This window comes from Triticum urartu, chromosome 3A (genome assembly GCF_056163025.1).
Source record: "Triticum urartu cultivar PI428250 chromosome 3A, HENAU_Tu73, whole genome shotgun sequence".
NCBI classification, from domain to species: domain Eukaryota; kingdom Viridiplantae; phylum Streptophyta; class Magnoliopsida; order Poales; family Poaceae; genus Triticum; species Triticum urartu.
The window spans coordinates 551202184-551273862 of NC_141875.1; the positions used below are offsets into that span (position 1 = coordinate 551202184).

The 71679-nt window shown below is 47.1% G+C and overlaps 3 protein-coding genes across 5 annotated transcripts; all 3 read right to left on the bottom strand.

Moving 5' to 3' along the window:
* Positions 1-29745: 29745 nt before the first annotated feature.
* LOC125545014 (blue copper protein 1a) lies at positions 29746-30764 on the bottom strand. The gene is made up of 2 exons (XM_048708847.2): positions 30543-30764; positions 29746-30454 (listed from the first exon to the last, which is right to left on the bottom strand). The coding sequence occupies exons 1-2, from the start codon at positions 30730-30732 to the stop codon at positions 29916-29918; spliced, it is 729 nt and encodes a 242-aa protein (XP_048564804.1). The 5' UTR covers positions 30733-30764; the 3' UTR covers positions 29746-29915.
* A 20003-nt stretch (positions 30765-50767) lies between these two features.
* Positions 50768-55900, bottom strand: LOC125545016 (sulfite exporter TauE/SafE family protein 5). Of its 2 annotated transcripts, none has more exons than XM_087547699.1 (4): positions 54995-55900; positions 51623-51766; positions 51358-51510; positions 50768-51269 (listed from the first exon to the last, which is right to left on the bottom strand). In XM_087547699.1, exons 1-4 carry the CDS (start codon positions 55769-55771, stop codon positions 50961-50963), a joined length of 1383 nt encoding a protein of 460 aa, XP_087403825.1. In that variant the 5' UTR covers positions 55772-55900; the 3' UTR covers positions 50768-50960. The 2 variants fall into 2 exon arrangements, with proteins under 2 accessions (XP_087403825.1, XP_048564807.1); XM_048708850.2 differs by having other exon boundaries at positions 51626-51766; positions 54995-55884.
* A 1066-nt stretch (positions 55901-56966) lies between these two features.
* On the bottom strand, positions 56967-63050 carry LOC125545015 (autophagy-related protein 18f). Of its 2 annotated transcripts, none has more exons than XM_048708849.2 (8): positions 62188-63050; positions 60775-61236; positions 60287-60703; positions 59294-59530; positions 58364-59191; positions 58099-58265; positions 57574-57912; positions 56967-57289 (listed from the first exon to the last, which is right to left on the bottom strand). In XM_048708849.2, the coding sequence occupies exons 1-7, from the start codon at positions 62371-62373 to the stop codon at positions 57585-57587; spliced, it is 2625 nt and encodes an 874-aa protein (XP_048564806.1). In that variant the 5' UTR covers positions 62374-63050; the 3' UTR covers positions 56967-57289; positions 57574-57584. The 2 variants fall into 2 exon arrangements, with proteins under 2 accessions (XP_048564806.1, XP_048564805.1); XM_048708848.2 differs by having other exon boundaries at positions 56967-57269; positions 62188-63048.
* Between the last annotated feature and the right edge of the window lie 8629 nt (positions 63051-71679).

Sequence of the window (71679 nt, forward strand, 5' to 3'; positions counted from 1 at the left end):
TTTCTCGGATGAACTCGGCTGCTAAGAGCCGAGCCACCTCCTCGCCAATGGCCTTCCTCTTCTGGACGGTGGACCGTCGAAGATGTTCTTTCACAGGTTTAAATTTTGGGTCGACTCGTAGACGGTGCTCAGCCAGCCCCCTGGGAACTCCAGGCATGTCAGCAGGCTTCCATGCGAAGATGTCCCAGTTCTCACGGAGGAACTGGATGAGCGCTTCTTCCTATTTGGAGTCGACCGTCATTGAGATGTGAGTCGGAGCAGCATTTGGATCGGTCGGGTGAATGTGAACTGCCTTCGTTTCACTGGACGACTGAAAATCTGATTCTGAAGCAGGCTTCTTAGCTCGTAGCAACTCACTCGGATCTGCAGTCTTCTGATACTCTTGCAGCTCGACCGCTGCCATCTGAGCGTCAGCAATCTTTGAGCCTTTCTGAAAACACTCTTCTGCTTTCTTCCGATTGCCTGTAACAGTGATCATACCTTTGGGACCAGGCATCTTCAATTTGAGATACACATAACATGTTCGAGCCATGAAGCGTGCATAAGCTGGCCTGTCCAAAATAGCGTGATAAGCACTTTGGAAATCCACAACTTCGAATGTCAACTTTTCCTTGCGGTAATTCTTGGAATCACCGAAAACCACATCAAGAGCAATTTGGCCGAGTGACTCGGCTTTCTTCCCAAGAATGACTCCATGGAAACTCATGTTACTGGTACTAAGCCTGGACATCGGAATGCCCATCCCTTTCAATGTTTCTTCATACAGTATGTTCAAACCGCTGCCTCCATCCATCAGGACTTTGGTCAGTCGAGTGCCTTCGACAACTGGATCGACCACCAGAGCTTGCCTCCCAGGGGTGGCAATGTGTGTAGGGTGATCAGACCGGTCGAATGTGGTGGCAGTCTGGGACCACTTCAGATAATTGGGTGTTGCCGGAGCAACCATATTTACCTCACGGTTAATAACCTTCAGTCGACTTTTGCTCTCAACATCAGCAAAAATCATCAGGGTGGAATTGACCTGGGGGTACCCATCGTCACTATCTTCCTTGTCCTCAACTTTGTCCGACTCCTTTTCCTTATCTTTGGACTGCTTGCCCTGAAACTGCTGGATCAGAAGCCGACATTGTCGAGTGGTATGCTTTGGGTAAATGAGTTTACCCTCTTCATCTTTCTTGGTGTGGATGTGACACGGTAGATCCAAAACATCATTTCCATCTTGGTCTTTAACTTTCTTGGGGTTCCAAGGTCCTTTGGGTTTTCCCTTAAATTTTCCCTGGGTTACGGCCAGGGCCTCCCCAAGAGCGGCTGGCTCGGCTTTCCGCTTCTGTTTCCGACTGGAATTTCCTCCGGTTTCCTGGGCGACTGCTTTATGCTTGCCACTCTGGAGTCGATCCTCATCTTCACCATTAGCGTATTTGGTGGCAATCTCCATCATCTGATTCAGAGACATCTCTCTGGTTCGAACGAACTTCAGATTCAATTCTCTGTACTTAACGCCTTCTTTAAAGGCACAAACTGCTTGATGATCTGGTACATTTTCAACTGTGTGGTGCAATGTGATCCACCTCTGGATGTAATCCCTCAGAGTTTCATTCGGTTTCTGCATGCAAGACCGCAATTCCGTAAGGCCTGCAGGTCGCTTGCATGTTCCTGCAAATGTGGTGACAAACACTCGGGAGAGATCCTCCCAAGTGTAAATGTTGCTGGGTGCTAACTGATTCAGCCACGCTCTGGCCGAGCCTTCTAACATGAGAGGAAGGTGCTTCATGGCTACCTCATCATTCCCACCGCCAATCTGGACAGCCACTCGGTAATCTTCGAGCCAAGTATCGGGCTTGGACTCACCGGTGAACTTACTAACTCCAGTCGCCAACCTGAAGTTGGGAGGAATTACAGCGGCTCTGATGGCTCGACTGAAACACTCAGGCCCTGAAACATGTACTCTGCTACTAGTAGGCGCATCTCTGTCGTGGCCTTCTCGGTGAGCTCTATTCCTGTCGACCAAACCTTGAACGAGAATGGATCTCGCATCAAAGCCTGGTTCCCTAGGGTCGACTGGAATTCTCCGCCCAACACTATGAGGGCGTCTGTCAACCTGCTGTCGAGGCACAAATGATCCACTCCTCGGGGGAGGGGTTGGCACTCGACGTCGATCATCACGATCGAATCGGTGATCATACTGCTCATTCCTTCTGTACTGATCACGCCGGTCTCCACGTCCCTCACGCCTCAGAGGCGATCTTGGGCTGTGAGCCGACTGGACTGTATCCGCTGCAACAAATCGACTGTGGATCCTGTTCCACGACTGAGAAACAGCGGAATTCTGGTCTCCCGCTGCCCAGAGCAACGCTCTGATTTGCAACAAGCCTCTGCCAGCCTCTGACTGGGAGGGCTGAATCGACTCTGCTATACGGGCCGCAGCCGCCAAATTCTGAATCGGAGTACGATATACCTACGGGGGCGGAAAGAGTTGGCGTCGACTGGATTCTAGAGCCCGTTGACGCGCTCGCTCATCGAGTATTCGCTGGAGATTCTCCAGTCGAGTGCGCTCGGCCAAGTTAGCCAAGCATGCGTCCTCCAAGGCTCGGGCCTCGGGGGTTTCTCCAACGATAGGAGTGTGGAGTGCATCCATGTTCCGGCGGCGAAGCTCCTCCCGCTGCAACGACGTCAGAGGCTCGGGAGATACTCCTCGTGAGGACGCGACGGGTCGCCCCCATCCGCTCCTCCGTCAGCGGGGGGGGGGGGGGGGGCGGGGAACTGGGAGGACTATGTGGCCCATCGATCACCAGAACTTCTGCAGCTGGGTCACTGCTGTCGCATTCGGATGCGGTCTCTGCGGAGCCAGTCGACAGGTCGAACAAGCCGTAGAGGGATTCGTCGGGCTCGATTGCCGCGACTTGTGGGGTGGCCGACTGGCGGGCCACCGCATGCCTCACCCACCTCTGAAGCCTCGACCGGCCGGAGCGCTTGCGCCGGTGAGAAACAGGGCGGGGAGATGCCACAGGAGCCGACCGATACTGGGTCGACGGCTGCCGCAGGAGGACACCACGGACGCATGCGCGAAAGTGCGTCGCCCCGCGGACGGGGAGCGCGTCGACGTCGAGTGGAGCCTCCTGAAGCCAAGCGGAGTCGTCGGCGATGAACGTGAGCGCGCCGAGACGGATCTCGCGGCCCTCCACCAAAGCTCCGCCCGAAACCATGATCAAAGAGATCGGAAAAAATCGCAACTTCTCAAACTAGGCGCTAAGACTCCAAGCCCCACGGTGGGCGCCAACTGTCGTGGTTCTAACTCTGACAGTGATGTAGGGGGTATGTATGGAGAGGCTAGATCTTAGCTATGGAGGAGTTGTAAGCACACGAGGATTACGAGTTCGGGCCCTTCTCGGAGGAAGTAACAGCCCTACGTCTCGGTGCCCGGAGGTGGTCGACTGAATTATGTGTGTATGAATAACAGGGGTGCGAACCATTGATACTGAGGAGGGGGGTGGCTTATATAGAGTTCGCCAGGCCCCTCCAACCCTCAGTAATGCAGGGTTTAAAGTACATTAAGACTAGGGGTTACTGGTAACGCCCCTAATAAAGTGCCATGATGACCATAAAAGCTACTTAATGACCGACCATTTGCGTGCAGGGTGACTTTAGATCTCCTGGCAGTCGAGTGGTTGGATCTTGGTCGAGTGATTGCTTCGTGGTCGAGTGTCTTGAATCCGTCGAGTGGGATACCTCCAAGTCGATTGAAAGGTGACTTCTTCTAGGGATGTCCTTGGGTAGGGTACTTAGGACAGGTCCATGCCCCTACCCTAGGTACATAGCTTCATCAAGTCCATCATATATCATCATTAGTGCCTTTCACTTGCACGACCGAACGGTGTGTATAATAATAAGAGTGCACGTGCATTGGACTAAGCTGGAATCTGCAAGCATTCAACTCAAGAGAGAAGACAAGTAATATGGGCTCTAAGTTAAATAAACAATCATGCATATAAGAGCCACTAAGCATTTTCAATATAGTCTTCTTGACCCCCAAAGAAAGGAAAAGAAAAATAAAAACTATTTACACGAGAAAGCTCCCAACAAGCAAAAGAAGGACGGGAAATATTTTTGGGTTTTCTTTTTAATTCTACTACAAGCATGGAAAGTAGACTAACACTAATTTTTTTGTTTTTCTTAAGGTTTATCAAACACACAAGAAGAAAGCTAGAAAAATAAATTTAAACTAACATGGATATTACAATGAAAGAGTATGAGCACCGACATCTAGCAATGAGTGTGTGTGAACATGAATGTAATGTCGGTGGGAAATACGTACTCCCCCAAGCTTAGGCTTTTGGCCTAAGTTGGTCTATTGCCAGGGATAACCTGGCTGATATCCGTAGGTGAAGCTGAGGTCGTACTGCGATGAAGAATAGTTGGGATCATAATGTGATGAAGAGGACTCTGACTGCCACTGGCTGGCAACCGCCTCAGGATCCCAAGAATAAACAGACATTCGTGGAGGCTCCGGTTCCGAGGCTGGCGCAGGATTCCGATAGGCTTGAACAGCCGCCCACGGAACAATGTAAGTACCTGCAGACAAGTTAAACAAAGAGGGAGCAGGCAAAGTAATAGTCTCAGGGTGATGTTTATCAAAGTACAATTTATATTTAAGCGCCCTTTCGCGATTCTTAACAAGAAAATCATGCGCTACCATACTCTTATAATCTAAATAAGCACGGGGCAGCGCTGTTTCTTCTTTCTCCTAATGCCTAATAGGTATTTCAAAATGTTCAGCTAGGCGTGAAGCATAAATGCCTCCAAAGATGGGGCCCTTAGTACGGTTCATACTCAACTGTCTAGCAACAATTCCACCCATACTAACAGAGTTATTGCGGTATAAACCATGGAGCAAAATAATAATATCAGGAATACTAAGGTTCCCACAGTTCCCGTGACCAATCAAGCAACGACTAGAAAATAAGGCAAAGTAGCGTAAAACAGGGAAATGTATGCTAGTAATTCTTGCATCAGAAACCTTCCTGGTTTCTCCCACAGTGATAGTGTCAATATAAGCTTCCACTTCATTACGGTGTGGTTCATCTGAAGAACCCTCGAAAGGTATTTTGCAAACCTCGCAAAATGCAGCTAATGTCATCTCCCTAGCAACATCATATAAATGGAACTCTACTGTTGGAGGTGATTTCTTAGGGAAAAAGTAGAAGTTCTGCACAAAAGTATTTGTGAGTAAGAGATACTGATGACGTTGGTCGCGGAGGAAATTGGTGAGGCCGGCGTTCTCAATCAATAGATAGAAATCTTCATAAATCCCGGCACTTCTCAAGAAGTCATCGGAAGGCCATTCACACGGCCGGGCCTCCGCGATACGAGGCAGATTAAATTTGGGCTTCTGTTCTTCTTCCTTTTGTTTCTCCTTAGAACTTCGGCCCGATGAGCCCCTCAAAAGTCTCTTCATTATTTCTGAAACAATCTGAAATTTTTAGTAACTTCAAACAAAGTGAACCAACTTCAATAAGATTGATAGCAACTACTCATACAAGTTCCTAGAGCATATATCAAGCATTAGAACTACTTGGAACCATATATATTTGACATGCAAGCTCAAGAACATGGTCACCTATGCAGCACAAATTTGCAATGAATAAAGCACTAGAACAAAAACTAATTGGACCAATGGAGGATTCACATACCAAGGAACAATCTCCCCAAGCAGTTTTGCGAGAGGTGCTTTGAGCAAGGAGATCGAAAATCGCAGCAAAAGTTGCTGGAACACGAGCTTGAGTTGGTTTTTCGGGTTTGTGCGAGACAGAGGAAGAAGATGGGTGCAGGAGTAAGTGGAGGAGGGCCACCATGGGCCCACGAGGCAGGGGGGCGCGCCCTCCACCCTCGTGACCAGGTGGCAGCTCCCCCCGCGGTAATTTTTGCACTAAAAATCCTTAAATATTCCCAAAAAATCATATTAAATTGGCATGGCATTCCGAGGACTTTTATTTTTGGGATATTTTTATATTGCATGGATAAGTCAGGAAACAGACAGAAAAATACTATTTTACTTTATTTCTACTAAAGAACAGAAAATATAAAGAGGGTACAGAAAGTTGTGCTTCTAGTTTCATCCATCTCATGCTCATCAAAAAGAATCCACTAACAAGGTTGATCAAGTCTTGTTAACAAACTCATTCCGATAATCATGGAACCGGAGAAATTTCGAATAACACTATGTTACCTCAACGGGGATATGGACATCCCCAACAATAAGTATATCATATTTCTTTTTGACAGTAGGAAGAGGAAATTCAAAACCTCCAAATATAATCGATGGAATTTTTCCAATAGAGTTGATACTATAAACTTTAGGTTGTTTCCTCGGAAAGTGCACCGTATGCTCATTACCATTAACATGAAAAGTGACATTGCCTTTGTTGCAATCAATAACAGCCCCTGCAGTATTAAGGAAAGGTCTTCCAAGAATAATAGACATACTATCATCCTCGGGAATATCAAGAATAACAAAGTCCGTTAAAATAGTAACGTTTGCAACCACAACAGGCACATCCTCACAAATACCGACAGGTATAGCAGTTGATTTATCAGCCATTTGCAAAGATATTTTAGTAGGTGTCAACTTATTCAATTCAAGTCTACGATATAAAGAGAGAGGCATAACACTAACATCGGCTCCAAGATCACATAAAGCAGTTTTAACATAATTTCTTTTAATGGAGCATGGTATAGTAGGTACTCCTGGATCTCCAAGTTTCTTTGGTATTCCACCCTTAAAAGTGTAATTAGCAAGCATGGTGGAAATTTCAGCCTCCGGTATCTTTCTTTTATTAGTAATGATATCCTTCATATACTTAGCATAAGGATTTGTTTTGAGCACATCAGTCAATCGCATACGCAAAAAGATAGGTCTAATCATTTCAGCAAAGCGCTCAAAATCCTCATCATCCTTTTTCTTGGATGGTTTCGGAGGAAAAGGCATGGGTTTCTGAACCCATGGTTCTCTTTCTTTACCATGTTTCCTAGCAACGAAGTCTCTTTTATCATAACGTTGATTCTTTGATTGTGGGTTATCAAGATCAACAGCAGGTTCAACTTCTACATCATTATCATTACTAGGTTGAGCATCATCATGAACATCATCATTAACATTTTCACTAGGTTCATGTTCATTACCAGATTGTGTTTCAGCATCAGACATAGAGATATCATTTGGATTATCAGGTGGTTCAGCAATAGGTTCACTAGAAGTTTGCACAGTTCTATCATTTTTCTTTTTCTTCCTTTTAGAAGAACTAGGTGCATAAATATTATTTCTTTGAGAATCTTGCTCGATTCTCTTAGGGTGGCCTTCAGGATACAAAGGTTCCTGAGTCATTCTACCAGTTCTAGTAGCCACTCTAACAGCATAATCATTTTTCTTACTATTCATTTCATCAAGCATTTCTTTCTGAGCTTTAAGTACTTGTTCTACTTGACTGGTAACCATAGAAGCATGTTTGCTAACAAGTTTAAGTTCACCTCTAATATTATCCATATAATCACTCAAGCGTTTAATCATAAAGGTATTCTGCTTTAATTGTCTACCAAAATAAGCATTAAAGTCATCTTGCTTAAACATAAAGTCATCAAACTCATCCAAGCACTAGCTAGCAATTTTAGTAGGAGGGACTTCAACTTTATCATATCTATAGAGAGAATTTACCTTTACTACCTGTGTCGGGATATCGGGAGGTTCTTCAGTAAATAAGTAATTGAGATCATATACTTCTTCAACAGGCGGTAAATTAAGACCGTGTATTTCTTCAATAGGAGGTAAATTCTTAACATCTTCAGCTTTAATACCTTTTTCTTTCATAGATTTCTTTGCCTCTTGCATATCTTCGGGACTGAGAAATAGAACACCTCTCTTCTTCGGAGTTGGTTTAGGAATAGGCTCAGTAATTGGCTCAGGAGTTGGCTCGGGAGGTGCCCAATTATTTTCATTTGCCAACATATTATTCAATAAAATTTCAGCGTCATCCGGTGTTCTTTCCCTGAAAAGAGAACCAGCACAACTATCCAGGTAATCTCTGGAAGCATCAGTTAGTCCATTATAAAAGATATCAAATATTTCAAGTTTCTTAAGAGGATGATCAGGCAAAGCATTAAGTAACTTGAGAAGCCTCCCCCAAGCTTGTGGGAGACTCTCTTCTTCAATTTGCACAAAATTGTATATTTCCCTCAAAGCAGCTTGTTTCTTATGAGCAGGGAAATATTTAGCAAAGAAGTAATAAATCATATCCTGGGGACTTTGCACACAGGCAGGATCAAGAGAATTAAACCATTTCTTAGCATCACCCTTTAATGAGAACGGAAATATTTTGAGTATATAAAAGTGGCGCAATCTCAGATTATTAGTAAACAGGGCAGCTATTTCATCTAACTTACGAAGATGTGCCACAACAGTTTCAGATTCATAGCCATAAAAAGGATCAGATTCAACCAAAGTAATTATATCTGGATCAACAGTAATATCATAATAATCCTGATCAGGAACACAGATAGGTGAAGTAGCAAAAGCAGGGTCGGGTCTCATCCTACCTCTAAAAGATTCCTTACTCCACTTAATTAGTAACCTCTTACGTTCAGGTTTATCCGGACAAGCAAGAATAGCTTCATAAGATTCATTATTAAAAAGATAACCCTCAGGAATAACAGGCATAGGTTCATCATCACTAACATCATCGTGTTCAGGTTCACTAATTTCTCTTTCTCTAGACTTAGAAATTTGCTCATCTAGAAATTCACCAAGTGGCACAGTAGTATCAAGCATAGAAGTAGTTTCATCATAAGTATCATGCATAGCAGAAGTGGCATCATCAATAACATGCGACATATCAGAATTCATAGCAGTAGTAGGTTTAGGTGTCGCTAGCTTACTCATAACAGAAGGTGAATCAAGTGCAGAGCTAGATGGCAGTTCCTTACATCCCCTCGTAGTTGAGGGATAAATTTTTATCTTAGCGTCTTTCAAGTTCTTCATAGTGTCCAGCAGATATAAATCCCAAGTGACTCAAAGAATAGAGCTATGCTCCCGGGCAATGGCGCCAGAAAAAGGTCTTGATAACCCACAAGTATAGGGGATCGCAACAGTTTTCAAGGGTAGAGTATTCAACCCAAATTTGTTGATTCGACACAAGGGGAGCCAAAGAATCAACAAATGTCTTTCTCCAAGATCTTTCAAATTCTTTTCATCGTCGGTTCAACCTCGAAAGCCAATATATGGAGTTGGAGTTGGCGTCGGAGGGCCACCAGGGGGCCCACGAGGTAGGGGGCGCGCCCAGGGGGAGGGGCGCGCCCCCCACCCTCGTGGACAGGGTGTGGGCCCCCTAGTCTTCATCTTTGGCGAGGATTTTTTATTATTTATTCTAAGATATTCCGTGGAGTTTCAGGTCATTCCGAGAACTTTTGTTTTCTGCACATAAAACAACACCATGGCAATTCTGCTGAAAACAGCGTCAGTCCGGGTTAGTTCCATTCAAATCATACAAGTTAGAGTCCAAAACAAGGGCAAAAGTGTTTGGAAAAGTAGATGCGACGGAGCCTTTTCAGTCATCAACCGGAGAAACCGAATCTCTATATCAGCTACAAGATGGCCGGATTGGGGGCTGTTCCGATGGCGACAGTATTCCAGACCCCTCTGATCTACCCAACCGAGTTGGAATATTCATGGCCGGCACACAAGCAGCGCTTCATTCTTCGACCGCTGCGCCAATAACCTCCGGTTCAGTAGCGGCGACAGCTGCCAGGGCAGGAAGCTCTGCACGCCCGCCGGCTCAAGTTCTATCAGATCTATTTGATGCATTGGATGTGCTTATGGCAAAAGCTAATCCGGCGGATCAGGAAGTCCACAACGCGGAGATTGCGAAGGTGAAGGAACAGATCACCCAGGCCAAGGAGGACCTGGCAGCTGAGAGTGCCAGGATGACCACGGAGCGGGCCGCTTTAGACGCACAAGCCTACAGGCTCATGTTGGACCAGAACGCGTCGCATGAAGTCATGAAGAGGAAGTAGCGATCCCGTTTGCCTTCGGCTTTAGAGGCCAGGGACCTTTTCAACACCCTAGGAGCAGGAACCAGCAATCCGCTGGAGGGAAACCAGTCGGAAGCTCCGGGGACCGGTGCGCCGGTTCAGCCCCGTCCGATGAATCCGCCTCGTCAAAACACTGTTATACCTCAGGCTGTTTCAACACCTCCGGGTCACTACTCCAACCCAATGGACAATCTTGTTGCCGCTGCTGCACGGCTGGAGGCCATTCCAATTGAAGGTGACTCGCCGCAGGCGGTAGAGACACGACGGGTCAAGGAGCTTCTTAGGACAGCTTTGGTCCAACAGGAAGCGTACTCCTACAGCTGCGACCGGATCCACTCGACCCCTCGTCCAAGCCGGAGCTATAGCGGGCATATAGATGAACCAGCAGTGTCAAGTAATGAAAGACATGGAGCACCCCGCGGCAACAACCCGGCGGGTGGTGCTGATAATGCTCAGGAAGTGGTGGACCGGGCCCGAGCGCGCAGGGAGGCCGAGTTAGCCGCACAGTATCAGGCTCGGCAGCTTACGCCGGTTCGTCCAACTATTTCGGTCGAACCCGGTGTTACTTCTAGCTCTTTGGGGGTTCCTTGCCTTGTCCCCACTTTACGCAATGTGCGCCTGCCCAAGGATTTCAAAGGCCCGTGCAAGGTACCAAATTACACGGCGGATCAACCCCTAGAGACATGGGTGGAGAGCTATGAGATGGCCATGGAGATGCTTGATGTGGATGATGCGGCATGTGCGAAGTACTTCACCATGATGCTTGAAGGAACATCCCGCACTTGGTTAAAAAGCTTACCGGCCAATTCTATCAGTTCATGGGCCCAATTACGAGCCTGGTTTATCAGTAATTTCAAGGATACATGTAAGCAGCCCATGTCGATAGTAGACTTAGCTGCCTGTGTCCAGGAGGAAGGAGAATCGACGACTCATTGGGTGCGCCGGGTCTCACAAGTGTTGCATTCATCAGACCGCATCAACGCTGACACCGCAGTCTTAACCCTAGAAGGCAACTGCCGGTTTGGGCCCCTAAAGCTGAAGTTGGGACGAATGAAGCGCCATTGCACTGACATGGGGACCCTCATGGCTGCTTTGGTAAAGTATGCTGATTCTGATAGTACCAAGGATCCCGAATCTGATGATGACAAGGCAGGGAAGGGAAAGAGGAACAGCAACTCCAAAGGTCAGCAGCATCACTTGGCAGGCAATGGTGGTGGAGGCAAGCGTAAAGCGGATGGTAACATGGACTTTGTGGCTAATACCAACGCGCAGGACAAGGGCCAGCGACGCAGGGGTAAACCGCCAAATCGCAGTGGGGCACCCAACCCTAACCCGGACCGCCTAAATTATCTACTGAGCCAACCCTGTCCAAGACATGGGACGAAGGAGGTGCCAGCAAACCACCTTTGGAAGGATTGCTTCATTATGCAGGAGTTCAAGAATTCTAATGCTTTCCGGTATGATCACGGCTCCGGCGGTGGCTCAGGATCCGGGCCGGGTTACGGTGGAGGAAATTCCGGTTCAGGATTTAATGGTAATCCGGGCGGGCATAATAATCAAAATAATCAGAACAACCAGGGTGGTTACAACCAACAGCAGCAATAGTCAGGTTACCAGAGCAACCCAAAGCAATTGAATAGTGGGCAATACCATGTCTTCACCACTAGCTTGGACAAGCGAGACTGGAAGGTTCAGAGGCGGGCAGTCAACTCTGTTGAACCGGCCGTGCCCCGTTATCTACGCTGGTCTGAACAGCCAATCATATGGAGCAGAGAGGATCACCCTCCCCAGGTTGATAATCCGGGCCAGTTGGCTCTGGTGGTGGCACCTCAGGTGGGAGGTTACAAGTTCACCAAAGTGCTCATGGATGGAGGGAGCAGCATTAATATCTTGTACTATGAGACCTTCCGTCGTATGGCACTAACAGATAAAAAATCTCAAACCGTCTAATACGGTGTTCCACGGTGTGGTACCTGGCAAGTCAGCATATCCTGTTGGTAAGATAGCTCTGGAAGTGGCCTTTGGAGATGATCATGATTCCAGGTCGGAGACATTGACGTTTGAAGTGGTGAAAATCCAAAGTCCATATCACGCCCTGTTTGGGCGACCGGCCTACGCCAAGTTTATGGCACGGCCCTGTTATGTGTATTTGCAGCTCAAGATGCCGGGTCACAAGGGGACAATAACGGTTCACGGAAGCCGTAAAATCGCTTTGGAGTGCGAGGAAGGAGATGCGGCCTACGCAGAGTCGGTTTGTGCCACCGAGGAGCTGAAGTATTATAAGGACAATGTTGATCCGGCGGACATGACTCCATTAAAGAAGCCAACTACGGAGCATGATCCGGCCCTGAAGTTCAAATCAGCAGCAGAAACTAAGCTTGTTGACTTCGTACCTGGCGATTCGTCCAAGCAGTTCAGCATCAGTGCCAACTTGGATCCGAAATAGGAAAGCGCGCTCATCGAGTTCATCCGTGAGAATCGGGACATTTTTGCATGGAAGCCCTCTGACATGCCAGGTGTACCGAGGCAACTCGCTGAGCACACCCTTAATGTGGATCCTAAATACAAACTGGTGAAACAGTTCCTCCGCTGGTTTAACGAAGAAAGACGCAAGGCGATTGGAGAAGAGGTAGCCAGGCTCTTAGCGGCTGGCTTTATTGTTGAAGTTTTTCACCCTGAGTGGCTTGCCAATCCGGTGCTGGTCCTTAAGAAAAACGGCATCTGGCGCATGTGTGTGGATTATACAGATCTTAATAAGGCTTGTCCAGCAGATCCTTTTGCCCTCCCCCGTATTGATCAAATTATTGATGCTACGGCGGGTTGTGAGCGTTTAAGTTTTTGGATGCATATTCTGGCTATCATCAGATCAAAATGGCAGTTAAGGACCAGGAGAAGACGGCATTCATAACTCCCTTTGGAGCCTTCTGCTATGTGTCTATGCCCTTTGGGCTCAAGAGTGCCCAGGCAACTTATCAACGGTGTGTACAAAATTGTCTTCACAAGCAAATTGGCCATAATGTACACGCTTATGTGGTTGATATCGTGGTTAAGTCCAGGGAGAAGGAGACTTTGGTTGACGACTTGAAGGAAACCTTTGATAACCTGAGGACGTACAAGATGATGCTTAATCCGGCCAAGTGTGTCTTTGGTGTACCGGCAGGCAAGTTATTGGGTTTTCTGGTGTCCAACAGGGGAATTGAGGCTAATCCAGAGAAGATCACAGCCATCACCTCCCTGGCTAAACCGAAGTGTATTAATGATGTTCAACGCCTGGCAGGCCGGATTGCCGCATTAAGCCGGTTTATCAGCCGCCTTGGTGAGAAGGCAATCCCTTTGTATCAGATGTTGAAGAAGACGGATCAATTCGTCTGGAGTTCCGCTACTGATGAAGCATTTGAGGACTTAAAGCGGCAATTGATCAATCCGCCTGTGCTCGCGGCTCCCATTGACAAGGAGCCGTTACTGCTATATGTTGCTGCTAATGCTCGTGCGGTCTATTATATCAGCGAGGTACTCATTGAGTCCTAGCAAAGGTATCCGCATTGGCATAAGCTGGTGTACGGAGTTTTTATGGCAAGCCGGAAGCTTAAGCAATACTTCCAAGGGCACCCAATTACGGTGGTCAGTTCTGCTCCTTTGGGGGATATCATCCAGAACCGGGAAGCGACTGGCCGGATTGCCAAGTGGGCTATAGAGCTTGGGCCGCACGGATTGACGTATGTGCCTCGAACGGCGGTTAAGTCTCAAGCACTTGTTGATTTCATCAATGATTGGACGAAACTGCAAGCACCTGAAGAAAAGCCGAATCACACATATTGGACCATCCATTTTGACGGATCCAGGAAATTGGAAGGCTCGGGGGCTGGAGTCGTATTAACTTCCCCGCGAGGTGATAAGTTTTGTTACATTCTCCGCTTAATGTTCCCTTGTACTAACAATGCAGCTGAGTATGAAGCCTTGCTCCATGGTCTCCGGATGGCTAAGGAGATGAATCTAAGTTGAGTTAAGTGCTTCGGTGACTCGGACCTCGTGGCTCAACAAGTATCTGGCACTTGGGATTCCAAGGACCCACTCATGGCGGCGATCTCAATTACTTAAAGTCCCGGTTTAACTGCACTAAGTTGAACCGGCCCTTGGGGGCTACATCAGCGAGTTCCAAAGCATTGGGATTTATATTAGCAAGTCCCGGTTTAGATGCAGATTCTAAACCGGCCCTTGGGGGCTAGGAGAGTTAACAAGATTGAAATATCCAAATAGGAAAAAGTACATGGAAGTTACCTCAAATTTCTCTTTCATCATATTAACCAGACCAGCTTCATAGTCACGGCTGGTGTATAGCCAGTTCAGATAGCCGGAATGGAGATCTTGGGTGTTCAAAGCAGCATAAGTTGTCAGATCGGCATTCCATTTTCCCTTGCCAATGGCAGCAAATTCTTCCTTGGCAGTGTGTCTGGATAAAGCAATGGGATTGCCTGGCTCTGTGCGACCAATGCCAGTAATGACAACCTCATCATCCTTGGCATCGCCGGTTTGCAATGGGGCCGTTGGCTTATCAGTAGGCTTTGTTGGACCGGTGGATTTCTCAATCCGGATGGGGCTTGTGGGCTGGTTGACAGGACTTGAGGTATCAATAGGCCTCTCTTCAGCAATAAGATCGTCATCTCGCTGCGGTGGATCATTGGGTATATCTTCAGGAATAGCCGCTTCAAGATCTGGGGTTTTGCCCGGTTCAGGGACGGCATCCTCCTCGGCCGCTTTATCCAGGCGAGCCTTCTTGCTCGGCCTAGGCTTGGCCCTGAAAGGAATAACAAAGTCAAATACAGCATATGTTCCAAGGTGATGTACCGGAAATATTATGATAAGTATAGCTTACCCAAGCACCGTTTTGAGCGGTGGCAGCTGAGTAGCCGATGACTCGCCAGAGGATGAGTGGGAAGTAACCTGATAATCGGAGTCAGATGGATTAAGAGGTTGACGAAAACAGCCCGCTTTAGGACAAGCACTGACAAGCAAATTAGAGACCTCTGAACGGCGTTTCCGAACCGGACTATTCGGTAAACCGGCGGAGGTAACTACCTGGCCCCTGTGCCGGGTTGTGCAGCGAGCTTCGTGCTGTTGGGTCTTCATAAGAAATTTGGGATCCAGGTAAGCAAGAGGATGAGAAAATTTAACTTTACGGTTTGCCTGACGGATTTTTAGTGAAGGCAAAGGTTCTAAATCGGAAGAGAGAATAATTACCTCTGCAGCATCAGCATGGCTGGCTTCGGCATCATCCTGACAAATATCATCATCAATAAGACGCATGAAATATAAGCCAAGTGAGTCAAGCTCTACCTCAAGGTCCAGATTGTCCACTCATCAGGGGCCGGATCAGAAGATGCAGTGGTTTTCTTCTTGTGAGCAGGCCGTTTCACGACTTTAGTCTTTGGCCGGGTTGGTCGCTCCGGTTTGTCTGGTTTTTCTGGCTTCTCCTGGGGAAGTTTCTTGCTCCAAAATGGATCATTACCCTGTTTAAACAGACATTGATATTAAAATGACCAGATATATCAATAACAGGTTCAGTAAAAAGGAAAAAAATCAAATTCTTACAGCTGGTGGTTTGTTGGTGGAATAGAAGGGAAGCAGGCCGGTTTGAGCACAGACGTGTTCCGGTTCATTCAGCATTTTATTCACAGCCTCTGTGATTTCTTCGTCAGTAAGCTGGATGTTAGCATGTCGCAGTGGGTCATCAACACTGCCAGTATACTCGCACATCAAACCGCAGCGCTGACTAAGGGGCAGTATGCTCCACAATATCCAACAGTGAGCGAGATCAACTCCTGTTAAACCATTGGCCATGAAGGCTCTGAGCTTTGACAGTTGAGGAGCGTATTTGCTTCTCTCCTTGGTAGTCAACCTTTGTGGAAAGGGGTGTGTATTGCTAAGCCGCTCCGGACGAAAGCCAGGCAAAGGATTTTCACCAGCAGGGGAGGTGTCTTTGCAATAGAACCATGTTTGATTCCACTCTTTGGGGTGGTTGTGCAGCTTGGCGTGAGGGTATGTGACCTCTTTCCTTTTCTGAATCGCCACACCGCCCAATTCCGTATTGGAACCGTCAGAAAACTCAGTACGGCGGTTTAGATGGAAACGGTCTCTGAACAACTCTACTGTGGGCTCCTCTTGAAAGAACACCTCACAGAGCACTTGAAAGTGACACATGTTTGTAACAGAGTTGGGACCAGTGTCTTGTGGGTGGAGTTGAAAATCGGCTAAAACGTCCCGGTAAAATTTAGAACCGGGCGGCTTAAAGCCCCGGGCTAAGTGATCTGCGAAAACGACGACCTCTCCTTCTTGAGGTGTGGGAGGGCATTCTTTTCCAGGGGCTCTCCAATGGATGGTGTTTTTGCTGCCTAAAGCGCCGATCAGGACTAAATTGTTCAGTTGAGTCTCTGTGATGCGAGAAGGAACCCAGTTGCACTCATATACTTGCTTGGCCATGATGAAATCTACAAGATAGGTAATTCCGGTTCAAGAATGCATTGATTAAAGTGCACTGGTATGTACAATGTTAAACCGGAGACAGCTCTATCTAAACCGGAGTTTTATGAAGCAACAACATCAGGCGGTTCAACAAGGGGACTAATGGTATATACCGGTTTGGCAATTTTTCTATAAAGTTAAACCGCCGGATCTAAGCATTGAAACAGTTGAGATTGCAGATAGATAAGTGTACAGAAACATATTTCACAAGATCTCTCTACAGCGACGGATCTGAAGCAAGTTCAGAAAAGAAGCAAAATATTCAAGGTTCAAAAAAGAACAGTACCGAATCGATGGGCAAAGATACAGGTAGATCTATGGTCTTGAGGCATATAAGTAAAGGTGGATGCTAAGAACTACCGCTACACAGAGCAAAGGTTCACAGGTTCATCTAGGATCTATCATATGAGTACGAAGCAGACGATGAACTCTGAAGAACTTGGAAACCCTAGAACGGATCTACGGAGGAAAAGGTGAAGAACTCACCGGAGCTGAGGAAGAAACAGAAGGTCGCCGCGATGCTCTGGTACAGTCAGGGTGATGCAGCGGCCAAGGTTGGAGCAGAGGTCGTCGACGGCGGCGGAGTTCCGAAGCTGGACGACGCGAGGAAGACGAAGCAGAAGGGCACGAAGGGGAAAAAGAAATGACCCTTCGGTCCTATTTATAAGGCAAGACAGGAGTCAGGCGCGAAAATCAAGGGACCGTGGGTTTGGAAATAAAATTGTCGCCTTAATTGTCGGAGACCTATCGAACAAAAAACAAAAAGGGGGTATCATGGATAAGGTTCTTTATAACAGGTGACATCACGCCGGTTTACAATGACCTGAGAAGATGACATCACGGCGGTTCAACAAACTACAAGAAGATGTTGAAGGTGAAGATTTTTGCTAAGGATTGACATGAACCTGTTCAAATCAATCTGGGGCCTAATGTTGGGGATATTACTACTGGGCGTAAACCGGCCTATCTGGGCCGGGTTAACTTCATCAGTAGTTAATTATGTTAAAGCCCAAGAAGGCAGATGAGAGCTCAAGGCCCATAGTCGGTTCAAGGCCTGTAGCCGTAAACCGGCGTTGGTATTTAACTTGTATTATAAGTTAGGAATAAATAGAGACCAAACCGGACACATCTATGAGCCGGTATTGGGACTCTGTGAACCGACGGGCGTCACCCGTGTATATAAGGGGACGACCCGGCGGCGGTTCAAGGAGGACAGACAACAACTCGAGACTTAGGCGAAGCTTGTTTGCTCCCTAGTCATCGAAACCCATCAATTCCATCACAACTAGACGTAGGCTTTTACCTTCATCGAAGGGGCCGAACTAGTATAAACTATCTTGCGTCCCTGTGTCCGCTTTAACCTCTTCAAGCTAACCCGTCGCGATGGCTCCACGACTAAGTCCTTTCTCTAGGACATCTGCCGTGACAAAACCACGACAAGTAGTCATCAACTTTGCTCTGCCAGACGTTCAGAACATCTGGAGTTGCTCCTGCAGCGGGGTCTTGCACCTAGCGGTGCTTCCTGGACGTAATTCTTCTATGCATCAATGAGGATAATACTCAAGTTATGGACCTAGTCCGTGTAGTTGCTACCATCATCTTTCAACTTAGCTTTCTCTAGAACGCATTAAAATTCAAGGGAGCGGTAGCACGGGCCATTGATCTACAACAACATAGATATGCAAAAACTATCAGAGGTACTAAGTTCATGATAAACTAAAGTTCAATTAATCATATTACTTAAGAACTCCCACTTAGATAGACATCCCTCTAGTCATCTAAATGATCACGTGATCCATATCAACTAAACCATGTCCGATCATCACGTGAGACAGAGTAGTTTTCAATGGTGAACATCACTATGTTGATCATATCTACTATATGATTCACGTTCGACCTTTCGGTCTCAGTATTCCGATGCCATATTTGCATATGCTAGGCTCGTCAAGTTTAACCCGAGTATTCTGCACGTGCAAAACTGGCTTGCACCCGTTGTATGTGAACATAGAGCCTATCACACCCGATCATCACGTGGTGTCTCGGCACGACAAACTATAGCAATGGTGCATACTCAGGGAGAACACTTGTACCTTGAAATTTAGTGAGGGATCATCTTATAATGCTACCGTCGTACTAAGCAAAAGAAGATGCATAAAAGATAAACATCACATGCAATCAAAATATGTGACATGATATGGCCATCATCATCTTGTGCCATTGATCTCCATCTCCAAAGCACCGTCATGATCTCCATCATCACCGGCTTGACACCTTGATATCCATCGTAGCATCATTGTCGTCTCGCCAACTATTGCTTCTACGACTATCGCTACCGCTTAGTGATAAAGTAAAGCAATTACATGGTGATTGCATTTCATACAATAAAGCGACAACCATGAGGCTCCTGCCAGTTGCCGATAACTTTTACAAAACATGACCATCTCATACAACAATTTATATCTCATCACGTCTTGACCATATCACATCACAACATGCCATGCAAAAACAAGTTAGACGTCCTCTACTTTGTTGTTGCAAGTTTTACGTGGCTGCTACGGGCTTTTAGCAAGAACCGTTCTTACCTACACATCAAAACCACAACGATTTTTCGTCAAGTGTGCTGTTTTAACCTTCAACAAGGACCGGTCGTAGTCAAACTCGATTCAACTAAAGTTGGAGAAACAGACACCCGCCAGCCACCTGTGTGCGAAGCACGTCGGTAGAACCAGTCTCATGAACATAGTCATGTAATGTCGGTTCGGGTCGCTTCATCCAACAATACCGCCGAATCATAGTAAGACGTTGGTGGTAAGCACTATGACTATTATCGCCCACAACTCCTTGTGTTCTACTCGTGCATATCATCTACGATTAGACCTGGCTCGAGTGCCACTGTTAGGGAACGCGGCATGCAATTTTAAAAAAAATCCTATGATCATGTAAGATCTATCTAGGAGATGCATAGCAACGAGAAGGGGAGAGTGTGTCCATGTACCCTCATAGACCGAAAGCGGAAGCGTTAGGTTAACGCGATTAATGTAGTCGAACGTCTTCATGATCCAACCGATCCAAGTACCGAACGTACGGTACCTCCGTGTTTAGCACACGTTCATCTCAATGACGTCCCTCGAGCTCTTGATCTAGTAGAGGGTCGAGGGAGAGTTCCGACAGCACGACGGCGTGGTGACGGTGATGGTGATGTGATCCGCGCAGGGCTTCGCCTAAGCACTACAACAATATGACCGGAGCAGTAAACTATGGAGGGGGCACCACACACAGCTAAGAGATTTCTTGGTGTGCCTTTGGGTTGCCCCCCGCCCCCGTATATAAAGGGGCAGAGGAGCAGGCTGTCGGCCAGGAGGGGCGCACCATGGGGGGAGTGCTACTTCGACTCCTAGTCCAAGTAGGATTCGCCCCCCCCCCTTTTCCTTTCTCCACCGGAGGGAATAGGAAGGAGAGGGAAATGAAAGGAAAGGGGGCGCCGCCCCCTTCTCATTGTCCTATTCGGACTCCCTAGGAGGGGGGCGTGCGGCCATCCCCCGCGGGCTTCCCTCTCTCTCCCTTTAGGCCCATGATGGCCCAACACTTCCCCGCGGGGGGGGGGGGGGGTCCGGTAACCCCTCGGTACTCCGGAAAAATACCCGAATCACTCGGAACCATTCTGATGTCCGAATATAACCTTCCAATATATGGATCTTTACCTCTCAACCATTTCAAGCCTCCTCGTCATGTACGTGATCTCATCCGGGACTCTGAACAAACTTCGGTGACCAAAAACATATAACTCATAATACAAATCGTCACCGAACGTTAAGCGTGCGGACCCTACGGGTTCGAGAACTATGTAGACATGACCGAGACACATCTCCGGTCAATAACCAATAGCGGAACCTGGATGCTCATATTGGTTCCTACATATCCTACGAAGATCTTTATCGGTCAAACCGCATAACAACATAGGTCATTCCATTTGTCATCAGTATGTTACTTGCTCGAGATTCGATCATCGGTATCCTCATACCTAGTTCAATCTCGTTACCGGCAAGTCTCTTTACTCGTTGTGTAATGCATCATCCCGCAACTAACTCATTAGTCACATTGCTTGCGTGGCTTACAGTGATGTGCATTACCGAGAGGGCCCAGAGATACCTCTCTAATACACGGAGTGACAAATCATAATCTTGATCTATGCCAACTCAATAAACACCTTAGGAAACACATGTAGAGCATCTTTATAATCACCCAGTTATGGTGTCACGTTTGATAGCACACAAGGTGTTCCTCCGGTATTCGGGAGTTGCATAATCTCATAGTCAGAGGAATATGTATAAGACATGAAGAAAGCAATAGCAATAAAACTAAACGATCATTATGCTAAGCTAACGAATGGGTCTTCTCCATCACATCATTCTCTAATGATGTGATCTCGTTCACCAAATGACAACACATGTCTATGGTCAGGAAACTTAACCATCTTTGATTAACGAGCTAGTCAAGTAGAGGCATACTAGGGACACTCTGTTTGTCTATGTATTCACACATGTACTAAGTTTCTGGTTAATACAATTCTAGGATGAATAATAAACATTTATCATGATATAAGGAAATATAAATAACAACTTTATTATTGCCTCTAGGGCATATTTCCTTCAGGAGATACCTATAGAGCATCTTTATAGTCACCCAATTACGTTGCGACGTTTGATAGACACAAGGTACTCCTCCGGTGTCAGTGAGTTGCATGAGCTCAGGGTCATAGGAACAGATACTTGACATGCAGAAAACGATAGCAATAAACTTGATACGATCATATGCTATGCTTATAGTTTGGGTCTTGTCCATCACATCATTCTCCTAATAATGTGATCCCGTTATCAAATGACAACTCATGTCTATGACTAGGAAACCGTAGCCACCTTTGGTCAACGAGCTAGCTCAGTAGAGGCTCACTAGGGACATGTTGTTGTCTATGCATCCACACATGTATTTGAGTTTCCAATCAATACAATTATAGCATGGATAATAAATGATTATCATGAATAAGGAAATATAATAATAACCATTTTATTATTGCCTCTAGGGCATATTTCCAACAATAAGAACAATGATATGTAATCGAAACTATGAAACAACTAAAAGAGTTCTCACGAACCAACCTTGATCTCTAATACCAGGTGATAGCTTACGGGTGTCCCAATATTTCGTTAAGACCACATGTTTGATATTTGGTAGAAACGACTTGAATGATTCGATCAGAGTGTGCAATGATGTTCCGTCTTAACAAACAGTAAATTAACTCTGAGATGTCACGGGTCACGCATGCACAATAAACCTGGCGATGAAGGTGCATTCCCTCGATGTAGTAAAAAAACAAGCCAAAAACCATGGTATGCAATCTGGATATATCAAGCATAGATGAATTGTTGATAAAAAGTTGAGGTTTCCTAAGATGTCTAGGGCTAGACGTTGGATACAAATGAAGTACTCCCTCCGTCCATTTTTATAAGACGTTTCAGACAGCAGACATTGAACTGTTTTGACCGTTGTCTGAAATGGCTACAACGTCTTATAAAAGTGAACAGAGGAGTACACGAGTTGCAATTATGGTGAACTTTAACAAAATTAATCAGTGTATTTTAGGATAAAAAGATAGGTGAGGGAAGTGGGGACATGATCCAATCCTAGATCGGTTTTCTCCCATATTACATACTCTAGAAACTGCCTAAAGTGATTCGGTCCGGAGATGCATGGGCATGACCCAATAATAAATGGTACCAAACCATATATCAACATGGATGAATTTATGAAGTGCAATTTTATATATTTCTATCAAGTCTTAATGGTGGCTTTATTTTCTAGTAGAAGCCAACAAGGTCTTGATCATCTTCATGGATTGACATCCAACATTGATTATGGTCGCTGATCTTGATCACCGTGATGCTTGTAACATAACATTTTTTTGAATTTTGGAGCGCGAAATAAAATAATTCTATAAATAGACATTATTTATTTCCCCGTTTGTGGTAGGATTATTAAAAGAAACTAGAACTTTCTAATGACTCGTTTAAAAAGTTCCTAATGTCTAAAGTATTCTTCTAGAATGGATTGCTATTATTATAAACATGTTTAAATCCTGGTTTATGAAAGTTCATACAAACCCAAATTATATTGCTTGGACTCATTTCTATTTTGTGGGCCCATGTAAAATTTCCAACACATTGTTTCGGTTTTCAAACAAATAAAGAAAATTACTTTCTCAAGTATGAGTAACATGGATGGAAATTGTTTATTTCGACTCATTTGCGTCTTAAAGTTTTTTTAATAAATTAATAAACCCTAAAAACACTTTATGGATTTAGTAAAGCCTCCTTTAAATTATTTTTAAAATAAAGTAAAATTTGAAATATATTTAATTGTGCTAGTCCTTTTTAATAAGTGCATTTACTAGAATTTTATGAGTATCATTTATATTTACCATAATCTATTTCATGTGATTTTATGATTAAATAGAATAAAATCCAAAAATTGTAGTGGGTGAGAATTCTCCAGCCCGAAACTCCCCCTTCTCTCCTGCTGGGCCGCGGAACATCTCCTCTAGGCCTATGTGTCGCCCCTACTGAGAAATACTCAAGCTATGTTGCGGATGGGCCGACCCAGCAATATTGCGAATGGGCCGTCCCAGTAATCTGTTTCTAGTCAGCGCGTTTGGTGTCTACTTTTTTTATATACTTTGTACAGTGTTTGTTTACATAAGTAACATTTTTCTACACATTTAATATTTTTTTCAAATGCAATGAGTAACATTTTTCTCAATTACAGGTTTTCATGTCTACTTCTTTTCATAGACATTATAAAATTTTCGTATACATCTGAAACATTTATTTTTTTTATCCGTGTAACATTTTTCTGTTATATGTATATTTACAAACAATTTTTTGAACTACTTTGAATACAGGCCAAACATTATTTGAATACGTGGTGAAACAATTTTTCAAATGGTATCAACATTATTTTTAAAAGTTGAGCAATCATTGTACATTTTCTGTATATATATGAAACATTTATGGTTTATTCGTTTAATTTTTTAAAAATATGTTTAATATATATTTTCAAACACTTTTTTGAACTACTTTTTTAATACAGGTTAAACTTTTTTCGAATGTGCGGTAATTTTTTTTCAAATGGTATCAATATTTTTTTAGAGGTGAGCAACATTTTTTAACACTGCACAAACACTCTTGTTAAACAAGTAAACAGCACGATTGACGGTGTCCTGGACTAGGGGTACTCACCACGTCGTCTCCCGATCTGTTAAATTGGACCGAGGACCCCCATGGCCGTATACTCATGGGCCAGTTTGGACAGCTGCCGCATACAAAGAAGATTCTACAAGACTTGACGATCAAGACAAGGACTCCTCCCCACCGGCGTATTCGGCTAGGACTCTTGTTATCCTAAGCCTCTGGTGCATTATATAAACCGAGGCCAGGCTAGTCGATAGAATATATACATACAATCATACCATATGCTAGCTTCTAGGGTTTAGCCTCTCTGATCTCGTGGTAGATCTAATCTTGTACTACCCATATCATCAATATTAATCAAGCAGGACGTAGGATTTTACCTCCATCAAGAGGGCCCGAACCTGGGTAAAACATCGTGTTCCCTGCCTCCTGTTACCATCCGGTCTAGACGCACAGTTCGGGACCACTACCCGAGATCCGCCGGTTTTTACACCGACATTGGTGCTTTCATTGAGAGTTCCGCTGTGTGATCGACAAAAGGATCGATGGCTCGTCTGCAGGTCAACTGCGATGCCGGCATCTTCGTCGCCGGCTCGACTGGTCACCTTGGCTCGACCGAGGACCATGCTCCATCTCCGATCGTCATGTTCGAACGAGGGCCTTCATCAACATCAACTCCGATCTCTATCAAGATCATGGAGGAATCATCCATGGAGCTCGGGGGCTCAACGTCAACATTGCCCTCGGGCGACCGTGCTGTTTTTCCGAACAGCAAACTTGTATCCGCTGCCACCACCTCTTGGAGCATCGCTTTGACGATCCCTTTGGTGGAATTGTGTGGAATTGAGTCTACAACAACCCTGGCAAATTTCGTCGAGTTCCGATGGAGGAATCTCCGACAATCTACGATACCGGAGCCCTGTCAAATCTGGACGGGAATCTGGATGAGTTTAGGGCGTGGTCTCTAGAGCCCAGCTCGGAGGTCCTTTGGAAGACCCAACCGTTCATCTACTGTGGAATTTCCATATCTACCACCCCTCCAAATTTCAGCTCGACCCGACGGTTCAAACTCCGGGAACCTTCCGATGAGTGGATCAATTTTCGGATCTATTTTCTGCGCGAATACGGATCCGACCCGAATTCATGTTTCTTTATGAACGTGATATTGGACAATCTTTTTAGAGGAATTCTCTTCTAGGGTATTGTGCGTCGTTTTTAAACACGTGCCCGTAAAATTTTAAGCCTCCCCTGAGGTCATCTTCATCATCATGCTGGTGTCAAACCAGTCCGGCAATATTGCTCCAAGGCTGCCGACCTGCGCTAGACACGTCGTCACTTTGTTGAGCCGAGCTCAACTTCTTCGGATCATCATCTCGGTAAGCCGAACAAGAGTCCGGCATCGCGAAGGATAAATCATCACCAACATCACCGCCCTACGGATTACACGGAGCGGGCATGCCGGCATCGCCGCACGATCACTTCGTCAAGCCAGCATCGACCACGTCACAACCTGCATCGGCAGGGCCACACTATTGCTTCTTCAAGCTGGTGTCCATCACACCGACCTACTTCGACTCATCGGCTGACATCGAGGCTTCGACATCTCGGCTGGACCGGGGGCTTCGCCATCTCTTCATCAACCTACTCCGGAGACTTCGGCGTCACTAGCCGACCAGCTCCATCACGTTAGCTGGACCGAGGGCTTTGCCTCGGCGAGCAAACCTTTGCAAGCATTGCCATGCTGTCGCTTTATCGCCCATCAGGCAATGGGTGTGCGGATCGAGTCCCAATTTTGGGAATCACCTTTCTTCGGATTGCTACAACAAATAAACCAGGTGCTATCAATCCTAGTATTTTTTTTGCTTGTTTAGGTTCATTTTTCCCAAGGAATTATTACTCTGGTTTGTCCATCATGCGTACACAGGTCTATCAAATGATGGCCGCTTTAACGGCGGTCGCATGGTGGTTCGGTCAGTTTCCGTACATGGTCCGGCGAACGCCGCATTCGGAACTCGGACCGACCTATGAATTTAGGCTTTGCCACGCCTTTACCGCATCATGCCGACGCCCTGCATCGACATTGACTTCGGCGCCAGGCCATATTTCTTTTATTACTCACTTTGCATAAATTATTTATTATGCAACGTTTTTTTAATTATCATTATTACTATTATCTCCGGTTTGCACTATTTTTTGTGCACAGGAAAATGATGGGGGGACTTCGGCGTCACTCTGCCGGTCTGCATTGACCGTGCTATGTCACCACTTCGGCGTGTCGAGCTCTCCGCTCCGCCACCTCGGGACCGGCTTGGGGGATGGAACCTTGTCCCGCATCAAGCTCGGACCGCGTCATCAATACCGAACACATTAACCAGCTAAGTCGCTTTCATGCTCAAAGCTTTAATTTCTAACTTGTGTTCGGTTCGACCAAGCATTATACATTTTTGGAAAAAAGTTGCTTGTAAAAAATTTCCTTATCCAAACTTTATTTGTGACGCATAAATTCAAATACCCAATTCATTTGGGGGCTTCCTTCATGAAGCTTTTCCTCTTGCATATGATTATATTTGTACGGCTTCGTTCATTGTTCGTGTATTACGCCACAATATGCACCATATTGACTTAAGCGATTTGCAAGCTGGGTTGCCTCGCTCCTGTGTTTACCCCTACGTTCCCGGTTGTTCGGTTAGGGAGTAAAGGGAGCACCTCTGCGATTGTCACGACCGGGTCCTCCGAGTTCTGACCTCAGACTGGGTGAAGCCGAAAGCTAGCGCTCTTATTGTTTTCAATCATGGTCGGCACACAACGGAACTCATGAGTACAAAAAATCTGTTGCACAAGTCTCATAGTAATAATGAGCATCGAAGAAAGGTATCGGTGGGGGTACTATTTTCTTTGAAGATACTTCTTACACTTCGTCTGTAATATAGTATAAGTTCCCTTAGCGCGCTTTGTCTGTTACAGCCTTATGGCCCGGTTGCCTGATTATCGGAAACATTGTCGATATTCTCGACAGGTGGAGTACATAACACTTTTCGGTCCTTGAATGAAGAGGGAGAAGCCGATGGTCGGTTAAGACGCGTTTAAAGTTCGGTTGAACAAAGATATGATATAAGTACTTCGGTACATACAATCTTATACATAAAATCTTTTATCCAAGTCACTTGGCGGCTCTTAAAATTTATATGAGCTATTTTATAGTAAATGTGTTTTCTTCTTGGTCGTTGCAAAGTCTTTTTCTATCGCTCCTTTTTCGACGTGAGTGTGTGGTCAATAGCCAGATAACCCATTTTCTCTCTAGTGACCGCTCGAGTTTAGTTCGCTAAACTGGTCTAACGAGAAGCACTCCGCCTTCGGGATAGGAGGCTGCAGCTGTAGGCTGACCCGCTTAAAGTCTTGAGATCGGATGTGTAATATTAATGCACGACAGAAGCACGATTTTTTCCTCAATTTTCGGATTGGCACCGAACACTTGATCTTGTTCGGACGTCAAGTTTTTACTGACGTTTTTTTTGGTTTTCCAAGTTTATGGCACTTTAAAACTATTTGTGTGTTTTCAGCACAAGTCTCGCAGTGCAATACCGGACACCTTTATAGATTCGGCAAAAACATTCTCGGATCTCACTATATATGCATTGGTTTCAAATTGTGTCTTCGGTCAATAGTTGGGTTGCCCCGGCTCCTGCGCTTGCCTCCTATGTTCTGCTTTGTTCGGCTAGGTGTGCAAAGGGAGAACCATTGTGATTGTGCTTCCAGCTCACATGGTTAAGCATCTCAGTGAAGAAAGCCGAAAACTTACTGTCACAATAAGCGTAAAGTGGTCAGCAATCCGATGACAGTGTTAAATGACGGGCCATTCATAACAATGGCCGAAGTGTTTACGGCTTGACCTCGACTGTCGCCGAACACTACCGGGGGCTATTAACTGGCCTCCCAAACTAAATCCTCGATATTTTGCTCTTACATTAGAGCTGAGGCTGCATAATCATGCTTAGCATGATAACCCAAAGAAAGGAACCGATAGCGGGACTATTTTTTTGGAAGACATTTCTTATGTTGAACAGTAATATAACATATCTCTCTGCATACCTTTGTTTATAAAACCGTATGGCCAGATTGCCTTGTTTGTCTTGCCCTCATAAAGGCTTTATAAAGTAGGACAAACACTTCTCGGCTACTGGCCGAGGAGGCGGAAGCCGATGGTCGGTCAATAAAGTTTTGTACAATGCGGATCCGAGCATTAATGACGTAAAGTACTTGGATACATAGAGTCATTACACATAATTTATGATTTTACTATGGATATCGATCCTTAATTCGTCCACCCATGCCCGCATTAAGGCTCGGGCACTACTGGAGTTCGGGCTTATTATTTACAAATATTAAAGGGGCACATCGATCCCGTGATCTGGTGTTGCCACCCGACCAGTGTCTCGGGGGCTACTGCATTGCCTGTCCAATGCAAAAAAAATTAAGTGTAATACAGTTTCCGAGGAGATTCTGATCCTCAGGTTGGTTGGCCGCACCCAACCCGAGTCTCGAGGACTGAGCACGCCGCTTTTTGTATCCCAAAGTATTCTGACGAGCTAGGACTTGATCCTCAGACCGATTTTGCAAATCAACCTGAGTCTCAGCGGCTACTGGGATCAGCGGTCTTATGTCATCCTTCATGTGCATCTCGGGTTTTAGACCGATACCCACCTTGAGGGCTACTCGCTATATATATCTCGACAGAGAATAAATTGCACCAATCAAAAATATTGACAAAAATCGGCCCACATTCGGGGTGGTGTACCACCTCGGAAGCAGTCGGGCATAAAGCTCGGGTGCTAGTGGCTGGCTCCATAGAGGGCATTTCCGGCATTAAACTCGGCTAAACTCCTTCAAACTTCTTTGAACCAAGGTGATTTACGACACCTCGGATACAGTCCAGCGTTGCAGCTCGGATACAGTCCGGCGTTGGAGCTCGGATACATAGTCCGGCGTTGGGGCTCGGATACAGTCCGGCCTTGGAGCTCGGATACATAGTCCGGCGTTGGAGCTCGAATACATTCCGACGTTAGAGCTGGGAAGCGGTCCGGCGTTGGTGCTCGGCTGCAAAAGATACCTCGAATGCAGTCCGGCGTTGGAGCTCGGACGCAAGAGGACACTGCCTCCCGGGAACAACTTCAAATCCGAGGTGTGTCATAAAAATAACAAGACATTGATAAAGGCCGGAAACTTAAAGGGGCTCCTTGGATACCCGACATGTAAACCTGTCGAATGCATTTTGGCGATCCTCAAGATCAAAGATGAGAAAATTTGTTGAACCAGTTTTCAAGACCGACGACCGAAGATGAAGAACGGTTCGGAAGAATCGAGGAGCGTCCCTAACTTGAAGACCGGTTCAGGGGGCTACTGACGGTTTCCTGGACTAGGGGGTATTCACCACGTCGTCTCCCGATCTGTTAGATTGGGCCGAGAACCCCATGGCCGTATACTCATGGGCCAGTTTGGACAGCTGCCGCATACAAGGAAGATTCCACAAGACTTGGCGATCAAGACAAGGACTCCTCCTCACCAGCGTATTCGGTTAGGACTCTTGTTATCCTAGGCCTCTGGTGCATTATATAAACCGAGGTCAGGCTAGTCCATAGAATATATACATACAATCATACCATAGGCTAGCTTCTAGGGTTTAGCCTCTCTGATCTCGTGGTAGATCTAATCTTGTACTACCTATATCATTGATATTAATCAAGCAGGACGTAGGGTTTTACCTTCATCAAGAGGGCCCGAACCTGGGTAAAACATCGTGTCTCATGCCTCCTGTTACCATCCGGTCTAGACGCACAGTTCGAAACTCCCTATCCGAGATCCGCCGGTTTTGACATCGACAACAATGAATGTTTTAGGACAGAGGACTAGCTGACGGATGGTGCGAGTAATCTCGACCCAAAGACTGCATATAGCTCACCATAACAAGCAATTATTATCAGGCCTCTCAACAAATCTCACCTCACAATCTGAACACACAATACAAATGGACGAGAACAGGGATGTAACACGTCTGATGGTATGATCTACAACCTCGCAAACTCAAATAGCCAGAACGGCGAACCAGAGAGCTACGAGCCCCAGTGCGGCATAGCCCCACTGTGCATGCAACGCGGCAGCTGAGTCCGACGACATCGGCAGAGAGGCAGCTGGCGAGGACATCGGCGCCACCGTCGCGAGCGGGAAGTACGCTTCCGCAGGGTCCACCGTGGGCGCAGCTGGAGGCGGGGAGTGCCTCTTCTTGTGCCTCTTGTGCCCTGCATGCCTCGGCGGCTCAGCCGCGGGTGCCGGAGCCGGTGACCCTGTCCTCGGAACCGGTGACGGCGGCGTAGGTGCCGGTGGCAGCTGGGGCGGCGAGCTGGGTGCCGTGGGCGCAGGGCGGTCGGCGACCTCCACCTCCAGCTTCATTCCGTTCTGGCAGTGGCCCGGCCCGCCGCAGATGAAGTAGCGCTTCCCCGGCGCCGTGAGCGCGATGGTGGTGGTGCCGCTGTTGTCGATGATGACGGGGTTGGCCGTCGAGCAGGCTTCGTAGTCGCCGGCGGTCACTTCAAGGACGTTGTGGTTCGTGTTGTACTTGAATGCTGCACAGTTTTGTCGCAGAAGAACGTTAGCAGGAACTGCAATGCAGAATCACAACCAGTTTACGTCGTGCGTGTTGATGATACTCACTCAGGGTGTCTCCGGGAAGAAAGGTTTGGGCCGAAGCCCAGGACTTGTAGTCCGTCTTTCCCTGCCAGCCGCCGGTTGGGCTGCCGACGATGTAATCGGTGGCGGCCACAACGTGGACCAGTGAAACCACCGTCACCGCGGCGATGCAAACCGCCGCCTTCACCGCCGCCATCTTCATAGCAGAAGGCATGCTCTGGTGTCTGAGGTAGGTAGCCGTAGAGGTGCACCCCGAGCCCTATATATAGGGCAACCGCAACCAGCGTGCAAGAGACAGCTAGAGCTTCGTGTGTCGGCAGACCAGAAGAGGCAAGGGAAGGAGTTGGTACGCGTCACAGAAGAGAACAACCAGTAGAACAGATCCACGTTTTGGAGCATGCGCCATCACCCTGTGCATACGTCCGTTTCCTGCGTGCAGCCGATCATGCATCTCTCGGGCGCGTAGAGGCTGCCGCAACGCGCCCGGGCGCTGGCTGACAAGCGATTCCGGCCGCAGTGGCCTGCCCACTGGCACCGGCGCACGGCAGCGGCATGTTCCGGGCGGTGTAAAGTAACAGGAAAGAATGTTCATACGAGCCGCGGGTGGCGCGTGCGCCGGCCGCACGGCGCCTTTTCACCGCTGCGTGTATGGTGGTCACGCGGGACATTCCCCTCGTGAACGGGCAACGCTACAGTTCGCGCTGGAATCTACGCTGGCGCATGATCCGGCCAAGAGCGTGGGGAGTGGACGGTATGGAACACTCGAGAGCACGGCGCGGTCCTCCAGAGCATGTGCGATCGGGCCGCAGCGGCTGCCGGTGGAGCGAGGACGACGGAGATGGCGCCAACCGATACATCCCAGAGCGTGCGCCCAAGGCGGAGGACGGGTGCGGTGGATGCGCGGCGCGCGCGTCCAAGTTTCTTCAGGCTTGTTTCTTCACGGCGCCAGGTCATGTCAGAGTTTCTTCAGGCTTGTTACTATTTTCAGATTTTCTTTTTCATATTTTACAACGTAGCGAACTCAGCAGTCTGAGGATTTCTTCTTCTTCCTTTGGCAGGGGAGCTTTAAGCCCATGTTACTGCCCGTTCGTGTCCTGCGCCCATACACGATCTAACTGCGCCGGAGCAAACAAGCATGATGGAGCTGATCGCCAAGATGCTAAGAGCATCTCCAGCCGCACCCCCAACAGGTCTCTCCAGGTCACTTTTTCGGCGTCGGCGTCGAAAAAACAGTCCAGTCGCGTCTCCAGGACGCCGAAAATCGTCGGTTCGGCCCTTTTTTCCGCCCGGCGGTGACAGGCCAAATCCGGCGCACTGGGGAGCAGTTGGGGGCTCCGGCGCAAGTAAAAAACGTGGCTGGCCCACACCGTCAGGGGAAAAGTCAAGGTTTTCTTCCCCGACTCGCCTCCCACCCCCCGCGCCTCGGCCACCAGTAGCTATATCCCGGCGCCGCCCGCCGCCCTACACCGCTAGATAGCCATTACCCGCCGGAAAAATAAAAGCGCTTCGCCGCGGCAGCCCCTCCAACAGCAGTTGGGCGTTTCCGGCCGCGGAGGCGCGGTTTAGCGGCGGGTACACGCCCAACGAGCGCAAGGTGTTCGGCGATTTGCCTGCCTCGGCGATGGACTCGAATGACGAGGAAGCGCTCGCCGCGCTGCTGGAGGAGGAAGCCGAGGCCGACGTCCAGAAAGAAGAGCATCTCATGGTGCTCGCCGCCCTCGCTCAGCTGTTGGTGAGCAATGAAAAGCCGCGGCGAGGTGGCTCGGCGCCTGGGCGGGTGAAAGCAAAGAACCGGCATCGTCTCGAAGGCTACCGCATGCTCTACTCTGACTACTTCGCCGATGCTCCACTTCACGGCGAGAAAACATTTCGGCGCCGTTATCGGATGAGCCGAAAGCTCTTCCTCAGGATTGTAAATTCCATCCGGGAGTTCGACAACTACTTCAAGTGCAAGATGGATTGCACCGGCGCTCTTGGATTCACCTCCATCCAGAAGTGCACGACAGCGATGAGGATGCTTGCATATGGAGCTCCCGGTGATTCACTCGACGACTATGAGCGCATGGTCGAGTCCACCAGCATAGAGTGTTTCTACAAGTCCTGTCGGGCAGTGGTGGCAGTGTTTAGACCACAATACTTGAGAACACCCAATGCGGAAGACACTGCTCGGATCCTAGCACAGAATGCAACAAGAGGATTTCCTGGGATGCTTGGAAGCATCGACTGCATGCATTGGAAATGGAATAATTGCCCATTTGCTTGGCAGGGGATGTACAAAGGCGCCAAAGGCGGTTGCAGTGTGGTGCTTGAGGCGGTGGCCACACAGGACCTCTGGATTTGGCACTCCTTCTTTGGTATGCCAGGAACTCACAATGACATCAACGTGCTGCAGTGCTCTCCTGTCTTTGCCAAGCTTGTTGAAGGTCATTCTCCTCCGGTGAACTTCGAGATCGATGGGCGGCACTACAACAAGGGGTACTATCTAGCTGATGGCATCTATCCGAGATGGTCGACATTTGTGAAGACGATCTTAAACCCTGTGCCAGGAAGCAAGAACGCCTGATTTGCGAAGGTTCAGGAGGCTTGCAGGAAGGATGTCGAGCGGGCATTTGGTGTGCTCCAATCTCGATTTGCTGTTGTTCGGTACCCCGCTCAGGCCTGGTCGAAAGATCAAATGTGGGAGATTATGACTTGCTGTGTCATCTTGCACAACATGATCATCGAGAGCGAGCAAGAAGACCCAGTGTTTGACACTGAACAATACTACAGGCAGGGTCCTCTAACCGAAGTTGATCACCAGCTACCGGCAACCTGGACTGCCTATCTCAGTATGCGTTAGGAGATCCGAGACCCACAGGTGCATCATCAACTGCAGCAAGATCTGATAGAGCATCTATGGAGGCTGAAGGGCGACGCCGGGCGCGACGTGTGATGAAATATTAGTTTTTATTTGTTGAACTATATAATTTGTATTGAACTATTTGTTGTAGTACTATTTTGTTGAAGTATTTGATATTTTTGTGATGAAATATGTGATAAAAAAATTTATGTGCATAATTGAACGCCGAACAACGGCGAACCACGCCGAATATGGGCCTATTGTCGCCCATATGGGCCCTTTATTCACCGAAATGGGGCTGAAAAGTGGGCCAATTTCGGCGCCTGGGGGCGACGACTGGGCGCGAAACTGCCCCCAGCGCCGATTGCATCGCCGGCTCGCCCCCAGGGGCGCTTTTTATGCGTCCTGGGGGGCAAACGGCTGGAGATGCTCTAAGGACTAGTATGAGTGAAACCCTGCCCGACTTTCTGATAGCACCCCCGATCAAGAGTTCAAGACTGCTGAAAAAGAATAGCACAATATAGCATGTGAGCAATGTCTCGCTAAATAAATAAATGTATAATGCTTTACTTGCTGGGGAACGTAGCAGAAATTCAAAATTTTCTACGCATCACCAAGATCAATCTATGGAGTAATCTAGCAACGAGGGGAAGGAGAGTGCATCTACATACCCTTGTAGATCGCTAAGCGGAAGCGTTCAAGTGAACGGGGTTGATGGAGTCGTACTCGTCGCGATCCAAATCACCGATGATCCTAGTGCCGAACGGACGGCACCTCCGCGTTCAACACACGTACAGCCCGGTGACGTCTCCTACGCCTTGATCCAGCAAGGGGAGAAGGAGAGGTTGGGGAAGACTCCATCCAGCAGCAGCACAACGGCATGGTGGTGGTGGAGGATCGCGGTTCTCCAGCAGGGCTTCGCCAAGCACTACGAGAGACGAGGAGGAAGAGGGGTAGGGCTGCGCCAACAGGGAGATTGAATCGTGTGTTGGGCTGCCCCTTTGCTCAAGTATATATAGGGGGAGGGGAGGGGCTGCGCCCTCACCTAGGGTTCCCTCCCTAGGGGTGGCGGCAGCCCCCAGATCCCATCTGGGAGGCGGCCAAGGGGGAGAGAGAGGGGGGCGCACCTAGGGTGGGCCTTAGGGCCCATCTGCGCCTAGGGTTTGCCCCCTCTCCTTTTGAGGACGCCTTGGGCCTTGGTGGGAGGCGCCCCAGCCCACATAGGGGCTGGTCCCTTCCCACTATTGGCCCATGTAGGCCTCCGGGGCTGGTGGCCCCTCCCGGTGGACCCCCGGATCCCTTCGGTGGTCCCGGTACACTATCGGTGATGCCCGGAACACTTCCGGTGGCCAAAACCATACTTCATATATATCAATCTTTACCTCTGGACCATTCCGGAACTCCTCGTGACGTCCGGGATCTCATCCGGGACTCCGAACAACATTCGGTAACCGCATACATACTTTCCCTATAACCCTAGCGTCATCGAACCTTAAGTGTGTAGACCCTACGGGTTCGGGAGTCATGTAGACATGGCCGAGACAACTCTCCGGTCAATAACCAACAGCGGGATCTGGATACCCATGTTGGCTCCCACATGTTCCACGATGATCTCATCGGATGAACCATGATGTCAAGGACTTAATCAATCCCGTATTCAATTCCCTTTGTCCAGCGGTATTGTACTTGCCCGAGATTCGATCGTCGGTATCCGATACCTTGTTCAATCTCATTATTGGCAAGTCTCTTTACTCATTCCGTAGCACATCATCCCGTGATCAACTCCTTGGTCACATTGTGCACATTATGATGATGTCCTACCGAGTGGGCCCAGAGATACCTCTCTGTTACACGGAGTGACAAATCCCAGTCTCGATTCGTGCCAACCCAACAGACACTTTCGGAGATACCTGTAGTGAACCTTTATAGCCACCCAGTTACGTTGTGACGTTTGGCACACCCAAAGCACTCCTACGGTATCCGGGAGTTGCACAATCTCATGGTCTAAGAAAATGATACTTGACATTAGAAAAGCTTTAGCATACGAACTACACGATCTTTGTGCTAGGCTTAGGATTGGGTCTTGTCCATCACATCATTCTCCTAATGATGTGATCCCGTTATCAACGACATCCAATGTCCATGGTCAGGAAACCGTAACCATCTATTGATCAACGAGCTAGTCAACTAGAGGCTTACTAGGGACATGGTGTTGTCTATGTATCCACACATGTATCTGGGTTTCCTATCAATACAATTCTAGCATGGATAATAAACGATTATCATGAACAAGGAAATATAATAATAACCAATTTATTATTGCCTCTAGGGCATATTTCCAACAGTCTCCCACTTGCACTAGAGTCAATAATCTAGTTCACATCGCCATGTGATTAACACTCACAGGTCACATCGCCATGTGACCAACATCCAAGAGTCTACTAGACTCAATGATCTAGTTCACATCACTATGTGATAAACACTCTAAGAGTTCTGGGTTTGATCATGTTATGCTTATGAGAGAGGTTGTAGTCAACAGTTCTTGCCATATTCAGATCCCTATGTATTTCGCAAAACTTTATATCGTAGATGCTGCTACCACGTTCCACTTGGAGCTATTCCAAATTGTTGCTCCATTATACGTATCCGGTATCTCTACTCAGAGCTATCCGGATAGGTGTTAAGCTTGCATCGACGTAACTCTTTACATCGAACTCTTTATCACCTCCATAACCGAGAAACATTTCCTTATTCCTCTAAGGATAATTTTGACCGTTATCTGGTGATTCAGTCCTAGATCACCTTTGTACCCTCTTGCCAGACATGTGGCAAGGCACACATCTGGTGCGGTACTTCAGCATGGCATACCGTATAGAGCCTATGACAAAAGCATAGGGGACGACCTTCGTCCTTCCTCTTTCTTCTGCCGTGGTCAATCTTTGAGTCTTACTCAACTTGACACCTTACAACTCAGGTAAGAACCCCTTCTTTGACTGATCTATTTTGAACTCCTTCAAAAACATGTCAAGGTGTGTGTTCTTTGAAAGTATCATCAGGCATTTTGATCTATCTCTATAGATCTTGTAAGCAGCTTTATTCAGGTCTTCTTTTGAAAATCACTCTTCAAACAACCGTTTTTGCTTTCCAGAAATTCTACATTATTTCAGATCAACAATATGTCATCCACATATACTTATCAGAAATGTTGTAGTGCTCCCACTCACTTTCTTGTAAATACAAGTTTCTAGCAAACATTGTATAAACCTAAAAGCTTTGATCACTCCATCAAAACATATATTCCGATTCCGAGATGCTTGCTCTAGTCCATAGAAGGATTGCTGGAGCCAGCATACCTTTTAGCATCCTTAGGATCGACAAAACCTTTTATTGTATCACATACAACTTTTCTTACGAAAACTGGTAAGAAAACTTGTTCTAACATCCATCTGTAAGATTTAATAATCGAAAAAATACAGCTAATGCTATCATGATTCCGACGGACTTAAGCATCGCTACGGGTGAGAAATTCTCATCGTAGTCAACTCCTTGAAGTTGTGAAAAGACTCTTTCCCACAAGTCGAGCTTCATAGACGGTAATAATACCGCCCACGTCTGTCTTCTTCTCAAAGATCCATTTATCTCGATGGCTTGCCGATCAACGGGCAAGTCCACCAAAGTCCATACATGGATCCTATCTCGGATTTCATGGTTTCTAACCATTTGTCGGAATACGGGCCCATCATCGCTTCTCCATAGCTCGTAGGTTCATTGTTGTCTAACAACATGATATCTAAGACAGGATTACCGTACCACTTAGGAGTAGTACATATCCTTGTCGACCTACGAGGTTCGATAGCAACTTGATCCGAAGCTTCATGATCACTATCATTAACTTCCTATTCAACAGATGTAGGTGGCACAGAAAACATCTTTCTGTGTTGCATCACTCTTTGGTTGAAGTAAAGGTTCGACAACCTCATCAAGTTCTATCTTCCTCCCACTCAATTCTTTCGAGAGAAACTCCTTCTCGAGAAAGGACCCGTTCTTAGCGACAAACAATTTGCCCTCGGATCTGAGATAGAAGGTATACCCAACTGTCACCTTTGGGTATCCTATGAAGATGTGTTTGTCTGCTTTGGGTTAGAGCTTCTCCGGCTGTAGCCTTAAGCATCGCAGCCCCAAACATTAAGAAACGACAACTTTGGTTTCTTGCCAAACCAATGTTCATACGACGTCGTCTCAACGGACTTAGATGGTCTCCTATCTAAAGTGAATGCAGCTGTCTCTAACGCATAACCTCAAAATGAAAACGGTAGATCGGTAAGAGACATCATAGATCGCACCATATCTCATAAGGTTCGATTACGACGTCCGGATACACCATTACCTTGTGGTGTTCCAGGTGGCTTCAACTGTGAAACAATTCCACAATGTCTTAAGTGATTGCCAAACTCATAACTCAGAAAATCCCCTTTTGATCAGATCGTAGGAACATGATCTTATTGTTATGATGATTCTTAACTTCACTCTGAAATCGCTTGAACTTTTCAAACGTTTCAGACTTGTGCTTCATTAAGTAGATATACCTATATCTACCCAAATCGTCAGTGAAGATGAGAAAATAGCGATATCCACCGCACGCTTCAATTCTCATTGGATCACACGCATCAGCATGCATGATTTCCAACAAGTCACTTGCCCGTTTCATTGTACCTGAAAACGGGGTCTTAGTCATCCTGCCCATGAGGCATGGCTCGCATGTGTCAAGCGATTCAAAAACAAGTGACTCCAAACACCCATCGACATGGAGTTTCTTCATGCATCTTACGCCAATGTGACCTAAGCGGCAGTGCCACAAGAAAGTGGTACTATCATTATTAACTCTACACCCTTTGGCGTGAACATGTGTGTTACCACGACCGAGATTCAATGAACCATTCACATAGGGTGCATGACCATGAAAGGTATTATTCATGTAAACAGAATAACCATTATTCTCTAATTTAAATGCATAACCGTATTGCAATGAACATGATCTAATCATATTCATGCTCAACGTAGACACCTGATAACTTTTATCTAGGTTCAATACTAATCCCGAAGGCAGATGGAGCGTGTGATGGTGATCTCGTCAACTTTGGAAACACTTCCAACACACATCGTCACCTCGCCCTTAGCTAGTCTCCGTTTAGTCTGTAGCTTTTGCTTCAAGTCACCAATAATAGCAACTGAACCGGTATCCAATACCCAGGTGCTACCAGGAGTACTAGTGAGGTACACATTAATAACACGTATATACTTTGAAGTTGCCAGCCTTCTTATCTACCATGCATTTGGGGTAATTCCGCTACCAGTGACTGTTCCCCTTACAATAGAAGCACTTAGTCTCGGGTTTGGGTTCAACCATGGGTTCCTTCACTGGAGCGGCAACTGGTTTGCCATCCATGAAGTTTCCCTTCTAGCCCTTGCCCTTCTTGAAACCAGTGGTCTTGTTAAACCATCAACACTTGATGCTCCTTCTTGATTTCTACCTTTTGCGGTCTTAAGCACCGCGAACAGCTCCGGGATCAACTCCATCCCTTGCATGTCATAGTTCATCATGAAGATCTAGTAGCTTAGTGATAGTGGCTAGAGAACTCTATCAATCACTATCTTATCTGGAAGTTTAACTCCCACTTGATTTAAGTGATTGTAGCACCCAGACATTCTGAGCACATGCTCACTAGCTGAGCTATTCTCCTCCATCTTGTTGGCAAAAGAACTTGTCAGAGGTCTCACACCTCTCAACACGGGCATGAGCCTGAAATCCCAATTTCAGCTCTTGGAACATCTCATATGTTCTATGGCGTTCAAAACGTCATTGGAATCCCGATTCTAAGCCGTAAAGTATGGTGCACTAAACTATCAAGTAGTCATCAGGATGTGTCTGTCAGGTGTTCACAACATCCACAGACGATGTTGTAGGGGTTTGCACATCGAGCGGTGCATCAAAGACGGCAGCCTTCTATGTAGCAGTGAGGACACTCCTCGGACTACGGACCCAGTCCGCATCATTGCTTACAATATCTTTCAACTTAATCTTTCTCTAGGAACATATTGAAACAGGGAGCTACAACGTGAGCTATTTATCTACAACATATTTGCAAAGACAATTTAGACTATGTTCATGATAATTGAGTTCATCTAATGAACTCCCACTCAGACAGACATCACTCTAGTCATCTAAGTGAAACATGATCCCAGTCAACTAGGCCGTGTCCGATCATCACGTGAGACGGACTAATCAACATCGGTGAACATCTTCATGTTGATCGTATCTCCTATACGACTCATGCTCGACCTTTCGGTCTTCTATGTTCCGAGGCCATGTCTGTACATGCTAGGCTCGTCAAGTCAACCTAAGTGTTTCTGCTGTGTAAATCTGGCTTACACCCGTTGTATTCGAACGTTAGAATCTATCACACCCGATCATCACGTGGTGCTTCGAAACAACGAACCTTCGCAACGGTGCACAGTTAGGGAGAACACCTTTCTTGAAATTTTAGTGAGGGATCATCTCATTTAAGCTACCGTCGTTCTAAGCAAATAAGATGTAAAACATGATAAACATCACATGCAATCAAATAGTGACATGATATGGCCAATATCATTTTGCTCCTTTTGATCTCCATCTTCGGGGCTCCATGATCATCGTTGTCACCGGCATGACACCATGATCTCCCTCGTCATGATCTCCATCATCGTGTCTTCTTGAAGTTGTCTCGTCATATATTACTTCTACTACTATGGCTAACGCTTTAGCAATAAAGTAAAGTAATTACATGACGTTTAAGTTGACATGCAGGTCATAAATAAATTAAGACAACTCCTATGGCTCCTGCCGGTTGTCATACTCATCGACATGCAAGTCGTGATTCCTATTACAAGAACATGATCAATCTCATACATCACATATATCATTCATCACATCCTTTTGGACATATCACATCACAAGGCATATGCTGCAAAAACAAGTTTGACGTCCTCTAATTGTTGTTGCAAGTTTTTACGTGGCTGCTATAGGTTTCTAGCAAGAACGTTTCTTACCTACGCCAAAACCACAACGTGATATGCCAATTTCTATTTACCCTTCATAAGGACCCTTTTCATCGAATCCGATCCGACTAAACTGGGAGAGACAGACACCCGCTAGCCACCTTATGCAACTAGTGCATGTCAGTCGGTGGAACCAGTCTCACGTAAGAGTACGTGTAAGGTCGGTCCGGGCCGCTTCATCTCACGATGCCGCCGAATCAAGATAAGACTAGTAACGGCAAGCAAATTGACAAAATCGACGCTCACAACAACTTGCGTTCTACTCGTACATAGAAACTACGCATAGACCTAGCTCATGATGCCACTGTTGGGGAACGTAGCAGAAATTCAAAATTTTCTACGCATCACCAAGATCAATCTATGGAGTAATCTAGCAACGAGGGGAAGGAGAGTGCATCTACATACCCTTGTAGATCGCTAAGCGGAAGCGTTCAAGTGAACGGGGTTGATGGAGTCGTACTCGTCGTGATCCAAATCACCGATGATCCTAGTGCCGAACGGACGGCACCTCTGCGTTCAACACACGTACAACCCGGTGACGTCTCCTACGCCTTGATCCAGCAAGGGGAGAAGGAGAGGTTGGGGAAGACTCCATCCAGCAGCAGCACGACGGCGTGGTGGTGGTGGAGGAGCGCGGGACTCCAGCAGGGCTTCGCCAAGCACTACGAGAGACGAGGAGGAAGAGGGGTAGGGCTGCGCCAACAGGGAGATTGAATCATGTGTTGGGTTGCCCCTTTGCTCAAGTATATATAGGGGGAGGGGAGGGGCTGCGCCCTCACCTAGGGTTCCCTCCCTAGGGGTGGCGGCAGCCCCCAGATACCATCTGGGAGGCGGCCAAGGGGGGGAGAGAGGGGGGCGCACCTAGGGTGGGCCTTAGGGCCCATCTGCGCCTAGGGTTTGCCCCCTCTCCTCTTGAGGACGCCTTGGGCCTTGGTGGGAGGCGCCCCAGCCCACATAGGGGCTGGTCCCTTCCCACTATTGGCCCATGTATGCCTCCGGGGCTGGTGGCCCCTTCCGGTGGACCCCCGGACCCCTCCGGTGGTCCCGGTACACTATCGGTGATGCCCGGAACACTTCCGGTGGCCAAAACCATACTTCCTATATATCAATCTTTACCTCCGGACCATTCCGGAACTCCTCGTGACGTCTGGGATCTCATCCGGGACTCCGAACAACATTCGGTAACCGCATACATACTTTCCCTGTAACCCTAGCGTCATCGAACCTTAAGTGTGTAGACCCTACGGGTTCGGGAGTCATACAGACATGGCCGAGACAACTCTCCGGTCAATAACCAACAGCGGGATCTGGATACCCATGTTGGCTCCCACATGTTCCACGATGATCTCATCGGATGAACCACAATGTCAAGGACTTAATCAATCCCGTATTCAATTCCCTTTGTCCAGCGGTATTGTACTTGCCCGAGATTCGATCGTCGGTATCCGATACCTTGTTCAATCTCGTTACCAGCAAGTCTCTTTACTCGTTCCGTAGCACATCATCCCGTGATCAACTCCTTAGTCACATTGTGCATATTATGATGATGTCCTACCGAGTGGGCCCAGAGATACCTCTCCGTTACACGGAGTGACAAATCCCAGTCTCGATTCGTGCCAACCCAACAGACATTTTCGGAGATACCTGTAGTGAACCTTTATAGCCACCCAGTTACGTTGTGACGTTTGGCACACCCCAAAGCACTCCTACGGTATCCGGGAGTTGCACAATCTCATGGTCTAAGGAAATGATACTTGACATTAGAAAAGCTTTAGCATACGAACTACACGATTTTGTGCTAGGCTTAGGATTGGGTCTTGTCCATCACATCATTCTCCTAATGATGTGATCCCGTTATCAACGACATCCAATGTCCATGGTCAGGAAGGAAACCGTAACCATCTATTGATCAACGAGCTAGTCAACTAGAGGCTTACTAGGGACATGGTGTTGTCTATGTATCCACACATGTATCTGAGTTTCCTATCAATACAATTCTAGCATGGATAATAAACGATTATCATGAACAAGGAAATATAATAATAACCAATTTATTATTGCCTCTAGGGCATATTTCCAACAGTCTCCCACTTGCACTAGAGTCAATAATCTAGTTCACATCGCCGGTGGGCGCCCTCGCCGGCCGTCCGCGCTTGCCCGAGATCCGCGCTCGCCATGGATGCAGCTCCGCCGCCCGCGCTCGTCAGAGATCTGCGGTCACCATGGATGCAGCTCCGCCGCCCGCGCTTGCCATGGATGCAACTTCGCCGCCCACGCTCGCCATGGATGGATCCCGCACCTCGCCGCCCGCGCACGCCATGTATGCAGCTCCGCCTTGCTGGTGATTGACTGGTTCCAGCAAATAGAATTGCCCGTTGTAGCATTTTTCGTTGTTTGTTGTAGCAAAATGGAGACACGGTTGCAGCAAAAAAAAGCGTCGCTGTTTTCGCTGGTTGTAGCTCGCCGTTGCAGGTAGCAACATTTGCATAATGGACGGATGTAACAAAACCCGTTGCCGGACGTAGCAAAAGCCTACGACGGTTGCAGCAAAAATGTCGTCGTCGCTGTCGAGCCTCGCAGCTCAGCCATGACGGATGTTGCAAAATGTTATGCCGGTTGCAGCAAAAAGTGATGCTAGTTGTAGCAAAACGCAACGCCGGCTATGTGTTGTAGCAAAACGTGATGCCGGTCGTAGAAAAATGCTATGCCGATTGTAGCAAAATCTATGCTGGTTGAAGCATGTAGCAAAACTGCAGCGTTTTATCATCTTCTTCCACCTTCAGCCGTCGCTGGTTGAAGCTTTCTTATTTTCATAGTGTCTAGTTGTAGCTTTCTCTCTCAATGGTTGGAGCTTTTTCCAGCAACCGTTGAAGCTTTTCTACCAAAAGTTGTAGCTATTTTCTTTTTAGCAGCGCTTGGTCAAGGCTTTTTGTGTCGTTCCGGTTGAAGCTTTTTTCATCAAAGGTTGTAGCATTTCGTGTCAACGGTTGTAACTTTTTGGCGATGGCGCTGACCGCTTGTAGCTTTCTCTACATCAGGTTGAAGCTTTTCATCTAGGGGGATGAGGCTTTTTTTTAAACGGTTGCAACATGAGGGGGTGCGGCGGTTCTGCAGAAGCCTTCGGTGTCGTCCATCGCCGCCCGGCTCGTCGTCGGCGAGCAGAAGCACGAGGCGTGTGGGAGTTGCAATCGACGAGAATGGGATTGGTCACCAGCCTTGCTAATGGCGAGCGGGGTTGCAAGCGTGGCGGGATGAGATCTGCATCCATGGCGGGCGGGGATTCGATTTTCCATGGCCGACGGCGAGCTACTCACGCGCTGCAGTGATGGAGGCAGGAGATGCGGACATCAGCGCTGCGTGCTGCAACGATGGAGGCAGGAGATAGGGATGGGGCGAAATCCGCGGAACTGGGGGACGGATGGGGTGGGATCCGCGGGAGGTTGAAGAAAAGCAACGATTTGGATGGCCTGCATCCTACATGCCGCTTTGTGGATGGCTGGGGCAGAGCGCGCGTAGACGCGACCGGCGCAAAATTCAGCCGGCGCGCCGTTGTCAAACATTTACCATTACACTATCATACAAAGATAACAAAATCTTACCTCCAGTTAAGTCGCAATGCTCTGTCTGCAGGTTTTTCTCGCATGTTACTTTGGTTTTGTTTGTAATGTACCAGCCGCAATGTCCCACTTTTTTCAAAAAGAAATGTAGAATTTTTTCACGGGCATTGTACTATCATACAAAATAACAAAATCTTACCTTTAGTAAAGCCGCAATGATCTGTTTGCAAGGTTATTTTCGGATGTTACTTTTGTTTGTTTGTAGTCTATACCAGTTGTAATATTATTTTTTAATGTTAATAAAATAAAAGTAAGTAAATATTTTAGATTAATTTATTGGTTTTATCTAATATTTGAAAACTTTTGGAATATGTAAACATTTTTTGAGAAGGAGTAAAAGTACTTTCCCTGAAATATTCATTTTGGATTTTCTCTGATTCTTCAGAGTGTTCAAACACAATCTCAATTCATTTAATAATTGGAAGGTTTGAGTATTTATTTGATGCTTTTAAATATATGAACATTCCAATTCAAAATGAAATCAAAGAGCTGGTTTATGCAATATTAAAGAATTGGAAATGATTTAAATATTATATTGATTATTTTATTGATTTTAAAATTATATATGTATACCTTCGAACTATTTTACAAAATTATTAAAATGACTGATATAGCCTTTATTTTGGAAAAAAAAGTTATTTTTGTAATGTATTTGGCCAGGACGTATTTTTCCTAAACTCTAAATATTGTGTGTTATTTGGAAGTTTTTGCGTATTTTTAGGATTTGAAATGGTGTTATTTAGTGGTCATATTCAAATTATTTTAGAATTAGAAAATACCTTTGAACTTTTTGGGACAACCATTACTGTACACATGCGGCCTGTCAAACGTCGCCCACGCTACATATCACAGTGCCGGCCCAGCCCTACTGATGTGACGGCCCTACTCTCTCTCTCTCTTTCTATGAGAGCAACTAGTTAACGAGCGCTCCTTCGGGAGCTTCGCAACGATCAGTGTCACTTGGCGCGTTCTCAGTCATTCATCACGTGTCGCGTTCTGAACGTTTCCTTCGAATTTTTTTCTGCACACGTTTTCAGCTTTTAAACATTTTTTTGTTTTTTTCGACGTTTTGATTTTCCCCCGGTCTTTCATAGCTTTTCGATCAAAACAAATTACGCGAAAAATGCGTTTTTTTTTATTTTATTTTTCGCGAGAGTTGCGGTTTTTCTTTCATGAGAGGTACGATTGTGCTTTAGCGAGAGTCAAGGCCGTGCCTTTCGAAAATGAAAAAAACGCGTTTTTTATTTTATTTCTTTCGCGAGAGTCACGACCGTGCCTCTCAGAAAGAGAAAAACAAAACGCGTTTTTCTGTTCTTTTTTCTTTCGCGAGAGTCACGGTTTTGCTTCTGCGAGAGGCACGGTTGTGCTTTCGCGAGAGTGACGACCGTGCCTCTCGGAAAGGGAAAAAATACGCGTTTTCTGTTGTTTTTTTTTTTGCGATAGTCACGGTTTTGCTTCCGCGAGAGGCACGGTTGTACTTTCGCGAGAGTCACGGTCGTGCGTCTCGGAAACGAAAAAAAAGTGTTTTCTGTTTTTTTTCCTTCCACGAGAGTTACGGTTTTGTTTCCACGAGAGGCACGGTTGTATTTTCGCTAGAGGCACAGGCGTGCCTCTTTCGGAAAGGGAAAAAATCCGTGCTCCCGGTTCTGTTTTTTTCGTCCGGTTTTTTTGTCTGGTTTTTTTCGCGAAAAAAAAGTTTGTCAAAACCTATCAAATGAGATCTAGTTTTGAAGATCTCGACGCGAAGAATCCAACGGTGAAAACGGTTCGAGATTTGAACGCACGGTTTAAGAGATAAAACATTTTAAATATACGGATCTACGAAAAAAAACTCTCAGGTTGCGACAAGTGACACGTTGCGTGTGCGCCACTTGTCGTGATCTGGGAAGGTGAAGTATTATTTGCAACGAGTACTCTTTAATTAATGATTTCCTGCTTCTATTTTCTTATTTCTTTATATACTTCATTTCAACTTTTGGGCTGAACCCACTCTTACCTGTTTAGATCTTTTTTTTCTTTCCCAGGTGGCCTCTACCAAAGGCCCCATATTCGCAACGCAAGCCTAGGAGGAGCACGACGACGCGTCCGGGTGCTCTCCATTCCTTCTCCTCGAAATAAAAAAAAGGTGATCTCCATTCCTCTGTGTCTTCTATGTGTCTCAGTATTCTAAACCTAGATCCAAACCTGTATCTCTCTGCTCTCAATACTATTAACTGCTGCTGCTGCCTATCCTCAGTTCTCTGCTTCTACTACTTGTTCTTGTTGCTTTATCCACTCTATTTCGTTGCTGCTCTATCCAGGTCTTTAACAGCTGAGACCTCCCGGAACTTAGAATATGCGAATATGCTGCTAATTAATACAGTAGTATTTCCTCCGTCTCATAATATAAAATCGTTTTGTAAACTAGAGAGCGACAATTTAGTTTTGTCAACTGCTGTACGTATGTATTTAGACGCTTTGTAGGGGTGTGATGTATCACAAACTGAAACGAGATACTCCATATGAGAAGCATTGATCAGTTGGTGCATATAATTCGTACACTTTTTAGTAGAAAGGGTTTCCCCTGATTTCCATAAAAGAAGCAATCATAGTTCTTACAAGCACCAAAAGAAACCTAACAAAAGCAAACCTGAAGTGGAAGACCAAATATTACAGCAGCCAAATGGTTAGGAGATCCAGAACTATGATGGCTAGTACTACTAGTATAATTCTTATACTGCCTATATACTCCTTCCGTTTCTTTGTACTCCGCATATAAAATTTGGTCAAAGTCAAAATACACAAAGTTTGATCAAATTTATATAAAAAATATAAACATCTACAATACTAAAACTATATAGTATAAAAATACGTTTCATGATGCATCTGATAATATTGATTTCATATTATGAATGTTTATATTTTTTAATATAAAATTCGTCAAACTTTATAAAGCTTGATTTTGATCAAGCTTTATATGTGAACTAAAAAAACGAAGGAAGTACAATTATGATGGAGCGTCTATTAATTAGCATCGCTAGTCGTGACCTCTCTAAGCTTTGGAAACTCAAAATGGAAAGCAAAATCAAAATTCATGTGGCTAGTCGTGACCTCTCGTAATAAGGCCACGGGACTTTGTGCTTTTCATGTCGCTATTTTAGCTTTTGGCTTTCTCTTTTCCTGACATACAGCTTGTACTCCCTTCTTTCCGGTTTATAAGGTTTATCTCAAAATTTTAGTTTTTTCATTTTATAAGGCTCAGTTTGGTTGTTCCTCATCACATGTTCAGACTTCAAGGTGCATTAAATCATTGCATGCAAGTATTAAGAGAAAACTGACCAATGCATGCACTTTATGTATGCATGCATTGCAATTAATGCATTCGTAAACATAATTTTTTGAGAAAAACAAGAGCATTAATTGGGTGCTTTTACAAACTACAAAAAATATTTTACCACTCATCATCTACCTTGGTTGGTGAGATTTTTGAATTGAGCCTTATAAACCGGAAAGGAGGGAGTATGTTTCTATCCCTGGTCTTTAATGAAAGGGCGTGGCTATAAGTAAGTCGACTGATTTTGAATTGGGGTCAGTTGATTAGTTTAACACATTGGATGCAGATCCAACGGCGTGCAATCCTTCCTCTTCCTCCAGCTCGTCTCCTTTCCCATACCGCCGCACGGCCGGCCGGCCGAACCGCTTGCCACCACCACCCGCGGCCGGCGCCTTCTTCGGAACCTCCTCCCACCGCCATCCTGCTACCAGCCCTGGCCATCACTCCAGACTCGGCGATGACCGATTTCTTTTCCGGCGAACTTGCACCACTGTCGTGCTACCCCCCTAACCCTCCTCCACCCCCCCCCCCCACACACACACACTAAGATAGATGATGGGGTAACCTGCTAGCGAGCTTCTTCCTGCCCGCTGTTTCTCCATTCAATCCAAAATCGATTGACCCAAATTCAAAAGTCAGGCGACTGACATGTAACTATTGTGTTAATGAAAAGGCATAGCGGCAGTAACAAATAACACGTGGTGCATACAATTCGTAGCACTTATCAACTATACGCTAGATCACGCAGGCCTAACTAGCTAGTTCCACCACTGTTGGCCTGTTCATGATAGCAGATTCACAGTCTCATGTAAGCTTCTTGTTAGAGTTGTGTCGAATATAGTGTACAAGGTAGGTTACAATTGAACTAGGAGTTGTATTGTGTTTACATAGGATGTGGAGTTGTGTCCTAATAGGACACTTGTATCCTAGGCCTTTCATATATAGCGGGGGGTAGACACACGATGTAATCTATGCCAATATAATAGCACAGGCGCGCAAGGGGGAGCCGGTGGTGTGTGCCGGCGCCCGGGTGGCCGGTGCGCGGTATTGTGACGGCGTCATGGGGAGGAGCGCCCATAGTTAAGCTCCGGGGATGTAGCCATATCGGTGAACCTCATTAACAAATCTCGGTGTCGTGCTCATATGATTGCTTGGTTCTCGGATGATCGACGGCATGCTTCGGACTTATTCTAACAAGTGGTATTATGAGCTAGGTTATTTAAAGATTGATCTAAAGGAAGGAAGAAAGCGTCGACGGAAGTCTGCAGGAAGCAATCGTAATACGGGATAAGTCATCGGCGAGTTACTATGCAAAGCAGATGTATTAGTCGAGTCGTAATCTTCATGGAAGCAATCGGAAGCGGTCTCGGCGTGATAACGTGCAGCAGGCTGGCGGCGCTTGGCACGCGGGTACACAGCAAATCGATTCGATGCGGGCTCCTGTGGCCTTCGGATCGAGGCCGACCGGGCGGCTGTCGCGTGCAGGCGGCAGTCAGCAGATCAGATCGAATCTGACCGGAAGCGACCCGGCGGTAGCTGGCATACCCCGCGTTTGGAGGCCCCAGCGAGGAGCTGGCGTCGTGCGGAGCAACACCGGGCCGGCGGCCCATTGCAGGTGCAGCGGTTGACCAGGGCGTGGCTGACCAGCTCGGGCAGGAGGCCCAGTTGACAGTAGACCGGTGCGGGCTGGCTAGGCAATGGCCGGCTGCTGGTGGGTGTGCTCCATGAGCCACGCGCGTGAGAGCTAGAGGAGTCACGTACAGGGATTTGTTTTGAGACAAAAAAGGAACCGGCCAGGGTCACGTGTGTGTACAAGGTGCACGGAGAAGCTAAAAAACAAATAGAGAAAAGGAAAATTGTGCAGTTGCATGGATTTTTTTTTGAGTCGATTTGTTGTGAAGGCTTGGAACACGTGGACAGGTTACGGAGGCGTGCGGACAAGCACGTCATGAGGATCACGCAAACACAGGGCGTCAATCAATGCACGGAGATGTGCAGGTGGTCATGATGCAAGGTGGAGCATGATTGCAGTCGGTTAATTTCGGCTGGGTTGGACTGGACTGTCTGACGGATCGACTGGGATGTCGGTTGGTACAGAAGACGGTAGTGGGATCGGCGACGGCGACATATGAGCGTGGTGCTGATGGTGACCGTTTTCTGGGCGTGGAAACACGCGGCACGGGCCTGAGTGCTTGTGTGATTTCGACAAGACTATGACGCGGGGTTGATTCAAGACGGTGCACACGGAGCTTGAAGTTGACGGGGCGCGAGGGTGGGCTGATCATCTACCATGGAGTCATGTTGAAGGTGGAGCTGGATTGAGGGGCTACGGTGTAAGGATCCAGGGAATCGAAACCTATTCAGCAAGGAGGAAAAGCGAGTGACATGCAGTTTGGACTGGAGCCCAGTGGTCTGATGGAAGCGTGAAACTCGTCATCGGTCGATGATGATCGGTGGTACTCTACAGTAGGGGTTGAGTGGTGTGGGTTCGCGACCCTTGAGACTCGACCAGGACAGCGGAGGCTCGACGCGGTAATAGCGGCGAGGCGTGCGGTATGCACGGGTCATGGAGACGGGCCAGGGCTCTGGTGGTCATACCTGTGGTGAGACAACTGCGAATTTGACTCGGGATGACTACAAGCAACGGTGAAATTCCTTCAAGTTTCAGACAGGCGGTCAAGAAAGGAGCGGTGATGTTGAGTTCAGGTAACTCTTATGTGTGACACCCAATATGTGAGTTGTTCACTTTCACGCAGGTCAGTGATCAGTGTGTGATGACGTTGGACTGATACTCTGAAAGTTGGGAGCGCAAACTAGAGTAATGTGGAACTTAAAGCTCGAGTGTTGACTGTGGTCATGAAAAGAAGGGACTACAAGTTGCAGGTGGAGTCATATGGAGTCTTTGGAGTAGCAGTGGTACTCACAGGATAAGCTCAAGTCTACTGTACATGAAAGTTTGACGCATTGACGAATTCAAGGTGGTGGAGAATATTCGCCAAGGTAGAGTTTGTTAGAATTGTGTCGAATATAGTATATAAGGTAGGTTACAATTGGACTAGGAGTTGTATTGTGTTTATATAGGACGTGGAGTTGTGTCCTAATAGGACACTTGTATCCTAGGCCTCTCATATATAGCAAGGGTAGACACACGACGTAACCTATGCCAACATAATATCACAGACGCGCAAGGGGGAGCCAGCGGTGTGTGTCAGCGCCCGGGTGGCCGGTGCGCGGTATTGTGACGGCGTCACGGGGAGGAGCGCCCATAGTCAAGCCCCGGGATGTAGCCATATCGGTGAATCTCGTTAACAAATCTCGGTGTCGTGTTTGTGTGATTGCTTGGTTTTCGGATGATCGACGGCATGCCTCGAACTTATTCTAACACTTCTTCCAGAAGCACATATTTATTCACACGGGACTACGCATAGCCCATAAAAAGCCATAGCAACACCAAGAACAAAACCTTTCTTCAGAGAAGACATAAACGCCAAGCCAGAAGAAGCAATTAGTAACTAAGCACGTCTCACCCATGCTCTCATATATGCATGTAGTAGACACTACGTGCTGACGAATGCCAGTCAGCAAGGCAGCTTGAACCCCATGTACGCTCCGCCGGTGTACTGCGTCCAGACATCTAGGGCTCCGAAGCAGGTGACGATGACGGTGCTGAGCGCCATGATGGCGGTGACCAGGAACACGATCATCGACACCCGCCCGGACTTCCTGACGACCCGCTCGATCAGGACCACCCCGGCGATCGAGGCGACGAAGCATATCCCCGCGTAGACCGAGGCCTCCCCGATCCCGTCCATGCCCAGCAGGATGAACTGGGCCATCGACATGGACGCGCAGAACAGCACCATGAACGAAGACGTCGCCGCCGCCGTCTACAGATGAAAAGTAGGCACGTCGAACGTGTGATCATCTAATAGCTTACAAATTACACATGCATGCACTGTCGTAGTTTCTGTATACCTGCGGGGGTATCCCAATCTGAAGGAGTACGGGGTTGAGAAGCAGCCCTCCGCCGATGCCGAAGAGGCCGCTCAGAGATCCGGTCACGAAAGCGGCCAGCGGGAGCGCGAGCGCGGGCAAAGTCTCCGTCTTAGTGTGCACAGAAGAATTTGCCTGCATGAGTACATGAATGTCCAGGGCAAGATTCATTCAGTCTCATTTGTTTTACCATTCAATTTCTACCAATCAGAAGTTGAGAACACGACGAATTAATTGGTCTACGTACTACCTTGCCATCTTCGTGGTGATGTGGAGCCTGCTTCTTCCTCTTTGCGTATATGATATAGGCTGTGAAAGCCACGGCGAAGGGCACCTGGGACACGGTGGCGAGCCAGTATGCTACCCCGCAGGGCTTTATGCTGATCACTCCCTGCACAGACAGCATTACATTGATGAAGTCATCGTCTATGCGTTTCATATTATCGATTGGATCATTGGACGCAAACGTCTACCGTCAGAGGTGCGAGCCTCCAGTGACTCTTTCGATCCTGTGCACAATGAATGTGGACAGGCGCAAAGACCCGATTCCAAGCACAGAAAACAGCTTCCCACCCATGGACGTGACCTTTTAACTACTCGTAGTAGTAATAGAGTAGGTTATCTGCCTTAAACTAATGCTTTGTGCTGTCCATTCGCTGGATAACTTAAGTTTAACAGGCGATCCCTGCCTTGGACAAAGATTGACAGGTATATCCATGCTAGCTTTATTTTGATGCCATGGCTAGGTAGCTAGTTGACTTTAAAAAATACTGTGGGAGACAAATGGCTAGTTGAAGCGTAGAATGAACCTAGACGCTGGCTAGACTCTTGATCATTTCCCATTACCGGCCGATCTATGTGAAGTGCGATGTCTATATAAGTAGTACTCATTCCGTCTCAAGTGTCTCAACTTTGTATTAATTTAATACAAAATTGTATTAAGTTTTGAGACATTTATTTTGAAACGAAGGGAGTATATAACACATGATTGTGAACCGGTGTCAAGCAGATAGAAAAGAAAATGACTGAGATGGATGCTGACAATTTTGCTACAAAGCAAGAAAAATAAATGTTAGTACTCTTAATTTAGAACGTTGGTTCTAGTGTTGCCTCGCTGGTGGACAACCTGGTGCTAGCGCCTGCCGACATGGCCGTGTTGGACGAAGGAGAAGCAGGCTGTGTGTGGCGAGTCGTTTTGCCGAAGGCAACCACAATATTTACTCCCTCCGTCCCAAAATTCTTATTTTAGATTTGTCTAAATACGGATGTATCAAGTCACTTTTTAGTATTAGATATATCCATATCAAGACAAATCTAAGACAAAAATTTTGAAACGGAGGGAATACAATTTGTTTCTTACCGGCTGTCAGGGCCTTCCAGCAGTTTTCAGGGTTTTTTTTTTGTTGACCAGCAGTTTTCACTTAAAATGATAAAGTATGAACAATACTTTTTTTCTCCCTTTGTAAACGTACCCCTCCCCCTCCCCCCCCCCCCCCTCCGGAATTACTTGTCAGAGAAATGTATTGGAACCCGAGCTTGAGTAAACCCTTTAAAAAAATCATATAATATGTCAAAGCCTTATAAGTTCATTGGGAAATGTTTTACTAGGTTAAGCTAAAAAATACAAATTCTTGACATTCATTTTTTACAATCCTCATATTTGTTTTTTTCCGCAAGCATCATAGAAACACATATTATGTGTAAATTTATAGATACATAGATCACTTATATAGGTACGATTTATCAATTTGTTTCAGTATTTACCATTCAAAAGCAGGCTGTGTGTGGCGAGTCGTTTTGCCACAACATTTGCAATTTGTTTGTTACCGGCTGTCAGGGCCTTCCAGCAGTTTTCAGTTTTTCTTTTTTGAGATGACCAGCAGTTTTTCAGTTAAAATGATAAAGTGATAAACAATAAAAAAAATCTCCCTTTTTAAAACGTACCCCCTCGGTCCATTTCTCTGACAAGTAATTTCGGACGGAGAGAGTATTCATCTGAGTGGGCTGTTTTGGAACCCGGGCTCGAGTAAACCCCTTAAAAAAATCAAAATTCATATTTAAATATGTCAAAGCCTTCTGGGAAAAAAGACATATATGTATAGATGTATTCTACGTGTGAGTATAAGTTCATCGGGAAATGTTTTACCAGGTTTAGCTAAAAAATATATAAATTCTTGACATTCATTTTTTAAAATCATTGTATTTGTCTTTTTTGCAAGCATTACAGAAACACATATTACGTGTAAATTTATAGATACATAGATCACTTATATAGGTACATGTCAATTTGTTTTAGTATTTTTTGACATTTCAAACCTTTTTTTTTAATTTTTTGTTAAATGGGCTCGCTGGAGCCTGGGATTCAAAATCATTTTCCTTATTTTATTCAGACTATTGTATTTGGTACCGTTTGTCAAAACTGGTTTTTGTGTGCATCATATGATGCAAAGAGCTACTGGGAAGGGATAGATAGGGCTAGTGGAAGGGAAACAACACTACCCCATCTTTCCTAAAACATAAGCCCCTCACAATTGAGTCTAGCTTTGATCGTGAAGTTATTAACTAAGGTTCGTCTGTAAACAAACGTAAGACGTTTTAAACCTAAAACATCTTACATTTGTTTACAGAGGGAGTAAACTCTAAGTTATATATGTCACAAAAAGTACAGTGTTGGATTTGAATTCGAAAGAAGTTCCACGTGACATAAGTTTTGTGACACTTTGTTAGTCAAATTAGTGGCCGGAGTTAGGTTTAACTTTGAGGGCCTTACATTTTAGGATGAGTATATTTCTAAAAAAGAATATATATACCGCCCGATGGTCGCAAGGGTGGTTCGTGCTCCCTACCTCTCAACGGCCATATAAAGAAATGCGGCTTTGCTATTTCTCAGTCAATTGACAAATAATTAATTATTTATATGTCACCTTGTGAATCTTATGATCCGGTTTCGGGATTATTGCAAGTGCAAAAGGATGGGAATTTTGATCCAACAACTATCAAAACAACTGTTTATAAGTCAACTTGAGTCATAGTCACCACATGAAAAATACTAGAACATTTTCATTCAAAATTGCCCCGGTGAGTGAGCGACAAGCTTTTTGGGACGGAGAGAGAGAGTATATTCACGGAAGTAGCCATATTTTGCTCAGCTGCTGCATGTTTTAGAGAGGACGGACGTGCTAGTGCTACAAAGGCCGGGAAAGCACAGAAAACGAACCTAACCCTCCAAGCGACATGGCAGTGACATTTCGCCAAAGCAGAAAAGGAGAAGAAGGGGCTAGCCACTCCTTTCCGGTGCATCAAAAAAAGAGGAGCATAGTGCCAAGCAAAGAATGACAGGCGATCCCCTATCCCCTAGACGTGATTACGAACGCGCACTGCCGTTGCCGTTGCTTTTGGCTTGGCTTCTCGTCTACGTACTGCCGTTGCCGACCTGGCCTATCGACCTATCCGTTTCCCTTCTCGTGCTTGCACTGTGCCTGTGCGCCCCTATCCTATATGCGCACTGGCGCGGACGCCTTCCTATGGTCTATGGAGCGGGTCCATGGCCTGCACTGCTGCAACGGCAGCTCCAACGGCCTACGCGAGGGAAGCGGAGGAGAGAGCACGCAGGCCATACCTTCCCGTGCTTATCTCCGATGAAGACGTGGAGCAGGAAGAAGCACAGCCACACCACCAGGAGCACCGCCACGTCCTTCCACGGGAACCCGGAGCCGCCATTGCGAGCTGCCTGGCCTCCGTCGTCCTGGACGGGCTGCGGGAGGCCGCCGAGCAGCAGGGGCTCCTTGTGGTCGTGACGCGCGGCGGCGGGGGCGCCGGCGCTCTCGGACCGCCAGATCTTGGCCCCGGCGCGGCACGTCTTGGCGGTGCAGAAGGCGAGGAAGAGCGAGAAGAGCGCGGTGATGAGCCACTCCGGGAACATGACGTTGCACACCACCCCGATGCTGACGCCCAGGAGCAGGCACGGCTGGAACAGCAGCGCGATGTCGTAGTCGATCAGCGCCGGCCGCCCCCGCGCGCGCCAGAGGTTGTAGAGCACGTTCGACGCGGCGCCGCCGGTGACCATAAAGGAGGAGTAGGTGGTGGCGCGCTTCAGGGTCAGCCCCGCCACCAGGTTCAGGATGGGCAGGAACAGCGACCCGCCGCCGACGCCGCCGGCGCTCGACACGGACGCGGCCAGGAACGCCAGGACCCACGCCAGGACGGTGTGCCGGCGCACGCCGCCGGCGTGGTGCGAGGACGGGTCGGACAGGTAGTGCTCCCGCCATTGCGAGAGCCGGGCCAGGAGGTGGTGGCCGGGGCGTGACGAGGTGGAATTGGACGCCGCGGCGGCGGAGAGGAAGCAGACGGAGGTGGCGGCGACGAGGAGAGGGATGACTCGAGTAGTCCACGACATGTTTTGTCTCGCTCGCTCTGCTTGTTGCAGGATGTTTTTGGCGGCTCTGTGTGGGAGGTGAGAGGCGAGATGCTCGTGCCTTGCGGCTGCAGGTTTTATATGCGGGTCGTCTGGGTGTGCGTGACACGAAAAGACTGGGTTATGAAAAGGATTTGAATCGTTACAAATGCAGAAAATTAGCTTCAGATCTAAAGAAAAAGAAGAAGATGGTATGCCACTTCAAAACGTCCCCTTTTTTCGAATGTCAAAATGTCCCAATTGCAAATGTCCACTCAGTTACATGGAAGTGCATATAACACTAATATGTTCCTGCAAATAAAAATAGTGTATAACAATGGTAGCACTGCAATGTTCCCCGCAGAATTTTAAAAAATAATGACACTTCAATGTGATATAGTACTAGTATTATCTTACCTGGCCCAATTCTAAAGTTCTTTCTTTGTCCGGACTCTGTGAAGATACCAAAACGCTCGTTCTCTTCCTCGTTTTATAGGTTTCTTTGAGACCAGAAGACCATATCCGTACAACTAGATGGCTTGGAGTTGTAAATGACACTGAATAATTGTTTCTCAGTACAACCTTCATCGACCAAGGTTGTCAACGCTTGAAACCCTTTTTTTTCGCTTTGTGGATGAGAACAACTACTACGCAAGTGCGTGTGCAGAATCTGAAAGGGAATGTATACCCAGCGAGCAGAAAAAAGCTAATGGAGAAAAGGAGATAATATTATCTGATCAAAAGGTTCCAAGAAACCAGAAATTGCTAAATGGAGGTCAGATTCTGTGGAGACCGAAATAAATCAAGAATCAACTTTTCAAGTTTCAAAAATTCTGATTTTTTATACATGTACACAGAATCTTTTGAAACTTAAAAGGTTAACCTTCAATTTTTGCAAAAATTAAGGTTCCATTGAGCCAAAAATCCTCACTCCCAAGAATATGAACTCTTTCGGCCTAGAAAAGGCAATATTTCCTTATCTATCTTGTGAATATTTTCTGAAAACAATATTATGCAAAATAATAATTTACTAGCAACTTAGACTTCGTCAGGAAATAATCGTTCCTTGTTTGACTTGGCGAGTATCGACAGCACAACATAATTAAGCGGTGGTATTGGTCCAGTTGCAACACAGTTTACCAGAACTGACAGGAAATCTCTAGTAGCTGCCACCAGTATGGACACATATGCACATAAATATTCACAAATTAAGGGCTATTATTGAAAATGGAATGAACAATCTCGTTATGTACAAGTTCTTGTAAGATAGAAACCCCAACTTCACATCACTAGGGCTCCCATACACGCAGGGCCATAATTCGACCTCCCTTTCATCCTTTCCTTGGTAAACTTATCATGAATGCTTATAAATAGTGGAGTACTACAGAAGAGAGGCCAAGAACTCCAGATGGAGAAATGAAAGAATTAACAGTTACACACGCACGGGAAAGACTTCAGCGATTCAAGGAGCTCCTCCTCCAGGACCATCACCAGTGATCATCTGCAAGGCATGCCAACAACCTATGACCATTACTTCCAAACGAAATGGTTCAGGCAATTTTAGCACCGTAAAACGACACCAGCAACATACAATATATGTTGAGCACCCCTTTTTATTTTTGGAGATGGAGCACCACATATTATTAGTAGTGCAGAAGAAACGCCATGGAATATGTGCTAAGAATTGAGAAGATCCAAAACATCATCCAAGCTCAATTCTTCAGATGCAATGCAACAGACTACCTCAGAAGTTCAAACAACTTAATATGTATGCCTGTGCTTAGAAAAAGTGTTGTGGTGCTTACCTTAGATATCGTCACTGACATAAGTCCGGGAGTAGCTCGCTATCTTCACAATCGTCTTTGCTATTTACAACTCCGAGCTGGGCCTCCGTGTTCAGGCTCTCAGTGTTATTTACAAGCTCGGCTTGGTGGTTAACGTTCAAGTTCTTATTTACAGCAGCAGCAGCAGCACTATCTTCTACTAAATATTGGCCAACACTGTTATCATCAGAACTATTCGGGACTTCAGACATGCAATCCAAAGAACTGCAACTGCTTCTGGAAGAGAGTCTACCATCTGCTGAAAATCCAGACTTATGTCGCTGCAGCAACCCACTTCTGTTACTATCAGGTGTGTTCACCCTAAAGGGAAAAAAGAAGGGAATTAGAAATTAGCACAATGATCAAAATAGAATAACATCAACACACCATCATCATTATACAAGGAAGATTTATCAGACTTTATCAACCTGATGGATGTACTACATGACTAACTTAACACAATCACTAACATAAGGCACCAAGCACAAATGCAAGCTTAGAGCAAACCTTGTCTGTTGAAACCTAGATGTGTGAAGTGAGTCAAAGACCGGTATGAGATTCTTTGACCTTGATTCCACATTATAAGTCTGGACTTTTTCAATTTCGATTTCCCCTGAAATGTTATCAGTGGCATATGCTTCTAAGGTGTCGCTCCCTATTACTTGAAAGTGCACCTGGGCCACCAGTTAACACACAGGTGTTATGAATGCAGAAACATAGAAAACAGAAAAGACAAATGTGGTACTGAACGAAAACAGGTAAAAAGAAGTACCCCGGATCTTGACCAGACTGGAATTTGCACAACATGTGTCTGCAGTTCACTCTCAGAAATATAATAATTATGATTTTCATCAGCGCTAAGCTTCAGCCTTTCAGTAGCAGCACCATTGGACGGATAGATACTAGTTCCTTTCCTGACAACTTTCTGGAAAATTTTATTATTTTCACCACTGTCAAAATCATTATATAAATTACTCTCAGCAGTATCTCTTCTATTTCTCTTTTGACAAACATCCCACTTCTGAAGAGGTTCAATAACAAATCTTGTGTCAGTTTCTCTTTGAGATCCATAAGAAGTGGCATCTGAAGGATAATCAATTCCAGAATCTGGTTCAGCTGAGTGATGGAGAACATACTGTATGATACTCCCAGATGGAGAAAAAACTAGTAAATAATACTTCATACAAAGCAAACTGTCATCTGAATTAACACCACCCTTGCAGTTGTGAAATGTTGAAGCGATAGCACCAGAAATTGGACTGGAAACACCTGTTGCAAATGCTGCAGCACCATGGACAGCACCCTTCAACAAGTTACTCCCATTTCTTATTCTACTAACAACAGATAATGCGACAGGGGGGCCAGATAGAGAAAGCATCTTCTGACTAAGGCTCATAGAGGGGCTTGCGTTCTGAGACCAATGAGTGGCATGCTTAACTGATGAATCCACAACATAATTATTTTCTGCAAGGTTGTTATCACTATAGCGAAAGCTTGTGGATCCACTATATGGAGATATTGCAAAGAAATGACTTGTTCCCCTCGACGAGCTAATCAGTATCCATTCACTGTCGTCGCTAAAGCTGATATCTTTTATGACCTATCATAAAGGTCATATTGTTATAAGTCATCAAATATAAAGGAAATGATTAAGTAATACGAATGCATTTAGCCAGAAAATGAAATATGAATGCCAGCTTACCGCATTGGTGATGCCTCTTTGCAATTTAAACAAATGAACATAGGTACCATTTGGACCATCTTCTGATGCACTCCCATCCACAGAAGGCATAATGCGAAAAACATTGATGTTTCGGCCATGAATAGAAGCTGTCACCAGCAAAGTTCCACTGGGATCAAAACAGAGTGCTGAAATGGGACTTGTATGTGCCCTGAACTGAACTATCATTGCTTTAGATACAATATCTCGAACAATGACCTGCCATTGAAAGGGAACAGCATCTATGTCACATTTCATGAAGTACATAAGACAAACATAGCTGATAGCACATATAATTGTAGAAAGACACATGTTTGAAGATAATCACAATTTAGTAATTCAACTTAATTGAAGAGGGCAAAGTTTTGTCATCCAACGCCCATCCATCTACTCCCTCCGTTCCGAATTACTTGTCTTAGATTTGTCTAGATACGGAGGTATCTAGCACTAAAATGAGTCTAGATACATCCGTATCTAGACAAATCCAAGACAAGTAATTCGGAACGGAGGGAGTACTATCTTTGATTCCCATGCCGACCAAAGGAAGGAGGGATTTACTTCCCACCCGTCCTACTAAACTTACTTTATTTAGGTTATAGTTCGAGAAAAAACGACACATCGCTACAAGGAAACAGAACTTTTCATTATCTTCTGAACAAAGCAAACTAACAAAATCTTTTCGGGGGGTTAGAATGGAGACAGCCATTCTATTATGTTGTCTCTATAGTTTTGCACATCTACACAGGGTTGAATGGAGCAGATGATACTCGTGAAATTACCAACCACATTGTCAGGTTGTTACCCACAGTCACATCGGTTATTAGGTCCCTAACGGTCTTAAAATTCGTCGTTGTATGTATGATTCGCATGTGGAGACAACATAATAGAGTATCCCATATGCCATAACCAATTGGTTTACCACCTTTGGGATAAGAGAGTCCATGAAGAACATATGCGGTGTGATAAATAACGTACCGTTCCAGCATATTCACTGTCAATAGTATGCCCATTTGTTACTCCATTTGCTTTGAAGCCAGCATTCCCTTGCTTTATATTACCATTACCATTTGGAATCATGTCTGAATAATACCTGGACAGCTTCTTATAGCCAACATCACCAAGCGTCACAATGCCAGCAGCCAATTGCTTGCTTGATTCTTTTGCATAGTATGCAACCACACTGCCATTTGAACCAGGAGGCGGAACTATGGGAGACAGGCTAAGAAGCTGAGGGCTAACACGGCCTGTATTTGGAACTGGAACTGGACTCCCAGAATACGCAATCCATCTTGGACCTAACCCAAGTGGGCCATAACCAGAAATCGGTGAAACTATAGGGCTGGTAAGAAGTGTATAGTCCAGCTCCAATGTCGCAGCATCAAAACAATGGATCTGCAAAAGGTTTGTTCCATTAAGATCATCCATGATCCAAATACCGATTTAGAACCAGGAAGTATGCATACCTGAGTAGCCTGAGAAACAGCTACAACTCTAGGACTGCACCTTATGGAATAAACAGCTGATCTGAACTTCATTGAATGAACATAACCATGGTCCTTCAGCGAATAAAAGCGAACGATGGTAGGCAGTTTTTCACTGCCACTATTATGGTAAGTGCCATTAGTTCCATTGAAGCCAGGGCCATTGGCATCATGGCCGTTTGCACTTCCTGTGCTAGTTCCACCACCAGCAAGAGCCAGCAATGGCCGTGCATCTACAAATCTGTCTTCACCTCTCTTAGAGGCAATTGGTTTCTTCAGCAGTTGTATGAAAGAAACAGCACCATCATGTCTTGATTCTATCTGTCTTACATCATCAGCTTGTTCAACATCCCACACTTGGAAGCCAGATCTGTACGCTAGCAGCAAAACCTGTCGCAGCACGTCACCCCCACATTCAAGTTTATCAAACCCAGCCCATTGTACCTGTAAATCACATGAGAGGACATGTATTAGCACATTTTCACAGTGAGATATTATTACTTATGAGGATTATAAGAATCAAATCATATATTCAAGAAGATTACAAGCCTATACACTTTGCATGGAAATGCTAAGTGTCTAAGATACTGACTATAACACAATGATACTTGTCAGTATGAACCACTAATCATCAGTTTCAAGATCAGGAACAACTTTTTTCTTGACATAAAGTATATTTTAATACATAGTACGGTGATATTCAAGGTTAATGACACAGCAAAATTTCCGATTTAGCCCTTTTTACAAGAAAAAATGTCGTGTTACAATGTCAAAAGGTTAAGAAATAAGAATACAACTCACACTCCCATATCCGTTAGTAGATTCAGTGTGCATAATGAATGTATCACTACAACTTTACACGGACAAGGAATGATGTAGAATATGCATTGTCATAGTGTCCTGACCTGGCCCAACAGGAACATTTCGGATCCAGATAATTGCAACCAGAACTCAAAGCTAGCTTGTATATTCATGAATCATGATAACTCTTACGATTCCACATCTGCGGCTTGTCTACTCATCAGACACTTTGCATTTCTGCTAGATATTAGCTACTACAATAACATGCCAAAAGAGCAGTACACGATGCAAACATCAGCAGTTGGGTATATGGTGTTCAGCATAAATGCGTCGACACTAACAATAAATAGTAAAATTGCCACATACGGTTGTGCAGCTCTGGTGAGGAACAAAATTGGCAGTTCCTTCCGGCCACAATTATTTTTTTGCTGGGTTTGCATCGGTTACCCTTATTAATGCACACGTGGGACAACTAAAATCGTGCATACTAGTGTCCAATTATTAGCAATCTAACCAACACTTGCTATGCTTGAGGAGCGACCAGCGGAAAATTTCGAAAGGAAAAAGAGGATCGAAAGAGGGAGGGGGCGGAACCTGGTCGCGGCCCGCATCGTCGTCGTGGCTGGCGATCGAGTTGACCAGCGAGGCGCCGGCGGAGCGCAGCGTGGAGGCGGCCGTGGAGGCCCCCGAGGAGACGATGCGCATGTAGCTGGAGAGCGAGCGCGCAGAGAAGAGCCCCCCGCCGCCGGTGCCGCGAGGAGCCTGCGCGCCGTTCCGCATCAAGCCAAGCCTAGCCCAGCCAGGGACCCGTGCACGCTACCGCCACCGGGCACCGCCGCTCCTCCTCCTCCTCAGATGCGAAACGGAGCCTTGGCCCGCAAGCTAAACCAAACCTAGACGGAACGCGCTTGCTTGGCTTGACCTGGGCGGCGGTGCTGCGGCGATCGAATCGGCGGCTGAGGTCCCCCCGGGCTGTTTCTCTTGTGGCTCGGAGGAGGCTCTTGCAAGAAACAGCCCACCAACCGTATCCTTAGGTGAGCGACATGGCCGCGCGCGGGCGAGCTCGGAGGTGGGGGGAATCGGCACGGGCGGGAGGGGCGAGAGCCTGGATGGGGCGGCGAGGACTGGTGGTGGGGAGGCCGGCGAACTGGTGGTGGTCGGGCGAGCAATTCGATCGGAGAAAGCGAGGGTTTGCGGGTTTGAGCCCTGTTCTTTCTTTTTTCCTTTGGCCGTGTGGGAACGGGGAGGGGAAGGGGACGGAGACGGACGGGGCCCCGGAGATGGGATCGATATCGATTAGGTGAAAAAATATAGAATTGGATTGGAGGAGTATTGAAAAATCAAATCGGTTGCTGCCTTGCTTCCGCTGAGTTTTCGAATCGGATCGGAAAATAATAATGATGCGAAGCCAAGCCGGTTGGCGTTCCCTAGTTTTGCTTGGCTTCGTGTGGAGTTTTGATGCGGCAAGAAAGCGGAAGACGAGGCGGCCAAGGAAGGGAAGGGAGGGAGCCGAGGTTAAGGAGTAGTAACGGGGATCGGTTATCTCGCCTACCCGACTACGTTCGCGTCGTTGCCTCGCCGGCTACGTTTCCCTGCTCTCTCTCTCTCGTGTCGTGTGGTCCTCTCCTTCGCGTCCGACGGATCTGCCTGGCACGGTCGGGTTCGGTGAGTCGATTCACCGTGCTAGGTGGGCTCATTGGCCCGGTCTGTCATGAGTATGCATCTTTTTAATAGTTTGATTGAAATGCTTACTACGTGTGTCATGTGGTGGGGGGAGTATGCATCTGGATCGTTGATGCCATGCGTTTGCCGCCCGATTTATTTGACAATAGAACGATACTAAAACGTTCTATAAATACTTGATGACTAAAAGAAGTATGAAGATAGTGTTATTATTATCGGTGCCACAATTTGTCATCGCATCCGCTTATTATTTAGACGTGGCCAGGCGTCAGGCAAAAAACATACCACACCTTCTCTCTACATCTCCTCATGCACCTCACCCACCATGGCATCCGGCTCCAAGGCCCTGTGGGACAGGCTCTCCGGAGCTAGCGCCACTGCCACCGCCACCGCCACCACCATCGCCACGATGTCCTCGCCAATCCACGTTGGCAACGCCATCTCCCGATAGATCCACTGCGAGCGATGGCGGCAACGCGTCCGGCAGGCGGAGAAAGAAGCCATGCTCATGGAGATTGACGCGGTGGAGGAGGAACTTGACTCGGGCACGGATGAAGACGTCGCCAACTTCGTTGTCGCCGCCGATAGCGAGGAATGGTAGACCATGGGAGGCCGCCGCCGCTTTGATCCCATGAAGGCCACTGCCACCGTCTTGCCGGCCTAAAGCCGGTGAGTTGCGTGCTTCGTGGGGGCGTAGGTCACGATCGTCTTTCCCCACCCCAAAAAACCAACCTTGGTACGTGCTTCACGAAAGCGGAGGTTATTGTCGGTGTCAAAACCGGCTGATCTCGGGTAGGGGGTCCCAAACTGTGCGTCTGAGGATCGAAGGTAACAGGAGGCAGGGGACACGATGTTTACCCAGGTTCGGGCCCTCTTAATGGAGGTAATACCCTACTTCCTGCTTGATTGACTTTGATGAGTATAGGGGTTACAAGAGTTGATCTGCCTCGAGATCGTAATGGCTAAACCCTAGATGTCTAACCTGTATGATTGTGATCGCCTCTACGGACTAACCCCTCCCATTTATACAGACACCGGAGGAGCCTAGGGTTATACAGAGTTGGTTTACAGAGAAAGGAATCTTCATATCCGAATGCCAAGCTTGTCATCCACGCAAAGGAGAGTCCCATCCGGACACGGGGGAAGCCTTCTATCTTGTATATTCACAACCCGCCAGTCTGGCCCACGTCACATAGCCCGGACGCCCAGGGACCCCTAATCCAGGACTCCCTCAGTTACTCTTCCCGTTCCATTGAAGCATATTCCTTCGGGGCTCACGGCGGTCCTATGAGCTTGTTGTCGGGCATGGGGAAAATAAGTCATGGGAATGAGGTTCCTCGGCGGCCGGCGATAGACTAGGTTAGAATAGCCTAGCATTGCCTGCTACAGTTTAGTTGAAATATGACAAAATATAAATGTTTTCGTCTGTTTTAGATGAAAATCATCCGGTTTGTATGTAATTTGTTCAGTTTGTTGAAATCCGGTTTGAAATATATGCTACTACGATTGGATGGTTGGCTTCTTCATCAATGTCTATGGACTGGTCCCCCGGTTCGTGGACAAATACGATGTCCGGTTTGAAAGTCAGTGTGGAGATGCCCCAATAACGCAGAGACACAAAAAGAGGCATCTTGTGCCACATAGCAATGTCAACATGAACACGATTAAGAAAAGATATGTTCACATATGTGCCCATAGTATAAAGCCATGAACAAAGAAAGAAAGTAGAGTTATGTGAAAGAGATGATTACCCCAAGCTTGTGCAATAAAAAAGAAAGCAACATTTTATTTGGATTTTTTGACATTCAACGATAACAAAACACAAGGAAATGATAATGTAGCGGCAACATTCACCGGTTTGCCAACATCAGATTTAAGAGCATATACAGTTGGTTTTGGAAAATCCGCCTTGTTCGAGGAGGACACGTGGCGAGGCAACAGGCGCGGTACGATCGGCGCAATGCTGCTCGCTGCTCCACGTTCGCCAAGTCCGACGGGGCATCGGAATGGGTCTGCAATGAACCTAGCCGCCACGTGGGCCCTCAACCGCCCCGTCACCACCGCGAAGACGTACGCTCAACACCGATGCCGCCTTGATGGCAAGGAGTGGTCGCTTAGATGCGAAGAGTGACTATATAGGGCGACTGATTATGCGCGAGGTGACCCCAATACCTCATGCCGCTTTTACGGGGACGCGCGTGTGTTGGGGAACGCGGTATTTCAAAATTTTCACCTACGAGCACGCAAGATCTATCTAGGAGATGCATAGAAACGAGCGAGGAGAGTGTGTCCACGTACCCTCGTAGACCGAAAGTGGAAGAGTTTAGTAACGCGGTTGATGTAGTCGAACATCTTCATGATCCAACCGATCCTAGCACCGAACGTACGGCACCTCCGTGTTCAGCACACGTTCATCACGATGACGTCCCTCAAGCTCGTGAGCCAGTTGAGGATGAAGGAGAGTTCCGTTAGCACGACGATGTGACGACGGTGATGATGAAGTTACCGGCGCAGGGCTTCGCCTAAGCACTACGATGATATGACCGAGGTGGTAAACTATGGAGGGGGGCACCGCACACGGCTAAGACAATTGATCTTGTGTGTTCTAGGGTGCCCCTTGGCTACGTATATAGAGGAGAGGGGGAGGCCGGCTGGCCCCTGTAGGGCGTGCCAGAGAGAGGAGTCCTACTAGGACTCCAAGTCCTAGTAGGATTCCACTTGGTGGAAGGGGGAAGAAGGAAGGGAGAGGGAGAGGGGAAGGAAAGGGGGGCACCGCCCCCTTTCCCTAGTCCAATTCAGACTGCCAAGGGGGGCGGCCAGCCCTTTGCGACCCTTCACTCTCTCCACTAAGGCCCATGAAGGCCGATACATCTCCGTCGTATCTACTTTTCCAAACACTTTTGCCCTTGTTTTGGACTCTAACTTGTATGATTTGAATGGAACTAACCCGGACTGACGCTGTTTTCAGCAGAATTGCCATGATGTTGTTTTATGTGCAGAAAACAAAAGTTCTCAAAATGACCTAAAACTCCACGGAATATCTTACAATAAATAATAAAAAATCCTCACCAAAGATGAAGACCAGGGGGGCCACACCCTTTCCACGAGGGTGGGGGCGCCCCCCTAGGGCGCGCCCCCCTACCTCGTGGGTCCCCTGGAGACCTCCCGACTCTAACTCCAACTCTATATATCTGCTTTCGGGGAGAAAAAAATAAGAGAGAAGATTTCATCGCGTTTTACGATACAGAGCCGCCGCCAAGCCCTAAAACCTCTCGGGAGGGCTGATCTGGAGTCCGTTCGGGGCTCCGGAGAGGGGAATCTGTCGCCATCGTCATCATCAACCATCCTCCATCACCAATTTCATGATGCTCACTGTCGGTGTCAAAACCGGCAGATCTCGGGTAGGGGGTCCCGAACTGTGCGTCTAGGCCGGATGGTAACAGGAGGCAGGGGACACGATGTTTTACCCAGGTTCGGGCCCTCTTGATGGAGGTAAAACCCTACGTCCTGCTTGATTGATATTGATAATATGGGTAGTACAAGAGTAGATCTACCACGGGATCAGAGAGGCTAAACCCTAGAAGCTAGCCTATGGTATGATTGTATTTTGTGGTTGTTGTGCTACGGACTAAAACCCTTCGGTTTATATAGACACCGGAGAGGGTTAGGGTTACACAAGGTTGGTTACAAAGGAGGAGATATCCATATCCGTATTGCCTAGCTTGCCTTCCACGCCAAGTAGAGTCCCATCCGGACACGAGACGAAGTCTTCAATCTTGTATCTTCATAGTCTAACAGTCCGGCCAATGGAGATAGTCCTGCTATCCGGAGACCCCCTAATCCAGGACTCCCTCAGTAGCCCCTGAACCAGGCTTCAATGACGATGAGTCCGGCGCACAGTATTGTCTTCGGCATTACAAGGCGGGTTCCTTCTCCGAATACATCACAGAAGAATTTGAATACAAGGATAGTGTCCGACCCTGCAAAATAAGTTCCACATTCCACTGTAGAGAGAATAATATTTTCGCAGATCTAATTTGCTGGCTTGTTTTGGCAGCATGACGCTACGTCATGGCCCGGTGATTATTCGAACCGTTTCTTTTAACCAGCCCCGCACATAACGCGAGGCAGTTTTTCGACACGTCTTGTCAAAGCAGAGATCGTGTCCCCTTATTACGGGATTCTCATCAATACGGGCGTGGGTAACCCAACCGCGCCATCAATTGCGACGCTTGGGGGATAAGCGAGTTTTACCAGGCAAGTGGGGACGCTTAGTTTCGTCCGCTCATATAAAGGGATAAGGATTCACCTTTCTATCCACGCCTTCTTCCTCCCTTACCCGTCCGTTTTCGCACACTCGAGCTCTAGTGCCCAAGTCCGCACTTCCCACCTCGACCTTCTCCAATCATGTCCGGAGCGGGAGGCAGGTGGATGGTCTCCTCCGTCACGGAGGGAGACATTAAGAAACTGAGGAGAGCCGGATACCTGCCCGACGACATCGCGCACCGGCTCCCAGATGAGGGGCAGCTCATCCCCACCCCCAGGCCCCATGAGAGGGTAGTATTCCTCACCCATTTCCTCCGCGGACTAGGATTCCCTCTCCACCCCTTCGTCCGGGGGCTCATGTTTTATTACGGCCTGGATTTCCACGATCTGGCCCCCAACTTCATCCTCAACATCTCGGCGTTTATCGTCGTGTGCGAGGCCTTCCTCCGCATCAAGCCCCACTTCGGCTTATGGCTGAAGACCTTCAATGTCAAGCCGAAGGTGGTGGGCGGCCGCCAGGCGGAGTGCGAAGGCGCCATGGTGGGCAAGATGCCCAACGTAACATGGCTCGAGGGCTCCTTTGTGGAAACCATAAAGGGGTGGCAATCGGGGTGGTTCTATATCACCGAGCCACGCGACCCTGCATGGGCAGCGGCCCCCAAGTTGCGATCTGGCATCCCCACGCGGCTCACCTCCTGGAAAGAGAAGAGCCTGTCCTGGGGTAATTTGAAAGAGCTGACCGGACTCCAAACATGTATTCAAAACATGGTGAACAAGAAGCTCAAGCTTGTCAAAATAGTCCAAGTTATGCTCATCCGCCGGATACTCCCGTGCCAACAACGGGAGTTCAACTTGTGGGAGTTCAATCTGGCGCATCACCGAACTCTGAACAAGCTCTTCGACATGACTCATGAAGACGCCTGGAGGGTGCTGTTCAAAAGTGCCGAGGTCCCCCCCTATTACTGAGGATCGCGGATTTAGCGCGAAGCGCCAAGCTAGTGCGATAAGCTGCTTTACCTTTCACAGGATACTTATTTTTTTATATAGATTGACTCTATGCGGGATCTAAACTCCCGTACCTTTGACAGGACTGGCAGAAGATGGCCGGACAGATCGACTGCCCGGCTCCTTTGCCCGAAGGCCCCGCAGACGCTCTTCTGGCGAAGATGTTGACTCCGGCCCCTTATACGGTGCCGGAGAAGACCAAGAAGGCCAAGGGAACCCGAAAGAGTTCCCGACGCCAGGCGTCGTCGGACTCACCGTCCGATGACTCTGCGGCGCACTCTTCCCCCGAAGACAAGGAAGAAGAAGAAGAAGATGCTCCCCCACCGACTGGGGGAGACAAGAAAAGGAAGGCCGCCCCAACTGGGGAGGCCGGAGGGTCCAAGAAGGGAAGGACTCTCCTTCCGACGGTTCCATCGCCGCCGACGAAGGCAAAGATGAGTGGTTGCCTAGGGTCAAGCCCCGGGGGAGATTGTAAGTATTCGGATACCCGAGTAACTCATAGGATTCCTTTGTCGCACTGCTTTCCCTAACGCCGAACGCAATTATGCAGGCCGCCATGAGCCAGTATCGATGTATCATCGGACGGCTCCTTGGGCTTGTCGGACATGGATAGCGATCCAGTCCTGACCGCCACCTCCCCTCATCCTGCCGACGACGCCGAGGTGTTGTCTCAAGAGGCACCGGATCGAGGGGAGACAGTCCCGGAGGCGCCTCAAGGCGACCTTCCGGACTCCGGGAGCCAAGGGGACGGGGCCCCTGAGAGCTCTGAGTTCGGCCCTTAGCTGAACACCGCGCCGGAACCTCCACCGGTTCCAGGCTCGTGCAGGCGGCCTCCTTCTAAGAGGGCAAGACGCCTGTGCCGGTGACCTCTGTCCATCCAGAGGCACCGGACAATCTGCTGGAAGCGCTTCGCAGCGCTTCCATCGACGAGGAGCACCGCACTATCATGAGTGCGGTGATCCAGAAGGTTCAGTCCGCCAAGAGCAGATTGACTGAAGCCTGTGCCAGCCTTCTAACAGGCTTCGAGGTAAGTGTTTTAAAATGTAGTAGAAATATTACCGCATAGACATTAGCCCCTGATGCTTTGTTCGGTGTTCACAAAGAAAAGCCAAACAAAGGATCAAATAATATCGCAAGAGTCTAATATAAGTGTGTCAATATGCATATGCAGGCTTCGCTGCTGGCGTCCGCCGCACTAACTGCGGAGGTCGCCGTACTGAAGCAGGACCTCGAGGGGTCCAGGAAAGAGCTCGGCCTTGCCAAGAGGCAGCTCGAGGAGAACAAGGGTAAGTAGTACCCTGTCTTATGTATATATATAAAAAAGAGGACGCGATTGCAAAATGATAGGATCATCGTATGTTTGCCAGGGGCCACGACCGAGGTGGCAGCCCTGAAGCAAGCGCTAACCAAGGCCGAAGATAAAGCGGCCAAGGAGCGCACCGAGCGAGAAAAGCACGAGGCTCGGGTGGGCGAGGTGCAGCAAGAGCTCCAGGCTCTTGTGGTGAAGCACGAGGCGTTGGAGCTTGGCTCCAAGACGCGGGAGTCTGAGCTTGCCGCGGCCCTCGAGAGTGTAAAAAGTGCCAAGGCCGAAGCCCAAAAGGCCTTCCAAGAGATCGACGCGATGAAGAAGATAGCGGCAGGTAAGGCTTTCTATATGCAAAGCAAGCATGTAAAAGTAAATTACCGACTACTTACCCGGATTCGGAGCTCTTCAGGAGCATTCGCAGATTTGCCCCGCAGTGTGTCCGATGTCGCACAATTTTTTACCAGGCCGAGGACGGAAGCTCGATGGAGAAGCTGTTCTGGTCCCAGTATGCTGAGGCCGAACATCCGGTGCCAATGAGCGACCAGCTAAAGCAGATGGTCGAGCTACATAAGGCGGCCGATCAGGCCATGAAGAGCTTTATAGTCCGGCTGTGGCCTAGCGACGCCCTTCCGAACAGCTTCGGCCTGGTGAGGCGGCTTGCGGATGCCTGCCTGCGGCTGGAGGTCGTCAAGCGATCTGTATGCATTGAAGGTGCACGCCGGGCTTTCGCCCGTGTGAAATTGCAGTGGGTCAAGCTAGACGCCGTGAAGTTGATCAAGGAGGGGCCGCCAAAGGGCAAGGAGCACCGCCACCCCGAGATGTACTATGAGGGTGTTCTGCCGGGTGCCCGTCTCATCGCGGACGAGTGTTCAAAAGATGTAATATTTGAATGAGACTTGCTCGTTTTATCCTATATGTATGAAAACTTGTTTCATATGCGCTATGCAACGCTTGTTGGAATTTAAAATATTACCTTCTGTTTGGCTGTTAATCCAATCTGAGAGATGGCTAGTCCTCGGCTTCTGCCCCCATGCCACGAGTGCTAGGGTGTTTGGGATAAACCCGAGCACTCTTGTTCCCATGTTTGGATCCTTCGAGGGAGGTGCTCAACACAGCGAACAAGGCAACTGAACTAATGATGCTTTATCACTCTCACTTTGTCATAGAATTCTATAATTTTAAATTTCGGCGAAGCCCCTGGTATTCGGAAGGCCGAATTCGGGGCACGATACACGCCTTTAAGCCGGACAGGGCCAGCCCCTCGCTCTAAGCGGCATAAGTCTTTAGGGACTTGAAAACCTCGTCGAACAGCGACCAGTCTCTCGCCTTATCATGACAGTCAGTTTTAGCTTTCTCTACTGAGGTGCTGAACCCAGCAGAACCGGGGCACAATCGCAGTAGTTCTCCTAGCGCTACCTTAGATGATAGAGTGGAACGTAAGGTACCAAAACATAGGAGCCGGGCAAACCCAACATTTGACCAAAGACATGATTCGGAGCTGATGCATATAATGCTATAAGTTCGGGGTGCCTGTCAAGACCCCGATTCCAAGTCACATCGATCTAGCCGGTAACACCTCATATCACTTTGCGGCCTCACGCATGGTATTTCCACGGTTGTCGCCTTACCATGGCCGGGCCCGTTTGCGCCTTTTGGCTCACGTATATGATAGTGTCGCTAGCATCCATATGACAGAGAACCTGGGCCGACATGACTAGTCGTGAACCCAAAGTGGCACTAACTTACGGGAACAGGCATACATGAATCGACATCGAGCATGTCGGTCAGCAGCGTGTGAATCTGGGCTGTAGCACTAGGCTAACAGG

Excerpts from the sequence above, each read along its gene's own strand:
- LOC125545015 (XM_048708849.2), bottom strand. The coding sequence starts at position 62,373 with ATGCGGAACGGCGCGCAGGCTCCTCGCGGCACCGGCGGCGGGGGGCTC. Across the intron at positions 59,531-60,286 it reads ACAGTGAATATGCTGGAACG|GTCATTGTTCGAGATATTGT; the intron begins GTACGTTATTTA and ends TTTCAATGGCAG. Across the intron at positions 59,192-59,293 it reads AAAGAGGCATCACCAATGCG|GTCATAAAAGATATCAGCTT; the intron begins GTAAGCTGGCAT and ends CCTTTATGATAG.
- LOC125545016 (XM_087547699.1), bottom strand. The coding sequence starts at position 55,771 with ATGTCGTGGACTACTCGAGTCATCCCTCTCCTCGTCGCCGCCACCTCC. Across the intron at positions 51,767-54,994 it reads TCGGAGATAAGCACGGGAAG|GGAGTGATCAGCATAAAGCC; the intron begins GTATGGCCTGCG and ends CTGTCTGTGCAG. Across the intron at positions 51,511-51,622 it reads ACCACGAAGATGGCAAGGTA|GCAAATTCTTCTGTGCACAC; the intron begins GTACGTAGACCA and ends GTACTCATGCAG.
- LOC125545014 (XM_048708847.2), bottom strand. The coding sequence starts at position 30,732 with ATGCCTTCTGCTATGAAGATGGCGGCGGTGAAGGCGGCGGTTTGCATC. Across the intron at positions 30,455-30,542 it reads TCTTCCCGGAGACACCCTGA|CATTCAAGTACAACACGAAC; the intron begins GTGAGTATCATC and ends AAAACTGTGCAG.